General features: G+C 36.3%; 1 protein-coding gene across 1 annotated transcript; it reads left to right on the top strand.

Moving 5' to 3' along the window:
* The first annotated feature begins 5,684 nt into the window (after nt 1–5,684).
* On the top strand, nt 5,685–50,156 carry LOC132130073 (ankycorbin-like). The gene is made up of 19 exons (XM_059541696.1): nt 5,685–5,964; nt 6,605–6,676; nt 30,273–30,403; nt 33,752–33,840; nt 33,958–34,022; nt 35,424–35,481; nt 36,385–36,455; nt 40,200–40,306; nt 40,908–41,095; nt 41,848–41,873; nt 42,246–42,326; nt 42,496–42,585; nt 44,155–44,288; nt 44,683–44,695; nt 44,743–44,844; nt 45,139–46,680; nt 46,773–46,925; nt 48,161–48,226; nt 48,422–50,156. Exons 2-19 carry the CDS (start codon nt 6,641–6,643, stop codon nt 48,497–48,499), a joined length of 3,030 nt encoding a protein of 1,009 aa, XP_059397679.1. The 5' UTR covers nt 5,685–5,964; nt 6,605–6,640; the 3' UTR covers nt 48,500–50,156.
* Nucleotides 50,157–59,473: the final 9,317 nt, after the last annotated feature.

The raw sequence follows: 59,473 nt of genomic DNA on the forward strand, positions 1-59,473 counted from the left end.
CATATTTTTAATAATATTAGTATTAGTACAATGTATAAATAGTATAAGGTATCAGATGTTTTGTGTTTCTGCTTAAATAATTGTCCCAATTAAAGATACAGTTATTTGTTTAATACATTTTTATTTATATTTATTTTATATTATTAATATTTATATATTTTCTTGTAAAAAATCTAAGTGTAGCATAATATAATCTTTCAATAGAAAATATTAAAGTATAAATAAGAGCATATAATGTCAGTCACCTATATGTCCCTGTTTTTTCCTCTTAAAAGATCTGTGATTTTTTTTTTTTTTTTTTTTTTTATTTTACTGTAGATTACATTTATTATTTAATTAAATATTTATTTTTTTGTTTCCAAATTCTCTTGGCTGGTACTTTACATACCCCATTTATTATGTATTATTATTATTATTTTGAATGCTAAACCCTCAGTTTCTTATCTTAAGGTGCTCACTATAAAGTATCTACACCTATGAGCACACTTAATTCAGTTTGCTATTTCAGTTAACCCATTACATCTGTGAAAGTTCTCATATGATCGCAATCTCAGAGTAAAGGTGTTGGCATCCTCAAATATGATTTCCCTGACATATGCAAGGACTAAAGAAGATGACATTGTGCTCATTAAGGTAAGGACAAATATCTTTTGCAGTCTAAATTTGGTTGTTTAATGTTGTTTAAACATGGTGAGCTTATGATTTTTTCGTTCGCAGTATTCTTTTGTGTGTTGCATTTTCTTCTGCATCTAAAGAACAAAGTAAAAGCAAAACCCCCAAAAATCCCTAAAAAGGAAAAAAGATGTTCCACCTGTGTACACTTTTTTTTTTTATCTCTGAAAGAAATGTACTGATATATACTGAAAAAGCAATTCAACAGCACAACTGTTTAAGAAGCTAAACATTTTCAGCATATAGACCTTTGTTTGTATCCAGTATTGCATTAATACAAATTCAGTGAAGAACAGTTTTCCACTGTGCTTTATTATTGATGGACATACTCTTGTTATGGTTAAACAAAGACCGGAAGTTGACCTACATCGGCTGGTGAAACTTATGAAATGGAATCATATTCCTTTTTATGGTTTATTTGCCAATCAATACTGAATGTTTTTCTCAATTTGAGAGATTACATTTTCGAAACTTCACTAGCTAATGACTGTAAACTGATTAATTAGTCATGTTTTCTGTTTGACATTAGACACATTTTACATTAACACCAAAGCACATCAAGTAAACTCCCACTGGCTTTTATAATATTCTTTGTATGAAAACAAAATCAGACACTTCCTTGAAATAATTCAGTGTCAAAACAAGCAAAGACCTCGTGGTGAAGACATTAAACAGAGTCAAGGACAGAATGGCACACTGGGATTGAAAGTGCATCCGAAAATATATATTAACAGATATTAAAGATTTTTCTTCTAAAAACAAAATTTACATCTAAAGTCTACATTTAGCTTCAGAGTGTAGTTAATGCAGAACAAACAGTGTTGTTTTTGGTGGTTAACATGATGAAAATGGAATTCAGTGAATGATATATATTTCTTGCAAATTATAACATAAATCTATGATCATTGTTCATCATTGTTATATATAATAATGAGATATTTCATGTAATATAAAATATGTTTTTGGAGATGAGAAAACAAACGTTAATTGACATTCAGCTTTTTATATTTAAATTACTTAGTTTCTTATCAGTTAGGTACATTAGAGTTTAATGTTACATCATATGTTAAATGAATGTTTATTGCATTATTTTACCAGCGTGTGTTGCCATGGTGGTGTTGTGTACTTCAGCTTGTGGAATGTCATCATGGCTGCGTTTATGGTGGTTGTAAGATTATTAAACGTTCAAAACAGATAGGTTGGTATTTAGCTAATATGATACAGTACATGATTTTACTGTAAATGTAAGTTAAATCCATAAAACCTATAGAGTCCTTACTATATTTTTACTGTAAAATTCTGGCAAACAGTGTATGCCATACCATTAAAAAATCATGTAAAATACCACCAGGTCATTATGCATTAAAATTCTTGAATCTTGGGAGTAGCTCAAATCTTTTTGGTGTGGATGCAGTGTTGTAGGGACTTTAATCAGTGTATGTGGAGACACAATTTACTGGTCAATATAATCGGAATATTTTTCTGTGCTTATGCTGAATACGCTCTCTGCCAGCTCAAAGTGGATAACATTCAAAGATCTTCCGTTGAAAGCATATGATGCAAGACCCTCTCCAAATCTGCTTTTCCCAGAAGGACTAGAGAGAGAATGCTAAAGACTTGAATGAAATTGCTAGTTATAACAGAACAGTACTACCCCCTCCTGGACAGAAAACGTCAATTATCCAGTGTGTACTTTGCCTCATTTTAGAGGTTTCCTCTGAGCGATTAGGTGTTTATTTATTTTAGGTGATCCTTGCCTGACACCTTTCACCACATTTCTTTACTTTTTTTATTTTTAATTTAAGCCCTTATTTGCCCTTCTGTGTTGTTCTTAAATCTTCACATCTTTCATCACATTTAATTATTATTATTATTTATGTATTTATTTATTTTATTTTTTTTACTTCTAAACTGTTATCATGTAGGAGTGATGCATGTCCAGTGCTTGCATATTTTGACATGCTTATTAAAATTCTAGTTTGCGTTTATGTGTGCAGTATATTATTCATGATGGGGGGAAAGCTGTTTTCCGAAGATGAATATGCATAATTACTGAAATATAATTTATATATTGTCTACACAGATGGAAATCAAGAACTCATTGAAATCTTGTTGGGACTTTTCATATTTCAAGCCTGGGAAATTTTGATTATGAAAAGCTGAACTTTATCGTACTTGGTTTGTGACATATAGCTGTTCTGGTACATTGGCAGCTCAATGGAATCTTCCTGCACTTTCAGTTATTGAAGTGAGGTCAGGGGCCATGTCAACTCTAAGCCTCTCTCCATTCCAAACCTTTATTTAGCCACTTTCTGAGGGGATAGACCAGTATATTGGCCATGAGAATGAGTGTGGGGCAAGAATAAACAGCCCTCTGCAGATTCTTGTTTCAAAGAAATATGCAGAAACACATGGCTTTGGTAGAGGTTCTAATTATTCTGTACTGTGTAGGCCATTAACTATCTGAGATTGTAGAAATGTTGTCATTTTGGTTTTAGGTTACAATGGAGCAAAATAATCAAGAAATGCTGCACCCTATGGTTGTTATAATATTTATGTACTTAAAACCTGCTATATTTGTGGGGTTGAGTTGTCATGTTTTAAATCATGTTATAAAATTATAAAATGCATTAATTTGTTTGTTTGCCCAAAACAGTGGTTTGACCTCATATTATTTTTGTGTGTGTGTGTTTCAGTGTGTTTTGTGTTCAAAAATTTTAAAGTCTCTTTTGCTTACCAATGCTGCATTTATTTGGTCAACAATACAGTAAAAGCAGCAATATTGTGAAATATTATTACAATTAAAAATATGTATATATATATATATATATATATAGCATCCATTACTTCAGTGTTACAAGATCTTTAAGAAACCATTGTAATATATTATAATACTATTATACCATTATAATAGTATTATATATAATAGTAATATACTTGTGATATTTCTTATTATCAATGTTGAACGGTTATATAATTTATTTATTATAATTTTTTTTTATACATCAATGATACACACACACACACACACACACACACACACACACACACACACACACACACGTGTGTATATATATATATATATATATATATATATATATATATATATATATATATATATATATATATATATATATATATATATGTGTGTGTGTGTGTGTGTGTATGTATATGTATATAGTTTAATGCATCCTAAAAATCTCACTGACCTTACTGTTGTCAGCATACAGAAGAGAATAACAGGCACAGTAACTTCCACACACACGTCTTTACTGAAGGAACAGAGCAGAGACAGGTAAGGATATGTGGTGAGTATAAGAGAGATGATTAATCAAGTCACGTCTGTCGCTGAAAGAGTAACAGTCTATATCTTTGCAGGCAGAGAAAGAATGACATGCTGGGGATTGGGGACAAAGCAGTAGAAGTAGAAGGATTGTCTACAGGTAGGTCGTCAGTTTGCACATGTGGTAACACCAAGACCAGACAATGATGGAGTGAAGAGTGGCTGCTTATACAGGGTGCTGAGCTGTTGCAGGTGGCTCAAGTTAGAATTACAGTAATTGTGAGTGGTGGAGCTGAGGGATCTATCTTTGGGTGCCTGGATGATTCTGTGACTAGGCTAAATATATATATATATATTTTCTTCTAAAAAGAACAGGAATCTGCACTTCTGTTGCAAGTTTTTATGTAGCCTGAGGCTGTTGCTTTTTGTGGACTCTTTTCATATTATCCTCATGACAATGTTTATGATAGTAAACCTAAATAACTTTTGGTTTGAACTTGTTGTGTTGATTACTCTGTTGCTTGTGGCAATGGACTACCAAGGCACAGACCAACCCACCTACCAGCAGCAGCAGTTTTAACCTAAGAGGCAATTGTGGTATTGGTGTTAGTCTTTGTTTTGGTGCTGCATGACCACATGTGTATTGCAGCTCTGCGCAAATCACAAGGGCGGACTGCTATTAGTCCTACTGTCATCGCATTTTATTGTACAGTGAAAGCCAAAATTACATAATGAAGCATGAATGTGCTTGATATTACAGCAGTGATTCTAATACAAGCTTTGTCCCTAGTGGTTTATTTGGAAGAAACAGCAAAAACCCATTCTATCAGCATCTTTCTTTCCCAATGTGAGTCGGTGGGCCACACAGTTCTATTTGATGCCATATGTGCTGTACTATATTATCAAGCCACGAGATTGTATAAACGTGTTCTGATTTAGTATATGGTACATTTGCAGCCAACACGGGTTTAAAATCGTTGGCCTTGTCCACCTCGCGGCGCCCTTCCCCAGCACTGCTGAACCGGATTCTAGGTCAACATTAATCCGCACGTTTGGCTTCAGACCCCGAGGGCACTTTTATGGTCCCAGCATAGCCTATCGCTGACAACTTCTATTTATTGCCTATATGCATAATCATAAAGATATCAGCTCTCGAGCGATTACTGAAACCAGTAAATGCTTTCTTCAGACAGAATATTGGTAACAGTTTGTTACAGCGATAAAATAGTAGCATAGCCTAAAATAAATGTGTGATCGTATTTTATACAGTAGCAATATAATTAACAATACGAGTGCTTTAAATTTTAATTCACTGTTAAATCAAATCCCGCGTTTGGCGTGTGATGACGTTTTTCAGTATTTCATTGAAGCTTTTTCTTAACACAACAAAAGTAGCAGCCAATTTATAAAAATACAAATCAATTGGTTATGAATTTAAAAAAAAAAAAATATATATATACAAACGTTTACAAATTGTACACAAATACTACATTAACAGAAAATATTTATTATTTCCTAGGTTCTTAGGGGAAAATGCTTCGTATAATTTGATGTTAAATGTTTTTTTATTTTATTTAAAGTTAAAAAAAAACTCGATTTTTAAGTTTAAAAACTTTCAAAATCATCGTTTAATTAAAGACTCACGCAGATATTTGGTGAACATTACATTATTGCTTACCATAGTAACATTTTGTAAGGGGAATAACGTGGCTCGTGTGAGTGTATGTTCAAGCTAGGTCACGAGGACACATGGATGGTGACGTCACTCGCTCTTCCCGGGGAACAATCAGAGGCAGCGCGAGCTCCACTTGAATGGATTGTTGTCGGTGAATAACTTTGCTTCTGGTTTCTAACCATTAGCCCACCGCTCACATTTTCTGCCGTTTTTCTTCTAATATTCGCGACTCCAAATTGCACTAAATGGTTAATGAAGCACTTAACACCACTCGGAAAAGTGTTGGCAACAAACCCCTGAGGTCTGTGTGTGCGGCTTAACTTTTGCAAAGTGGGTAAGTGCAGAAATCTCAACACTCTTTTCCCGTGTATTTTTCCTTTCAATTTCAGGATATTTCCATTTAATTCTGCTGAACTTTGGAAGTTTCAGACTTCACGCTACTGAAAAAATAGCTGTAATTTCGCTTCAGTGTTACATCTACATGCCAATGTTGTTTACAATCATCATTCCTGTCAGTTATAGTTGGACACAGTATGTTGCCATTGTTCCTCAGTGAAGCGCGGGGTCAGTCCTGTTTGCTTTTCTTATCTTTTTGAAGTCTCTCTGAACACTCCGTCCAAACTTTTCACTTTCCCTTGGAGACTCAGTAAGATCCAAGAATATCAGTGACCCCGGTTTATGTGTATTTATGGAGCTCTCAGTGTCTGGACTCTTGACACAATTGACACAGTTAACTCTGCAAGTTTAGGAAACACAAAATGCTCTGACAATGTAAACTTCGCATAGTGACCACACTTTAGATTCAGTACTTGGGGCCACTGTAACTTGATCCACCTCTGTGTATTGCCTCCAAGAGCTTGGTCCTAGTTTTGCTGTTAATAACAGTGCTGACCTCATCCTTAGTTTCCACCATATTAAGCGAAAGTTTGCTTTGGAGTGTATGTACGGACTAACTAAAGTTTGATTTTATTCAGGTGTCCTGGGATCTGTTGGAATCTGAATGGACTAATATGAAGAGCCTGAAGGCAAAGTTTAGGAAGAGTGATGTAAGTATGACTTAGTGTATTTTTCAGGTGGTTTGGGAATATTGCGTTGGTCATGTACACTAGTCCAAAAAGTCCTAGATGAAATAAGATGATAATTTAACAACTTATCATATGATGTTTATAATTCATATATTTTCATTCATTTGGAATCTGAGGTCTAGTTTCATAGTTGACTTGTGTGAATGTTCTAGACTGAGGTGAATGACTCAGAATCAGACATGTCTGCAGCTTTATTATGAGGACTGAGTCATAACTGGGAGTATAATTTTATGGCTGAGAATTTCTGCACTCCCAAAGAAAGAATGAAAGAAAAAAACAAGCCTCAGAGGAGCTTCCTGCCACCAAATGTGATTCAGCAATCATTCCTAAGCTTGTAACAGATCTTCATCGGTCTCAGGGAGAAGTATTGGAATGTACTTGAACAAAACATTATTGCTTATAATTGCATGATTTGGCTTGCCAAATCATTGCCACTCGGGCTGAATCAGCAGAGAGAGATTACTGTGAAGCTGAGTTTTAATATACTTTCTGCCAGCACATGGTCTCAGTGGCTTTTTGAACATTTGCACGGAATGTTGCTAAGAGCAAGCCTGCCATAGCCACATTCACAGCTCATAATATTGATTTTTCTCCTTGTATGGTGGCAGAGATGTGTTTTACTGTTTTTCTTTACTAAATGGTGGGTGTTTGCTTGAACAACAATGTGATTGCCTAGGAACAAAACGTTGCATTTTCTTTTTTTTTCTTTTTTTTTTTACAAAAATCCATAGGTAGGTTCATAGAAAGAGTTGACAAAGAGAACCCATTCAAACAAATGAGATGCACATATCGTCACCTTGGAATTATAATTTTATTTCTGCATTCTGAATAGTTTCGAGTAGGGATGCAATGATACCATTTTTTTCAGAACCGATCCGATCCTTGTCTGCCGATACCAATCCAATCCGATACCAGCACAGTTATTTTTTCAATCAATGTAGAATTTCTATACTTCTCTGTGTTGACCTGATCATCACTCTTTTTTGTGTTAAATACAACCTACTACATATAGACAACTTCATTTTAATGAAAAATAATGAATGAAAAAAAAATCATAATCTATAAAAAAAAACCCTATTATAAACTAGGTTAGTGAATAATTCAGCAGCAAAAGATACTCTAGATTCTAGAAAAATCACAGTGCACAATAATTTTATAAAATCTAGTGCAATATTTTATTTTCAAATAAAAGTGAAAAAGGATAAATCTGGTAAAATGTTACACATTGCTCTTTGTATTGTTGTAAAATACATTCATGAAAAAACAAGTGTATATATATTTATATAGAAATATAAAAGACGTTTCTTTTAAATGTATAGCACAGTAATAAAGGCAGCAACATATCATATCATAGATAGGACAGAACAAGAAAGATTATGTGATGTGACATTCAGCCAAGTATGGTGACCCATACTCAGAATTTGTGCTCTGCATTTATCCCATCCAAAGTGCACACACACAGCAGTGAACACACACCCGGAGCAGTGGGCAGCCATTTATGCTGCGGCGCTGAGTTGGGGGTTCAGTGCCTTGCTCAAGGGTGTAACGGTAGCAGGCCCAAAACTTAAATAAAACGTCTAACTTAACTATGCACAGTTCGGGCGCCAGACAAGCTTAATCTTGTCAAAATACAAATGCTATTTGTTGCTTTTTACCACGGAATGTCTCTATTAGCCACCGATTACAAACATAAATCAGAGTCTCACACAAAGAAAGTTAACCTTCACAGTTATATATTTTCACCAAACTAAAAAGGAAAAAAAAATAATAATTCACAAGTTCATTGTCATGTTATATAGTATATTTTCTTAAACAATGAAGGTAAGAAAATCACAAAACACCAACAAAGGAGATCAAAAATAAATAAATAGAAAAAAAATGTTATGCACCCTTAGTTCCACGCAATATTTCCTCAACAGGAGGTACTGGAAACAGAAAGGATGAAAAAGTATATAAAATGTATAAAGAGATCACCTTGGTTTGAATTCAAAATAAAAACATACGTTCTTCAACACAAAAAAAAACAATACATAAAAAATATATAAACACTTCTACACGCTAAATCAAATCAAACACCATGAAATGGAAAAGTCTTTGCCTTGGTGCGCTGTGATGAATGGGCGTGCTTGAATGTTCAGGTAGGTTTGCGTGTTAGTGTAGTGTGTGTGTTTGTGTGTGTTTGCGAGGAGCGCTGAGCTCGGCCGATAATGGCAGGGAGGAAACAGTTTTTCTTTTTTTGTCGGTTGGAGTCTTTTAAACTAAGGAAGTTTAAACAGGAGTTCGTTCACCTGAGTAGCTCACTCGCTCTCGTCAGCACCAAAGACTACGTCGCCCTGCAACCAGCAGCCGAGAGTGCATGCCGCACTCAGTGATCGCCCCGGAAACTCGCGTCCGCTTCAGCAACCCAGACTGGCCCAAACAGCAGCGATGCGTTCAGTCTCACCAACTAGGCGGTTGTCTCAGGTAATCGGTTTTCTCTCTCGTTCCTTCTCTCACTTGTCTCTCCTCTTTTTTTTTTCCTCCTATAACTCCTCCTTATATACACGTTTCCAATTTCCGGTTAATTTACTTCCCTCCTCCATCCAGCCACACAGCAAAAAAAAAAAACTCCTCTTTTTTCCTCGCACTTCCACAAGGGCACCTAAGTCGTGATATTGCCAGCCCGGGACTCAAACCCACAATCCTAGGGATAGGAGTCATGCTCTCTAACCACTAGGCCACGACTCCCCCCATTATTAATAATCTTTGATTGCACAGAAAAGTATTATAATGCAGGCTGCGCAGCCCTCCGAGTCCACATAGAAATGTTAGCACAACAAACAAGCTGCTCGGCTTGTGTTCATCTTCAGTTCTTTCTTCACAGCAGTTCAGTCAGTGTACTGTCTGAATAAATGAATTACTCAGGGATATTTGATTAATGTTTACTGGAGACGAGAACCATTTAAAATGATTCAGTCCGATTTGGTGAACTGGTTCAACCAATTCACTAAGAAGAACCGGTAAAATCAAACAATTCGTTCGTGAACCGGACATCACTAGTACAAAGGGAAGAGATACCAGGGAACTACACTGCGACCAAAATGGTCGCATATGCGACCTTTTGAAATGACATTGCGACCCTAATTTTTATGAGGTCGCAAATGTATTACTGATTATTTTTGTACCAACCTTATGTTTTGGGCAATATGATTTACTATGAGCATTTATTAAAACAGAAATGTGTATTTTAAAAATACATTTTATAACATGCTCTGAGCATTCAACACATCAAGTTTGCTTCAGCCCCCGCGATACGGGAACGCTGAACTGAGCAGCTGGTTATTCGCGCGCTGTGTGCGGTGCGCACGAGAGAGCCGCATCTCACGGACAGCAACACCGAACCGAGCTCTCCTTCAGGACGTTCACGTCCTCCTGCACCTGAACGAACAAATACAAATTGCAGTTTAAACAAACAGAAAAGTTTGCAAAAGAGCTTAATTCAGCACTGCGGTGTTCTGGTGTTCAGGGAGCAAGCAGAGACGCGTCTCAAAGTCTTCTTGCTTTTGTACCGACAAATACATACTTAATATGTCAAAATACCTGTCTTGGAAAGTGTGTTCGAAAAGTCTGTGGTTATGTCTTAAGTGAAAGTAAAGAGTTGGAAAGAAATCGGATGTGTATCATTATAATGGATGCACTGTCTCTTAAAGTGACCGCGCCTAATTTACCAGCTCTGCTGTCGGTGTCTTTAATGTATGAAAATGAAAGTAAATCACTCAATGCTCTTGATTGAATTACTTTGTATTTTTAACAAGAATCTATCCACAGTCAAACTAAAAATCAGATATAATTGATTATATTGTTTTACTGGTGGGTGCAGGACACTAGTTCATTTATGTAAGTGAGTATAGCAAAATACAGCGAACTGTGAAATATTATACCCAAAAATTCTTCATACTGTAGACTAACAGTGAAATTGATATATATATATATATATATATATCTATATATATATATATATATATATATATATATATATATATATACAACCCGAATTCCGGAAAAGTTGGGACGTTTTTTTAATTTTAATAAAATGAAAACTAAAGGAATTTCAAATCACATGAGCCAATATTTTATTCACAATAGAACATAGATAACGTAGCAAATGTTTAAACTGAGAAATGTTACACTTTTATCCACTTAATTAGCTCATTTAAAATTTAATGCCTGCTACAAAAAAGTTAACACGGGGGCAACAAATGGCTAAAAAAGCAAGCAGTTTTGAAAAGATTCAGCTGGGAGAACATCTAGTGATTAATTAAGTTAATTGATATCAGGTCTGTAACATGATTAGCTATAAAAGCTTTGTCTTAGAGAAGCAGAGTCTCTCAGAAGTAAAGATGGGCAGAGGCTCTCCAATCTGTGAAAGACTGCGTAAAAAAATTGTGGAAAACTTTAAAAACAATGTTCCTCAACGTCAAATTGCAAAGGCTTTGCAAATCTCATCATCTACAGTGCATAACATCATCAAAAGATTCGGAGAAACTGGAGAAATCTCTGTGCGTAAGGGACAAGGCCGGAGACCTTTATTGGATGCCCGTGGTCTTCGGGCTCTCAGACGACACTGCATCACTCATCGGCATGATTGTGTCAATGACATTACTAAATGGGCCCAGGAATACTTTCAGAAACCACTGTCGGTAAACACAATCCGCCGTGCCATCAGCAGGTGCCAACTAAAGCTCTATCATGCAAAAAGGAAGCCATATGTGAACATGGTCCAGAAGCGCCGTCGTGTCCTGTGGGCCAAGGCTCATTTAAAATGGACTATTTCAAAGTGGAATAGTGTTTTATGGTCAGACGAGTCCAAATTTGACATTCTTGTTGGAAATCACGGACGCCGTGTCCTCCGGGCTAAAGAGGAGGGAGACCTTCCAGCATGTAATCAGCGTTCAGTTCAAAAGCCAGCATCTCTGATGGTATGGGGGTGCATAAGTGCATACGGTATGGGCAGCTTGCATGTTTTGGAAGGCTCTGTGAATGCTGAAAGGTATATAAAGGTTTTAGAGCAAAATATGCTTCCCTCCAAACAACGTCTATTTCAGGGAAGGCCTTGTTTATTTCAGCAGGACAATGCAAAACCACATACTGCAGCTATAACAACAGCATGGCTTCGTCGTAGAAGAGTCCGGGTGCTAACCTGGCCTGCCTGCAGTCCAGATCTTTCACCTATAGAGAACATTTGGCGCATCATTAAACGAAAAATACGTCAAAGACGACCACGAACTCTTCAGCAGCTGGAAATCTATATAAGGCAAGAATGGGACCAAATTCCAACAGCAAAACTCCAGCAACTCATAGCCTCAATGCCCAGACGTCTTCAAACTGTTTTGAAAAGAAAAGGAGATGCTACACCATGGTAAACATGCCCCGTCCCAACTATTTTGAGACCTGTAGCAGAAATCAAAATTGAAATGAGCTCATTTTGTGCATAAAATAGTAAACTTTCTTAGTTTAAACATTTGCAATGTTATCTATGTTCTATTGTGAATAAAATATTGGCTCATGTGATATGAAAGTCTTTTAGTTTTCATTTTATTAAAATTTAAAAAACGTCCCAACTTTTCCGGAATTCGGGTTGAAAATATATATATATTAAATTAGGGACCTGACCATGTTTTGCTTAAGTTTTTCTTTCTTTAATCGCTAATGCAACCTTTTCACACCACAGTCTGAACAAAATTAAGCATTGCTTGGTAATTGTTCAACAAAGTATTGATAGTTATGTAAATATTGTCATACTATAGTTGTCTGAAGTTTTGGTTGATTCCATTACATATCTTTGTATCAAAGTTATCTGACATTATCAAGAGGAATTTGTTCTGACACAGTTTAAATATGAGTTCTTGTCATATTTTATTACCAATTTCTTAACTACAACAAATAAACTGTGATAATGTGATAAATGTTGAAGGTGTCTAAATACATTTTGGTTTGACTGTGTATTTTTTGGTAGTCAAACCCCATCCCCACCAGAGTTTAACTTTATTTGCTTGGTCGTAGCAGACTGTCCAGAAGCTAATTCCTTTCTGTCCTCTATCGTATAATGTCACATTTCACAGTCGGTCACAGCTTAAAGGGGTCATATGATGCGATTTCAAGTTTTCATTTATCTTTGGAGTGTTACAAGCTGTTAGTGAATAGATTTGATCCCTAAAGTTTCAAAGACTAAAGTCTTAAACCCAAAGAGATATTCTTAACCTGTTAGTCAGCACCCCCAAATTATGGGACTCACAGCTGAAGTGCTCTACCCAACTTATAATTGTAACAGTTTCCTACTTCAGTGTGTTACAAACATAATTTTTTTATTTGATTATATAATAAGTGTTAACAAGGATTAAAAAACCAAAATAACTGACATGGGAAAATTACGTCGGTTAGAGGTTATGAATTTCGGTTTTGATTATTTTTCGATTAATCGTCCAGCCCTATATTCAAATATATTTGAATATCTACGTGCCTACCCCCCAAAATGCATAAAAAATAAAATAAAATACACCGTAGCCTAATGGAGATTCAATCACAAATGTATTAACATTGAGTCATAAACAGAACTATCTGGATTATTTTTTTTACTTAATGTTTGAAACAGCAGGTTATCAACTTAGAATATCAACTTATATGAAGTGCCACTATGCATATCCCACAACATTAGGATAAATGAAAATAAAACAAAAAAAACGATTCAGAACAGGCACAAACAATAACGCGACAACTTAAACAGCAGCAGGAGTAAGGCATATAGCCTAGCCTAATTCATTTCTTAATATTGTTTGCAAGAAACACCAGCCTATCAACTTGATCTGTATTAAGTGCGTCTCCCTTTTTATTTACAAAGTTCCCCGCGGTGGAGAACACACGTTCAGAGCACACAGACGTGCCTGGCTAATAGCTCTTATTTGCTTGATTTGGTCATAGGCCTACGCTTAGGGCTGGGCGATATATTGAATATTAGCGATACTATCGGAATAATTTTGACGACGATGTACAATTTGAATATATCGGGAATATCGAATATTTCAAATTCAAGCATACTTTCCCAAAAGAACGCGCCGAATGTCCAAAAAAGGAACCTGTAACTGCTGACTGCTCTACGCCCCTCTACTACGAGAGCTGTAATGATAGCGGTTGCCAGATAACAAGAGTTTAAATCCCCCAATCAGAGCTCCACTGTTACAAGGATACATTTTCTGCCCGGTGTTTTCTTATTTTAAGCAATCTGGCAACCATGCGCACGTGCTCACTCCTCATTGCGGAAGAGCCGCTGACGATAATCTGAAAACACTAACAAGCTGGAATTGAGCGATCTAATGAAAGCGTCGTTCAGCCGGTCTGTGTTCTGTCGTGAGATCTCAACTGTATTGTTTGCATTTGTGATCGCAAAATAAATGCACTTACTCGACCGCCGATGTTTGAATAGAGAAACATAGGCTATGGCCATTTGGAATTACTATTGGGGAATTTCACTGATATGTTTACCAGTTTCCATAATATAGACAGAGAGAATGCAAAAGTATTTGGTATTCATTTATATATATTTATATATAAGAAATAGCTATGTGCTTCAGCAACTAGCTCCCCATCTAAGAGGGTTTTTAGTGTCAGTAGGAACATAGTTTCATGCCACAGAGCTTCTCTTAAAACCACAGACAGTTGACAGACTTGTGTTCTTAGCTTAAAAACTTGTTAAAAAATTAAAATAAAATACTTATCCCAGTTGCATAGTTTAAATTGTGAATTGCATGTACTAAAAAGTTGACACAATGCACTTTCTGTAACTGTTACTTAATTTGCACTGCTTCAGTTACATATAGGCCTACATGTATTCATTAATAAAAAGCAGTAAGTGATCTCTTGGTCTAGATTTTTTAACTGCTTAAATTAGCTGTTTAATCTAAATGTTTTTTTTTTTTTTTAATGGGCAAAAGAAAATCATGTTTTATTTTTTATTATTTAAATGCAAACATATCGAGATATATATCGAATATCATAAAAAAATTTGACAATATCGAGATATCATTTTTTTTTGTATATCGCCCAGCCCTACCTACGCTACAATACGTCTAGAGTGCCCTCTACTGGATAAGATGGCAAAGAATAAAATAAAAAAATAAAAAAAACAAACGATCTAATCATAGACTGTAAAAAATGCGCATGGCATTTTAAAAACCGGATATTTTATTTATAGTTTGATTATGGATATTTCACGTCATGTTCGAATGCATATTCGAATATCGAATAAAAAGTGACAGCCCTATAACACGCTTAAGGCATTCGGCCAATCACAACACACTGGATAGCTGGCCAATCAGGGCACACCTTGCTTTTCAGACCGATGAGCTTTGTAAAAGAAACTGCACGTTTCAGAAAAGCAGGGCATAGAGAAACAATAATGTATTTTTTTTTTTTTTTACCTTAAACTGCATAAACACATTTCATTACACCAAATACCGTATTTTCCGCACTATAAGTCGCACCAGATTATAAGGCGCACCTTCAATGAATGGCCTATTTTAGAACTGTTTTCACATATAAGGCGCACCGGGTTATAGGGCGCATAGAATAGAAGATACTGCAGTCAAACGTTTGACTGGGTTTGCGTTATGCATCCACTAGATGGAGCTGTGCTAAAGGGAATGTCAACATTTTGACAAAGCGCCTTGATCCATATATAAGGCGTTTCGTCTTTTTTTGAGAAAATTAAAGGTTTTTAAGTGCGCCTTATAGTGCGGAAAATACGGTACACAAAATAATATTCTTTTTTTCGCAACATCACATGACCCCTTTAATTCAAACCTTTAAGGGAGTGGATGATGGTCTACTCTAGGCTGCCCATGTAACAGTTCCGAAGCCTTTCCAAGAGTAGGTTGCTTTATAAATAGCATCTTCTATTGACAGTGCCAGGTGTGTATTAATTTCATATCTTTGATTGTGCTACTGCTGGGCAGTAAACCGGTTCATACCGAAAACCGGTGAATATTTTCGTTACGATGTTAATTTAGAATATACCGCCATACTGGTGTATTTAATTACTCAGCGTTCGGAACGAACATTATGCTGCGCCGCGGCCGCGAGACACTGTTTCAGACGGACCCTTTACAATGTTGCACTTCTAAGCAGCGACTGCGAGGCATGGTGAGGGTACACACAGCAGTGCTCTGGTGTTACGTTATAATGCCTATTTCACACAGTCCATCTGCTGTGCGTATTAACGGATTCCAGCTGCACGAGGTTGCGGTCCGTCGTGCGTTCAAGGAGCGGTGCCTCGTCTGCAGCAGTGAAGCGATTGTTAACGTACCGAGTCTATTTTTGCTGTGCTGCAGGCGCTGAATTAAAGTGAAAGCGAATTGTTCGCGAGAAAAATGAACATGGATTGACATGGAAACGCAGTCACATGGGTTTTTGGCTGGGTTTAAAACAAGAAAAAGAGCACTTTTAGATAAACAAGGAAAACAATATATATGTTCACTTTTATGGAAGCAGAAAAACAGTTCATTAAGACCCGTGGGATTGCTTGTGATAAAGAAGAGACTGTTTTTGTCTGTGGTGTTTTAATTTTAAATATTTTAACAAGAAAAGTAGGCTAATTATTGTGTTTAAATGTTTTGCCTCTTGCTTGAGCAGCTTATTATACAAACCTAGAAGTAAAATGCATGAATAATGCGTTGTTTATATTTATTGAGTTTAAACTAATGTCTATAACTATGAAAGATTGTTACTGTTCTGTGATAAAAGACTTACGATGCTGGAAAAAAAAAAATATATATGACGTTTTTTTTTTTTTTAATGCATAATCAGGTGTACAATGCATTTTCTGCTGGTTGATATTCCAAGACGTGCTTGCGGCTAAGGTGCTGGAGCAAATTGCTGGTGTTGCCGCCTTTGTATATATAAAATATATATATATATTTTTTTTTTTACATGATATGAAATCAAAACAATGAACAAATATTGTGTTTGTGGACTAAACCGACATAGGATCAGAAGCGGACTGCAAACACGTCCTGTGTGAAAGCACAATGAGTCCGTGCTGCGGACTGCATATGCACTGCAGGCAGATTATGCATATATAATATCCATTTTATGCAAGTGCTTTATGCACGAGCAATTTGCTCCACCACCTTAGCCGCAAGCACGTCTTGGAATATCAACCAGCAGAAAATGCATTGTACACCTGATTATGCATAAAAAAAAAACCCGTCATAAACCGGAAAACCGGCATAATTTAAAAAAAAAAAAAACGGTATATACATTTTTGGTCAAACCGCCCAGCACTAGGTCGTGCCATCCAATCATTGAAATGATTGCTAAAATAACATTGGTAAAAGCGAGCTTATTTTGACATTTCTGGTCATTTTCTAGTAAAACAACAGGACCCCCATACCATTTCTGTTTTCAGTTCAGCTTTCAATTGACTAATCAGATGTTTACAGCTCTCATCCATTTGGCCCAGGACCAATCAGATGAAGCCCCAGATGACCACTCAGAGTAGAGAATGCCAAGTATCTAAGAAGATGGTTTCTAAGAAGGTGGTTTCTGTTTTAGCCCAGACCCAGCTGCCTGGCTCTTAAAGATTTGCAAACCTAGCCCGAGCAATCCCCTTCTCCCTTTAACCTCAGCCCAGACCTTCTGGTCTACATATTACATACTCTGGCCTAATACAGCTATCCCAGATTCCAGTTGTCATTTGCCTTGTTTTCCCTGCGTGTAGCTAGTTGTGGATTGATAATGTTGCAGCCCTGATAGTACAAGATGGCCCATCTGTATCTCCCCAGTGACTTAAGACATTCTGTGAGCTTTAGTTCTGTGAGCCTAGTTAGTTAGGTTTAGTCATGAGTCATCTCAGTAACAGTTGTTGGTGTTGAAGTAATGACAAGCTTTCCAGGTTGAGAAATTAGCCGTCAGGATGGCTCTCTAAATTGGCTTCAGACTACTAACTGTTAGTATTATTGTTAGTATCCCAGATAAGTCTTTGTGTGTTAGGGCTGGACCATAATATTCGATTATTAGAATATTCTTTCAGTGAGTTGGCATTCGATTTTCAATTTTGAGGTTTTAATATTATTTTTTTTTTTTCTTGAATACCTGGCATCCCCAACGAATATTTCATATTTCAGTTCATATTTCAGTTCATCTGGAAGAGAAGACAAAAATGTCAAGACCTCAGCTGTGTGGAAGCACTTTAAATTGAGTGAGGACAAGACAAAGGCAGTGTGCTAAATATGCGATTTGAAACTGGCCTACCACAACAGTACATCAAGTTAGAAAAATCACCTATTTTCTATAAGTAGTACACCTAATATATTGTTGGTGTAAAAAAAAAAAAAAAAAGAACTGCTTTTATCCGGCATGTTAATCAGTAATTTTACTCATGATAAAAATGTGCACTTAATTTGCTCTGAAAATACTTTGAATAAAAAAAACCCAGCCCTAATAATAATTTGTCTATATTAAAAGTATTACTATTAACAGAAGTGTGTTTTGTATCTCGAAGCATATAAGCCCTGCCTGTGTGAGATATGCCGCTTCTGCCTCGCACTGTTCTGTAGTTTATTAAAAGTTTATTCATTCTGAAGGTGTTGCATGTCCATATTGCACCAAAATGTGACTGCACTCCCTTGGGTCTGCAGCAACACGCCCGCCATGCACAAAGTCTATTGGATGAACGGTTCTCGACATAATAAAAATGCAAACAGACAGACAGGCACACATAGATTCTTGCCTTTATTACATCGTGTCTACACCAGACGTGACCGTTGTCGTGTCACCCAGCACTGCAACAGCTAAAGTCTGTTTGCACTGGACACGACAAAGCGACCATTGAAAATCATTAGAAATTTGTGTCAGTACATCATAAATAGAACACAACAGCAGTTTACTGTCGGGAATTTGTCAGCCGCGTACGCCGCATCCAGTGTAGAAAGCTTAATAGGTTCTATTGTATATTGTCATGCCATGCTGCTCGTGTCCAGTGTAGACATGGTGTTAAGAAGAAGATGTTGGCCCCCTCCCTCCAAAGCTTTGAATATGTTGATTTGTTGATATGTTGATTACTACAGAAGCTTTAAAACTCAAAAAATTTATATTCAGACCAGCCCTATTGTGTGCGTGTTGATTTCTTATAACAGTGCAATATTTCAACTGTGTTCTTTTTTTTTTCTTTTTTTTGTACGTCATCTTAAGACAGAAGTAGACTGTGGGTGTCAACTGGTGAAAATAGTAGGGCTGTTAAATTAATGAAATAAAAGGACATAACATTCTAATAAAAGTATGGTAGAAAAAATGTCACCACTTTAAATAAACAACTGCTACCTTCACCATAGAAAATAATTCACTCAGATACATGGCATAATGTGAAACTTTTCTATATGATACAAAAACTGCATCTGCATGTCAGTGGATTATTTGTATGCATTTTATTTTAGGGTATTACTGCAATGGTGAGTGAGCTGTTGATGAGAGCTGTACATGAGAGAGCACTGTTGTTCTATAATCGAATCAGCGACTGTTGACAACCACAGCAAACATGCAGTTAAGCTATAATGAGTAGCAGTGTAACCTCCAGAATTATGTCGCTCACAATAAAGTAATATTATGTAATTCATTTCATTTGGGGCTAATTTATTAATAAAAGGAATTGGAAAGTTTCATACTTTTGCAGACAATCCTCACTGATCTCTAATCACTACCAATCCAGATTTCCGGACTTGCAGTCATCATGCCCTCTAAACTCTACTTTCTACAACTTCTTCCAACTCTTTGTTTCATCTCTTTTCAGAGGCAAATTATCTGTAGAGTTCCTCCAAGAATTTTGGCATGGGACGGAATTCAAGTTCAAGGGATTAAAAAGCACATTCTTTCTGAGCGGATGAGTTTGGTGGAATCTGATAATGGATGCGCAAAGTTAGGTACAGAAGGTCTATTTTAAGTCTTGTTCTCAGAACCTCAAACAGGTCACGTGGTTTTTGACTTTTTAATCCTCATATCTATTCAGACCAATGTAAACTACCCCACACTGTTCAAAAGTTTAAGCAGTTGCAGATGTAGTTTAATAGAACAGATTCATTGTTTTTCGCAATGGGTTCATGTGGTTGGCATTAAAATGTACTGGAATTCATAACACAATTATTTCCCAGAGCTACAGATACTTGCCCCTTATATGACTTCGGTCTGCTTCAGATTGGACTTCATCTTTGGGATATGTTTAGAGGTTAATCCACAGATGAACCACTTCTATAATAGTTAATGGCAAAACAGATACGGTTACTAAAATCTATGAACTTCCACAGTATTGGATAAACAAAGGGAGGCATTTGTACACCATGTAATAAAGGTTTCCCACAAAAAGACTCTTTAGTTTTTATTGAAGAGGCGGTTGGTTATACGAGTCGAGTATGCTTTAAGTGAGATGGGGGATGGTTCAAAAAACCAGGTTTTTAGAACATCTCAATATATGTGAAAACAAGCTTTAGGGAATAACAGTGTGGCTTTCACAGCTGTTTTTTATCTGGACATGCCATTTGCGTGAATCTGTACCAAGGATTTTCTCTCAGACGTCTCAGTAGGTCTATCTGGATGTCTTTTGTACAGTGAAGCACAAAAAAGATTTGCATTCAGACCATGCTAATGGTAAAGCCCTGAACGAATATCCAGAGCCTTTCAGTTTCAACCCCTCAAGCTCTTCCTTATTCACTGGGGTTTTATCAATATGCCACATGGCAGAAAATCTAATAATGAGATTAAGAGGGAGATTATGTCTTTAGTGTACGTTCACCCTCCTGAACTGGCATCGCTGGCTGGCTGGACAAATATTAAAGTTTTATATTTCACTCACATCATCTTTCAGATTTCAGAGAAAGCAGGTTTAATGTTCTTTTGAACTAATGGGTTTTGAGAATTATATTTCTTTTCAATGTGTTTTTTTTTTTTAATGGTTAAAGTTACATCTTTGATAAATATCATAATACAGGGCTCAAATGATTTTTTTTCCTTTGTAGCACTGGTGCTCCCAGCTTTAAAAAGTTGGGAGCACCCACCAAAAATTAATGAGCACCAAAACTCCAAATTATAAATTAACAGATATCATCTTTACATTCTTAACTTTAATGCAGATTTTAGATTAGGGGTTAGGATTAGGGTTAGGGTTAGGCTGTCAATCACTCAGTCACTGCTTTCTGCTCTCAGTTGACAGGGAGCTAACTACTGCGAGAAATACGAGGTTTAAATACAAAAAAAGGGGTGAAGAAGAGAGAAAAGGAAAAGAACGCTGACTATGTTTTCATATTATACAGTAATTATTTTTTAGACTAGATGCTGCATTAGTGGAGAAAGAACAGCAGTATGTCTGCAATCGAGGCTGAGAGGATGCGAGCATTAGCAGGACCTCAAATTGTTAAATCAATGAGACCGGAACACTTGCAAGTCTGACCCAAATGTTTAATTTCACGATTGTTACCATCAGTTGGGCTCGGTTTATATCCAGCTGGTCACATTAATGTATTTGTTAGTCAGCAAATTTGCAGATTTAATGCTGTGATGTGAGAAAGCAAATATGTAGGGTTGGACCAGAATATAGGGCTGCAACTAACGATTATTTTGATAATCGATTAGTTGGACGATTTTTTTATATTTCTTTCGATCTCTTCTTTCAATTAATCGGATTAAAACCCCTATTTTAATTGTACAAAATTTGACAAAAACACACTATTCCACATTCTGCCCAATGTCCTTAAAACAAATGTGCCAACTGAATGCTATGAAAACATACAAGTGCTTAATAATTTATTATCATATCGTATCGCAACCCCTGTATCGTGATACGTATCGTATCGCCAGATTCTTGGCAATAAAAAGACCTAAATTAATGGCTGCTGAAAATTCAGCTTTGTCATCATAGGGATAAATACAATTTTAAAACATGTTTAAAGGGTCATGAAACCCCCAATTTCAGCACAGGTTAGTTCTCACCACGGTTTTAAAAAAATGCTAAAAAAGTGGGCGTGGTGTGCAGCGGACCGGGGGAGGGGGAAGAAAGAGGGGAGACACAGCACACAAAGCTTTGCATTCAGAAAGTTTCATTTCGCTCCCATCGAGCTAAAAGCACAAATAAATGCACAGCCATTTGCACTCTGCATCGAAAACATATTACACTTACATTTAGTCATTTAGCAGACGCTTTTATTCAAAGCGACTCACAAATGAGACATATATATTATTCTGTGGTGTTTATATAAGCCTTCTGACAGGTTGTGTCACAGAGCTATAAAAATGGTTACACTCACCAAGTGAATGAATCGTGTTTGTGCCGAACTCTTATTACAAAGAAAAAACAAATACTCTTCTGCAATCCATGAATGTTTCTCTGTTAATGTATGCGATGTCATTTCACAGTCTGATGAGTCTTTTCATAGCACATGAACACATGCTGTTGTGAATAATTAAGCGAAGCGTCTTCTCATAAGAACACGCAATCTCATGAATAATTGAATTGACACCGACGCGTCATCAATGTACTATAGTCCATTGCCACGTCAAAAATCGTGACGTCAACACAATGTAGATTCTAAATCCTGAAGATGAAAATAGAGCAAAAAAGCCTAAAATTAACCAATTTTCTCCAACAGTTAAAATTTGCGGATGCTAACATTGTCTTCTATGATGTGCAACACAAACACCTCTGCTAAAATCTTAGAATAAGTAGTCTGGGGTTTCATGACCCTTTAAATAGAAAATGTTTGTTAAATTCTTATATTTCATAATATTAAATCTTTACTGCATTTTTGATCAAATAAAGCCAACATTGCTGAGCATAAGAGACTTTCTTTAATAACTTTGAATGCTAGTAAGTAGGGCTGCAACTAACGATTATTTTGATAATCGATTAATCTGTCGATTATTTTTACGATTAATCGGTTTATGTACTTATATTTTAGTTTTTCCCATTTTTTCCCCCAAGTAAATTATTAATAAATGGTCTTTATCATTCAGCATAGATTTTTAAGAGATTTTAACCATTTTGCACTGTCATATCCTCATCAAAAATATACCTGGAGTTGTTTTATTGTGTTAGTAATTCTTTTGTTGAACTCTTCTGCAATCAGAAAACTGACCCATACTCTAGCAAATTTCACAAGGAGATTTCAAATAATGTTTTCACCATGGCAGTCCTTAGAGCTCCTAAAGTAGTTTAACATCCTGAACAAAGCTTATTAAGGAATCTTTCAGAACATATTTTCACGAAGAATAAGGATAAAACAGAATAAAATTGCAGTGCATTGTATTTTATTATTTACTGGGAAACAGCTTTATAGCTTTTGCTGTGAAATTGTAAACAATCCTTCAAAAAAAGTGCCAATGGCATGAAACCTGAATGGAACTCACAATTTAAAGTAAAATCCATCAGAAGGTTGTCCAGAAAAAAAATAGGACACACACAAAAAACCTGCTTTGTGAAAAAGAGCAGTGAATACTTAGAAAAAAAAGTGCATTTCAAATATCTACATTTACCTCTCTCATTCAGTCATAATTAGGCTGCACGACTGGATTTTGAACTGGTAAACGACAAACTGATCACAGAACATGTTTGTAAAGCTTTAAATGTTAACTGTTAAAAAGCAATGTTATCAGCTTTTACGACTAAACATTTGCAAACAACATTGTACTGGAGAATCTGCACAAATGAAAGTCTTAGGGGCCGTTCACATATCGCGCCTAAAGCGCGTGGAAAACGGTAGGCGCACCGCTTTGTCCTTCTTTCCAAAGCGCTCGCGCAGAAGCGCCCCTGAGGCGTCTGCCTTTGCTAAGCAACCTCCTTGCTCTCTCCTTGAAGACGCGGAAATTTCAGCAAAGGATAAATGGATTTGTAGCTCAAAAAAATCGCTTGCAGTAGCTCTGCTACTAAATTTATTTCAAAATGGAAATCCATATACAACTATGATCAGCTGTTCCTTTCATCTTGACTGAGCTTTTAACGTTTTTACGGGAAAGGATGAAGCTGATTGGTTAGTTCTTGTCACATGACCCGCGGTGCGGTTGCGGCATTCTGAAAAGTTTAAATGTTTTTAACTCGATGCGGTGCGGTGTTGGAAATAACGAACTTGATCGCGCAAAAGACGCGATATGTGAACGTCCCCTTAAACAGTGCAGTAGTGCAGAGTTTACAGGTTACTCTTCTTTTTTAAAGGCTCAATGTAAAGTACTCCCACATCACGCTGAATGCTGCAGACATAGTCTATGGCTGCAGAGACGCTGCTCGGGAAGCACGTGACATAAAACAAGGCCAGCTATTGGCTATTCGCTACTTCTCCTGTTGTACTGGCTGAGTAAAACCTCCGGTGGCTCATTACTGCCACACTTTGGTCACTGCAGATTTGAAATATGCACGAAATGAGCCGCTTACGGCAAATAAAAGTTATTTAGCAACGAATCGATGACTAAATTAGTTGACAACTATTTTAATAATCGATTTTAATCGATTAAATCGATTCGTTGTTTCAGCTCTACTAGTAAGTGCAACCATAGAGCTTTTTGGTATCTGGGTGTAGGCCTAAGTGTGAAAGCCTAGGATAAGTGCAAAAGTTCAACAAAGTGCAATAAACCGCGTGAAAGAGGAGAGAGTGTTGGAAAATTGCCATTTTCCTGCGTGCACTTTCAACTTTTTATCTTACTTCAAGCATATGTGGACATTGAAGCTTTTTTTGTTTGTTTCATGTGATTATCTATCATGTAATAATAATATGAGAGTGATTCTGAGGCTTAAACATTCTCGCACAGGAATGTGCTTTTTTGAGCATTCACCATGCTGCTTAGAGCTTACCATCTTGTGAATCCAAGAAAGAGAAACGGTCCAAATGTTAGCAGTGTAAGTGTAATCGTTCAAATGGAGAACACAGCTAGTGCAAGGCTTGATCAGAGACGCGTGTGATAAGAGGTCATAGTAGAGTCTGTTCTCAAGGTGATCGGCTGCTGATTTCATATTTGAGAAGCCATTAGTTTAAAAGCCAATGGCTGGTTCACATGGCCTGATGTGATAAATGACAATTTGATCCAGTTGGCTTATGTACAGGTACAGGCAGTATGAATACATTGTTACACTTCTTTTGCATGAAAAGGCTCATGTTTGATTTAGCATTAGGGCCTAGCGAACTGAAAATACTTAGCATGACATGTCAAGTACAATTTGTCACAAGTTTGCAAAACGCATACATTGTTTTGCCGGTGGGCTAGGAAGTAAAATTATCTACCATATATTTTACTGAAGGGAGGTATATCAGTGTATGAGCACTCAAAGACAGAGATGGTAAATTGTGCTAGTAGAGACATATGCCTAATGTTTTTTGATTCTTAACTTCTAAATGAAATTGCTATGTTCTTTCCTACTTAGTTAATTGCATATATTTGTGAGCAGATAACACAAATTCAACTTGAAAACCGTTTGATCTAAACAACTTGTCTTCCCTCTGGCTCTAAAAATTGCTTGGCTGAAGAGGACCTTTATCAGATAAAAGTTAAATGCTTCTGAGCAATGGGTGGAGGTTAAGTTTGTGCCATACGTCCCTGTTCTCCAGTGGTTATTTAGTCCCGACAGGCCCTTCTGAGATAATATTAAGTGTTTCCTGTTTTTGCAAAGGCCCCCCATGACAAAAAAAGAGATCTCCAGGCTGTTGCTAGTTGTTTAAAGTTTCTTTTGGAAGTTTATGTAGATTTTCACATCTTTTTATTGCTAAAGTCTGTTATTTCATTACCACTTTTACAAAATTTAAAAATCTCTAGTATCCCTTCAGATTGGCATTCTTCAGGTTTTGGTAGTTCGGCGTCCGGTGTTAACCAGGCCTTACACTGCATTAGGGATGGGACGATAACCGGTTTTATTGATAACCGTGATAAAATGTGCTGAAGGTTAGTAATATCGTTTAAAAATGAATTATCATTAAAACCGTGTTTGATTATCGCGGTTTTAATAACTCACTATTAAATCATGTCCAGCCAGCAACAGTCTGACGCAAGCGCAGCGCACAATGTTTTTTTTTTGTTTTTTCGAGAAGGAATGGCGAAAGTCAGTGACTTTTCTATGCTTTTCTATGCTTCTACACTTTTCATTGTAAGGAAGTAAATGCCACAGAATTTAATCTTTCTTTAAATTAAGTGCATAGAGTTGCTTGTTTTATTAGTTGTTTGTTGATTATTAAATATAAAACTTGCTGAAATGTTTTCAGTGTGAGCATCAACTATTTTTGAACACTTTCATCTCATTTCAACAAAACCGTGATAATATTGATAATCGTGATAATTTTAGTCACTATAATCGTGATATTAAATTTTCATACCGTCCCATCCCTACACTGCATTTTAAAAATAGTGACAGATTTAAGCAGTGGCCTCTGTGTTTCGCTGGCTGACCTCTGCGGTCTGATTTTAGCTTACTGCCTTGACTACATTTAGAGTAATTGCATTCCAGTTCATTCAGAACTCAAGTTTTTAGTATCTGTGGACTTCTCCAAATGATTTCATGCATTGATAACTTCAGAGGGGGTATTCAAACAGTTGATCTGATTTACTGTTCAACATTAGGCATTGTTTCACTGTTATGCACAGCTACAAAGTCTAGATCTGTCTGCATTTGAATCTTAGCTTTGAATAAGCCCTTGTTAGGAAACAGTTTTGTCTGTTCCTGTGGTGAGGTTTCAGAAGAACTGGAAGGAAATAATGTGATTCATGCTACAGGCATTTCATTCCTTTTGAGATGCTTGTAAATTATAAGTGAGTTTCAGGTGACTTTATCCATTGTTTCATATGATTGCTTTTCTTTTGACCTCACTGATTTTGATGGAAATTGTTTGTTCGTATGGATCTACAAGTGTCTATACCAGTCAGTCAGTCTTCACATTTAATGTGGAGGTCGTAGCCTTATGGTTCGAAATTTTGACTTGTACTCCAAAGGTTGCAAGTTCGAGTCTCGGGCAGACAGGAATTGTAGGTGGGGGGAGTGAATGTACAGCACTCTCGCCCATCTTCAATACCACGACTGAGGTGCCCTTGAGCAAGGCATTGAACCCCCAACTGCTTCCCAGGTGCAGCAGCATAAATGGCTGCTCACTGCTTCAGTGTGTGTTCACTGCTGTGTGTGTGCACTTTGGATGGGTTAAATGCAGAGCACGAATTCTGAGTATGGGTCACCATACTTGGCTGTGTCATGTCACTTTCACTTTCAAAGGGCTGTTAAGCAATACCACAATGCAATGATACAGTATATGAGTAATTGCAGTGCTTCCCACATTTTTGTGACAAATTCAAATAATGTGATTTTTAACAATATTTTTATTTATTGAAATAGGATACTCTTACTTTTAAATGCATACTCATATTATGCGTTGTTATATATTGCAAATTATGCAAAATTACAGCATACTCCATGCTTGGTCATATAGTGTCTCTCTCAGTGAATGGGTGAATGCGTTTTAAAATTATCATCAAGACATTTGTTTTACCATTTTATGCATTGCAGACTTTTTATGACATTAAATTTAAGAAAACTTACCAGGAGGGATTTTGCTTTATTCGCACATATGCTCCTAAATACATTTTACAGTTCGCACAATTCTATTTTTAGTCGCAATTGAGCTTGAACCGCCTGCACTGTCGAGCGCTGTCTTAGTCTCTGCAGCGCACGTGCAATGTCAGTGGGAGGAAACAGTTCTCAAGAACACAGAATGATCAGATACACAACATGTAGTTAATCGATCGTGGATGGTTTTATTTTGGACAGATAAATAAATAAAAAAATAAGATAAAAATTATTATAAGAGTTTAATGGCCGACCGTTAATATGGGCGACCCACCCAAGTGAAGTCTATGTGTAGAAGACACTGAATTGTGGTTGTTAACTTACAGCTCAAGCAGGAGGCAAAATGTACAGACTTTAATGCCCCGTAAATAATTTCCAGTGTATCTATCTTGTTAGATTTAATGCATTGACAACCCTTATTTGAATAAGATTGCTTGAGATGCAAAGGCTGATCCAGTGGCTTTTGGTGTCATTGCATCATTCTTTCTTGCTGGAAGTTTGGAGGAGGCGTATCTTTTTATTCCCCTTTAAGTCATACTAAGAGCAGCTTCTCTGATTGATCTGAACTCTTCTGTCTTTCTCTTCTCAACCTCTCTTTGAGTGTGTAAAAGATCTTTCAACATGCTCTCTCATTTGTCCAAAGGCTAGTAATTCATGTTCTTTCAGTTTGATTCATAAGTGTACATTTTTCAAAGGTCATGGGTAAAGACAAATGAGAAAAGTTGTCTGATTTCCATTAGGGTCTGCTAAAGAGAGGAAAAACTGTTGTTTGCCAATAATCATGAACTTAAACTGTTTACTCTTTTAAAACAATGACAAAGTTTATTTCCAGTTCATAGACATTTTTTAACTAAGACCAGATTTGCTCCATCTATTAAAGAGGAAAATTAAATGATGAACAGCTCCCATAACCCTTGTTTCTGGGCTGAGGAAATCACTTCATGGGAACTCTTACTAAACAACACATTTTTGTTTGCTACCATAAGTCCCTTGTTACTGCAATTGTTCAAGTCTTTATCATATAAGCTAGACCCAGTGTGGCACAAAAATCTGAGGCCACCAGTGAAAATCTTTCATTTTTGCTAGTTTTTGCATTGAATTATTATTTTTTTCATTACAAATTATTAGAACTGGGTTTACTATAGGGCTGTGAAAAAAATCGAATGTGATTTACATGCACATCTCGTCAGTAAAGCCGCTTTCAGATTGAGCGGCATTAACTATACAGAGCCGTAGATCACTGACCGTATATGCTAAATCACGTTCAAAGTTGCAGGTGATTCATTGGCAATTATGAACGCGATTTTGTGTAGCTTGTCAGCGAACTATGGCTCTGTGTAGGAAATGCTGCTCCATCTGATAGCACCTGCTGGAGATTAACTTCTAATCACAGAAGTGGTTTTACTGAGGATTTTTTGCACAGCCCTAGTTTACAATCTACCTTTTTGATGAAAAAAAAGAATCTTTTAATCTTTGTTTTCTGAACTAAACTTCACTAAACATTAGGGATGGGCGTTTTCCGCAAATATCACATTCGAATATTTGAGCTCACAAAAAACGAATATTCAAATATTCGTTTATTTAAATTTAGTTTGAGACAGACGTTATTTTTCAGCAACATTTGTTGTTTCCGTCATTTTTAACAAGCTTACACACAATAAGCTTGAACATTACACATCGTGTTTTGTAGCTGAAAACCTTTAACAATTCATGCAAACAAACAAAAGTACAGATTAAAAACAAACAAAAAAAAAGTGAACAAAGAAAAAACGTAAAGCAGCCAATTTAGTCTATTGTAGAACGTAGCCTACACTTAACTTTTAAACTTTTAAACTGTCAGTAAATCTTTTTTGCTTTATTTTTTCTATTGTTTTACATGTTTTTGTTGAGAAACACGGGCATGTAAACATGATCGGGGGAAAGTCGGCTCCTTAGTCTGTTAACAATAAGGCCGGCTGCGGAGAAAACGCTCTCTGACGGCACAGACGTTGGCGGGACTCACAAATAACGGTGTGCTAAGCGATTAAGTTTTGTGAAGCGCCTCGTGTTTTCGTTTCACCACTGAATGGGATCCTCATCTGGTGGAATACATGGCTACAGCAAGAACTGTTCCCACTCGTCTCGGCTGGACTCTCTGTAATCATCGCTGAAGAACTGGCTCAGCCTTTTCCGACGAGTGGGCATTGCATCCTCTTCATCGTTGGTGACGGCGGCTGCATCCGCACCACTCGCATCAAGGAAAATTTTTTCCAGGCGCGTCCGCACCGCATCGAGTTAAAAACATCTCAACTTTTCAGAATGCCGCAAGCGCACCGCAGGTAATGTGACAAGAACTAAACATTCAGCTTCATCCTTTCCTGTAACAACGTTGAAAGCTCAGCAAAGATGAAGGAACAGCTGATCATAGCTGTATATGGATTGCCATTTTGAAATAACTTTAGTAGCAGGGCTACTGAAAGCGATTTTTTGTGCTGCAAGTCCATTTATCCTTTGCTGAAATTTCTGCGTCTTCATGGAGAGAGCGCGTCATTGTTGCTTAGCAACGGCAGACGCCTCAAGAGCGCTTCTGCCCGAGCGCTTTGGAAAGAGCGCCATATGTGAATGGCCCCTTATTCATTCATTAATTATTTTTTGCTTGCATACATCTTCAAATATGCCATGGAGGATCACAGAAAGTGACCGAATTAGGTTTTGTGAACTTTTATTTTTTTGCGAAATTCGAATATCATTTTTATTTATCGAATAATTAGAGCAGAACGAATGTTCGACTATCCGTGCACACCCCTACTAAACATTATTTGTAATATGCCTCTCTCATCCAATAATTACAGTGAGCTTTGTGCTTTGTTACTTGTGGAAATATAAATCATATATTGTCAAAAGCTGATTTTGCAGTACTTCCATCTATAAACTGTGTGCATGTTTTCAAATGTTTTATCCATTTTTATTTTCTAGGCCCATGAATGGAACAAGAATGATGAGCGTCTCCTCAGTGCAGTAGAGCATGGAGAAGCAGATAAAGTCACCTCCCTCCTGTCGAAGAAAGGAACCTGTCCCACCAAGCTTGACAGTGAGGGCAAGTCTGCGTGAGTACTGAACTGATATTGCTCTCATTCCCATTTGATTTAGACATTGACTGCTCTAATTGTAGCTTCACCAGTGTTTTGAGAGTATTTCTGGACTATATCTTCTTAACTTGTAGAAATGAATTTGTATGAGTGTTTACACCAACTAAAGGAGAGATATGTGCTTTTTTTGCATCCATTCATCAGAGTGTTTATTTGGCTGTAGAAATGATAATTTAAACCCCAGTCAAACAAAGTTAGTCCTTCATTCACCCCATCAGCATCTTCTTTCATTGCATTTACATCAGCCTTCATTTTCCCTTATACCGTAACAGGCACACAGATGTTCAGAAGTGAATGCTCAGTTTGTTTATGCAACTCATCCAGTTTTAAAATCTTGCATGACACACATTTGAACCAACAATGACTTAAACACTTAAAATCCTGTAAAAATTAAATCAGAGTTTAGCTTTTCTGATTTTTTTATTAAGCGACTTTGTGTCGTGTTGCTTAGAAGTGATTGGAAGGACACTTAAATATATGCTAGACTAGTTAAAGAAGTTTGAATGATTTGTTTCTTTGTTTTGGCAGAGATGAATAGTAATTACATGCTTGTGTCTACATTTTAGTGAAGAATATGCATGTTTTGTGATGATGTGGATGGATTTATTGTGTGAAATTAAAATCCATCACAAAGCAATTTGTTCAACATGTTTAGTTTTCTTATGCAGAGCTCAGTACTGTCCGTTACTATCTGGTTGCTTGGGCATTGATAGTGTTCTGAATGACTTCATAAATATAGAGAATAGAGGCTTAAATATAAATTCACAACAAAAACACTCGGATGTATAGAATCATATTGTGATGAAAATGTGCACAGTGATTTTGACCACAATATTAGCATGAGTTAGTCTGTAAGACTGTATTATGTAATGCATGAGAATAAAACTCTCATTATTAATTATTAACATACCTTGAAAGCATCAGTTACAAAGAAAGCATTAGCAACATTCCTACGAACAGTACAACAGAGGTGAATGAGTTACAGTGAATACAGAGAGAAGAGCTTGCTCTCTTCACTCTGTATAATGAACTCCGACACTGCTGACCTGAATGAGTCTCTAGTGTCCTGTGTTACGATGGCTCGAGCTGAAGCTCGCTCATAGGCTCACAATAAATCCTTATCTGCCCATTTGAGGAGTTCATTGTGTTTGAGTGCTTGCGCTCCAGAGGGTTCACGAATCACAAGCCAAAGAGAGACACTTGTAGAATTTCCAAACTGTCACAGTGGTCATGGAGAGATAATTTCCTGATAATGAAGAGTCGATCACAATACCCTATGCGATTTGGTAATCAGAGCTATTGTCTTGATCATATTTATTACAAAAACACAAGACAAATGCTGTGTTACCACTACTTTTCAGGGTTAAAAGAAACAGAATCTCCTCTATACCTTGTGGAGAATGCAGAGTGGCTGAACATTCAATTGACTTAAACATTTAATCAAATTTAAGAATGCCAGTGATTTAGCAATGTTCCCTCTAATTGTTTTTCTTGCTGAGCAGAACTTTTCTCTTTTGTGTGGACATTTCGGCCACCTGAGCAAAAACATTATTTATACCAGACCTGTACAGCGCAAACACTTAGGACTCATAATTTAAAAACTTTACCAAAAAGGTTTTTATGTTTGAAAAGTTCACTCAAAACTCAATTTTTCACACACATTTTTTCCAATCTGTTTGACCTTCATTGGAACATAAAAGAAAAGATTTTGAGAAATATATTTTCCCCATACAATACAAAACAAAACAAACAAAAAAAGATTTTGGTTGCCAACTTTCTTCAAAATATTTTTTTGTGTGTTCCACAGAAGAAAAGTCATACAGTTGATGGCTTTCTTCTGCATAAAAAAAATAAATTAGCATTATAATTTTTGTGTGAACTATCCTTTTATAGATTGTGTTTCAGACCAATTTAAAAGCACCAATGATTTAAGTTTTTTTAATTCTTCCAAAAACAGTGTAGTTTTTCCTGGACTGACCTTTAATAACATAAGAGTGATGTGTATTATTCTTAAATGGCCATATTTGAATATTTCTTGGTTTGTTCATTTAAAGGTCAGACCCATGACGTAGCTGTCGTGCGTGACATAATTATCAAGGTCATTTTCAGGACATCTTGTGTAGCTTTAGTTATATTCCTGCCCAAGAGAGAGATCCCAGTGCATCTTCCAGATAGGTTGTAATCAATTTCGTGTAGATTAATTTATTTTCTCAAGTTTGTCCTCCAAAGAGCCAATTAATGAAGAGATGGTAGATATCAAACCAATATGATTCAGTGGGAGCTATTTATTACATGATAGAGAACACTAAACTTTTTAATCACAAGGAAAGTTTCCCCTTTTCCCGTTTTCTGTGCCCTCAGGTCAGAGATTTCATGACTAATGAAGGATTTAAAAAAATTCCTCATTAGCTAGGTTTCCAACCATGTATTTTAATGTGAATTTTGGGATGTTATTACTATTACTATACTTATTATTATTATGTTATTACTTTTAATTTTATATTAAATTTCGGTTAAAATTGGATGGAAACACCAAGATGCAAATAACGCCTCCAAAATGTTAAAAACATTACTGTTCAAAATTTTAGTCCCTGTTTTCTGAAAGAAATGTGTTCTTTCCTTGAGCAAGGATGCATAAAATTTAACATTGAGAGTAAAGACATTCATTATGTTACAAAGGTTTTCCTGTTCAAATAAATGCTGTTTTTTTTTTTACTTTTTATTCATCTAAGCATCCTGAAAAAAAAATAAAATCATGGTTTTCACAAAAATATTAGGCAGCACAAGTGTTTGTACATGACACTGAATACTTGAGTAATGGCAGCTAAAAATTCAGCTTTGTCATCACAGGAATACATTACATTTTTTAAATATATATATATATATATATATATATATATATATATATATATATATATATATATATATATATATATATTTAAAATTGTGCTATTTTTAGATGTCACATCTCAAATAAATGCAGCCTCCTTTTAAAGTTTTAAAAGCTCTTACTATATGTTGACAACATTGTTAATTGCTGCTTTGTGCTTGATTTACTACTACACAGAATGAAAAGGATTGATCTAATGTCACTCATTCACTCTAGAATGCTTTACAATTGCCCTAGGACAAGCATATATGTAGAGCATGTCTTTGACCTACCTCTGAAATCAAAGAGCCCTCTATTTACTGCATGTAGGTTATAGAGAAGTTGTACATGGTGTAAAAACTGACCAAATGTGAGAGACATGGCTAATGTGCAACTAAAATTAAGTGTTCAAACCCCCCTCCCCCCTCTTTTTTCAGTCTGCATGTGGCAGCCACACGAGGTCAAGCTGAGTGCCTTGGTGTCATCCTGGCTCACGGGGCTGATGTTTCTCTGCAAGACGCTTCAGGTTGGTTACAACTAGATTAACATGTTTTTTTTTTATTGCATTACTTTTATATTACATCAGTAACACATCATGAATAAAATGTAAATAACAAGCGTTGTTTTCTCCTCTTCATATCAGGGTTTACTGCTTTGCACCTTGCTGCCAAAAACAACCATCCAGAGTGTGCCAAAAAGTTGCTTCAGGTAAAGTTTTTGATTGATTGTGAATCATAGACTGAGAGTTCAATGTTCGCACACAGATGGAGCGAATGATAATGGGAACAACAGCCATGTCTGTTGCCATGCAGTGTGTGCCAGCTAAACAAAGGAAGCACATTTTTTTCAGTTTCATTAACTAGCAAATCCCAGGGCCTCCCTCTGTGAGCTTGGAGAGTGTTGCATGTTTGGATGTGTGTGGGCAGCATGGCATGTTCGAAGACTCTGCTCGGTCTGGCGAAGCGCCAGTTACATTATGTAGCATCTCTTTTATCATCATGGACAACTCATTCCCTGTTCCATGTGATTATAAAAGAGCTGCACAGATCTGAAATATCCACAGCCGGTCAGCTCTGTGCACTAATGGGTACCAGTATTGGTTTTGCCAGTATAGATTAAAAGAGGCATCGATATTAGCAGTTTAACACTGCAGTAGAAGCTGTATTCACACAGTAGTACTTAAGTCTCCCTCCAAAAGTATTTGGACATGGTGAAACACACTTTAACACGTTTGAATATCATTTCACAAAATCCAGAAAATATCCAAATACTTTCTCAATTTTGAAATAATTTGAAAATAATTAAAAAAAAAATATTTTGTGTGAACAGTGATTGTGCAGGTGAACATCAATGATTTCTTTCAAAAACAATTAGAACAGAACCCATGGTAGTGTAGATTATTCTTTTTGCCAGTGTTAACCATCAAACATTAAGTGAAAAATTTTAGGTTTTCGACACTGCTGTCAAAAAGAACTCCAGTTTTTCCCCTGGAGATCCTGTGAAACAAGACTTACTACTGCACTAATGAAAGGGCCTGACAGTAGTAATTCGGTAATTCTCGAATGCTTTCTTTAATATTTTTTCCATAGAGTAGATAAATAATTTCTAATGGCAAAAAAATAAAATAAATAAATAAATAAATCATTGGGCTCCATACTAGTTAAATTAAGCTTTGGCAGTTTATCTGGGCATACTAGACAAGTCATTGAGGGCATATGGAATCTTGTTTATGCAGTAGTAGCAGTATGGACTAGAGGCTTAATTACTTTGTCTTTAATCTCATTTAATAAGACGTTCCCCTTAGCTACAATTTTAGGTCTGAATGGCTGCCGCATTTAGATTAAATATATTACACTTCTACTTTGATAATGCCTGTCAAATAAATGCCTCGTGCCTGTTCATCCATGAACACTCGCCTGACATGCTGTTAATGGTTTAATAGGAGTGCACATCATTAAATCACACCAATCAAAAACTGCAGTGAAAAGTGTAGCTGTTTTGATTGAAAGGTGTAATTGGTGTCCAACAGTTCCTCTTGGGAAAAAAACATGTCATGGTTGTTTTAGAGGATGTGTTTGATGCAGTAATTTAATGTGCTTCCTTCTACAGGCCAAGTGTGTGGTGGATGCGGCGGACAGCTCCGGGAGGACAGCTCTCCATCACGCAGGTGAGGTGCAACCTTTCGTGTTTTATCGAATGGTTTAATTTTATCGAATAGTAATAATTGCTTAAACACTTTTCAACTTAAAATAAAAACAAACATAAAGGAGCCGTTCAAAAACAAGCAGCAGGCTTCATCTTCAGTATGTCTCGTTTTATTTCATTATTTTGGTTTAATGAACCCCTTTGAGGATTGATTGCTCAGTTTCATCTTGGCGTAAATGTGCATTTCCAAACGTTAACCCCACGACTTCACCGCTGCCACTTTCGAGCACACAATTTTATTGTAGGTGGTTTGCACCAAATTGCCAGACAAAGAGAGCCTCCCCCACCCCCCCAAAAAAATCATGTTTTTATTTGTGGAGAGTCTATTCGTTCAGAAAATTGCTCCCTAGCAAACCCATTTCACTCTTTAAAAAATGTGGTGTGGGAGGTGGGAACCTGACAGCTTGTTTGCTGATAATTGAGCCTTTTGCCAGCTGTTAGGGATTGAACTAGGGTGGGATAGGCCATGAAGAGCGTGAAGATTTCAGCCACCCTGAGGTCAAAAATCTGCTGGTAGGATCTCATTATCCTGCAGAGGAAAAACAAGAAGCAAAACATGGTTTCATACAGACTACAAAGCAGATAAATCCTTCTGCTGATGGGAGGATGCATTTATGCCCATCCGCCACATGATAATAATGATTGTGTTTGGTTGAGAAATGGGACATGGCATAATTTTTAGAGGGGTGTTAATAATTGGAATAAGTGCTGTCACACACTATGAGCCTGGTTTCAGTCTCTGTGGGAAAGTTTGAAGTGTAATTACTCTTACAGAAGTTTGTTGGCAAGCTGTTAAACACTTGTTTGTGTCTCTGTGGGGATAAAGAACTGCTTCTGATTATCTTTTTTTCTTTTTTTCCTGTAGCTGCCAGCGGAGACACTGTGATAGTTCAGCTTCTGTGCGAGCACAAGTGTCATGTCAATCTTAAGGACTCGGTATGTGTCTTATGCTATCTGAACTGCTGAGAAAATGTCTTTCCTGTCTTTCTCTGCATGCGTTTTGCTGCATCTCAGAACTGCCTGTGGTCTACCTCAGATATGTGCATTGTGAAACACAACTCCTCAAAGACCCTGTTCTCTGTGGGTTTGAATCAGTGTTCAGCTGCATTGATTAAAATCCCCATGGCACACTTAAGGTCCCTGTTCCTGGGAAATTGCTTTGGCTCTCCTCTTGTCTTTTACTTTTACTTTTTCTTCTACAATGTGTTTTCTTTTATTCCTCTGAGAGACTCACAGTACTGCTTTTAAATGGCTTCTGTTTGGGTAATGACAAGAGCACTGATTAGTACTACAAAGAATTTGTATACCATATTTTTTTTTTAAGTAATTGAAAGACTTTGGAACTTTAGACAACAGAAGTAAAATATTGGCAGTCTGGTACATCCAAGCTTTTTATATCATTGATTTGTTAAAAAGTTTCTTGTAAAGTGAAACGACCACAGTACTAAAGCTCAAATCTGTTGCCCATCAGTGCGACCTTATTTACTTCTCTGTGTCAGGAATTCATTAATATGCACCTGCTTTATCTGGGCATCTATAAGAAGTATACAAATTATTCAGCATTCATCATTGGTTGGTCGGAGCTTTCCCTGCAGTGTCTTTTAATTGAGAAATAAATCCACAATTATTCACAGTTATCCTTTATTAGTAGTGTTTACTGTTAAGACTCAAAGCGCTTTTATCCTAGAGATTAGACTGACTGCAGGGAAGGATGAATGACCCTGATGCAACTCCAGAGAAATATTTCATGCTAATAATGCTTCAGGTATCTATATTCTTTCAGGGAAGAAAGAGGCAACAGCTAAACAACCTTTATGATGTCATCCTCACTAAAATGTATGGTAATGAAAGATGGCTTGTGATGTGAATGGTTTATAATGAGCCACTTTGTTATCTAGAAAACAGAAGCATAACTTCCTATAAAGTCAAGGGTTTTTTAATCCGTTTTTGCATGTAGCAGAACATAATGCACGATATATTCATGCATTTTGCATAAAAAAAGTCCCAAGCCTCTTACGTGCATCAAAATCATAACTTTTTCATAAACTAAACTTTAAAGGAATAGTTCGCTAAAAATTTTAATTTACACACCATCAGGCCATCCAAGATGTAGATTAGTGTGTTTCTTCATCAGACCAAATTGGGAGAAATTTGGCATTATATGCATTTATTTTATAATTGCATTTAGCATTATACTTGCTCATTAATGGATCCCCTGCAGTGAATGGGTGCCATTAGAATGAAAGTCCGAACAGCTGATAAAAACATCACAATAATGCACAAGTAATCCACACGACTGGTATAATAATAGATTTCTCCAAATCTGTTCAAATGAAGGAACAAACTCATTTACCTTTTAGATGGCCTCTGGGTGAGCAAATGTTAAGCAAAATTTTAAGTTATTGATATTTGGCTGAACTATGACTTTAACCACAGTGCTTGTCTGCTAGATTAACAGCATTTGTGTTCTATTAGACATTATCAACTATTCTCTAATCTCATTTGTCATAATGTCATCAACTCCAGTGAAATGAACCATTTTTCTCTTCTCAAACTGTAAAATACTCAGAAATGGAATGTCGATGTGGGAGGCAACGAACCCTCAAGCTGTGGCTCTCTCATTTAGACAACAGTGTCTGAAGGGCTTCAGTTGACAGAAATGAGAATGAGAGAGAGAGAGAGTTTCAGAGTAGATGTGCATCAGAAGCTGCTTCTGCTTTCGATCACTGATTATCAACTGTCGTCATCCTTTTAGGCAAGCTTGGCACATTACTGATGATTCTCGCCCACTCAGCCCATTGCTTTGAACACACGGAAATACCTACTTTCACTGCTAAATTAATAAATGTAGCTCAACTAATGTTGCAACAGCATTCTGGGCTCAAGCTCAATAATGGTCCTGTGATGCCTGCTCAGAAGAGACTGGGCCTTATTTTCAAAGACTAGGCTGTTAGCAATGGACAAGTCCACTGAAATGTTCCTTTTACAATTAAAACTCATCTAGGAATTTGCCTTCCAGATGGAAATTGGATTGAAAACATTGACTCACATATAATTTTGCAAAAGCCAAAAGCCACTACTTTCTCTTATTTTCCCTTCCGGCAAATAGGATGCTTACACCCTCTACCCTATAGTATGCTTAGATATCTAATTTACACTGAAAAAAAATGCTGTATTTTAGTGGGATGATTCACCCAAAAATTATAATTCTTTCATCATTTTCTGTTACTCATGTCACTGCGAACTCGCATTGTGACATTATTTCTTCCATAGAACACAAAATGTAAAAATGTTAAAATGCAAGTAAATGACTCACAGATATAACCACTTTGTTACGTCAAAATAAGACTTAAAAAGGCCTGAAAACATGATCTGTGGGAGTTTTCAGTGAATAATCAGCTTGTTGAAATTTACAGTAAATCTCTTGTCTGTAACCAATGTTTACTGATTAACTCGAATGACTGATGATCCGAAAAATTAAAAAATAGTTGATATATATATACTTTTTTTAAGAGTTTAAGTTAATATGATTGCAACAGTTTAAGATATCATGCCTCAATTTTTATACTTCGCGCATTTGCACATTTTCTTTTAGCACAATAACATGGCAACACCTTATAAAATGTTTTTATGGGATTGATTCCTCATTATGTAAACAAACCAATCATTTCTGATACAATTATTCTAATTGCTGCATTCAGTACTGATGCAGTTATAAACTAAATGGGATTGATGTGGTTTGCTGTGTGGATAGAAATGCTTGTTCTCAACTTGAAGGCCTTGTGAAAAAAAGTTGAACAGTTATGTTTTCACAAACATAACTATGTGACTTAAAGGTCTCTCCTAGAATGAAAAAAAAAAAAAAAAAAAAAAATTGACTTAAAAAACACCTTGATGTGTAGTAGATGCAAAATGGGTAATTATTTTGTGTTTTATCACCCAATAATTGGGTGCCCAAATGTTCCTGTTAGTTTAAATTGTAATTATATCATTCCCTGACCTGTTGGGCTGAGTGCTGACCTTCCAGATGTCTTAAATGTTAGCTTGTTAAATGTAATCTTGTTTTGACTCTTCAATACATGCCAGTATACAAACCAGCCAGCGCATAGGATTGTACCAAATCATTACATTTCTCTGCTTAACGTCATACGAGCTTAAACCATCCCCTGGACTGCAGTGACTATGCATTTGCCAGTTAAGACACTGAATGAATAGCATCTAAAGAGGACTTTAAATCGTTTTGGTTCACCTCAAACACGCACAAGCTTAAAGGGCTTATGAAGAAATGGTTGTGTGTGTTTCCTCACACGTCTTGGGGAAAAACTGCACCATGTTGTGAGCTTAAATAGAAAGTCTAGATATGAACCTCTTGCTTTCTGAAGAAAAAAATAATTATACTCGTTTTTCTTTATAAATTATTCAAATATAGCTTAATGTCAGCAGAATTTTAAAACATGACCTTATAGCTCACAATGTTTTGAATGCACAACCTCTTTTTTGTTGTTGTTTTATCTGAGAATACTTCTGTTGATACTAGCTGTCCAAAGCTATTTGATGATAAATGTCTCGCTGTTTAATGGCAGTTCTGTCTAATGTACTGTCTATTACGATAATGTAGCCTCTTAACATGCAAAACATGAAAAATAATGTTGACTCAAAGCTCTTTTTTTTTCCATTTAGGATGGCTTCACACCCTTGCTTTTGTCAGCTAGGCATGCACACGCAGAGGTCTGCCAGAGTTTATTGGACTGGGGTGCTAATATCAATGCTAGAGACAAAGATGGCAGGTATGGTTCTGGTGATCAGTCATAATCTTAAGACTGCGGATAACAAAAGTTTTTCAGTTCAAACATTATATCCTTCTATCATAAAGTGTCAATTGAGCTGAATAAACTAAATTGGGATGCGAACCGTGTGACAAAACTGCAGCACAGTAGCGTAATCCATTTTATGGCAGAAGATACGGTACACTAACATTCAAACCTTTGCTGTCAGATTTTTTAAAGGGTTTTTTTTTTAACAAGTCTTTTGTGCTCACCATATTGTGGAATATTATTACAATGTGTATATATATATATATATATATATATATATATATATGTATTTTATTTTTTTTATTATTTTTTTTTTTTACAGTGAATTAGTAATGCCTAAGCTGGATTTTAAGCAGCCATTTCACCAGTCTTTGATCCTTCAGAAATTATTCCAATGATTTGGTGGTTTTTTTTTTTATGAATTTATTTTTGTAAAGACCATGGTGTGTTTCTTTCAGAAAGTTTGACAAAATAGTTGCATAACAGTAACACATCCTTGCTGAACAAAAGTTGTAATTTCTGACAGCAAAATTTTAAACACATTAGTGTAAGTGACGTGCTGTTATCCGTGCAGAACCGCGGTGATGTTGGCCAGTGAGAGCAGCTGTCCGGCCGCTGTCGAGCTGCTAGTGCAAAGGGGAGCTGACCTGCAAATGGTGGACTCATTGGGCCACGATGTGCTCTATTACGCCAAGCTGTCAGATAGCAGCGATGTCCAAACCGTTCTCAACATGACCCTTCACAGACACCAGTCTGAGTCAGGTAAACTCATGTGAATGCCAAAGTAATGCCAATTAACACAGCTTTGTTGTAAAGCTCACATTCCAAATTATGATTATAATACCATTGGTCATTGTTTTGAAGAGCTGCTTGTAATTTGACATGGTGTTATTGCTGTTGATATTACTATTACTAGCATGTTGTTTTGTGTAGCATGGACACTATGTATAATGTGTCGCTCTTCTTTAAAAACCACTCTAAACTGACCAACAATATCGGTAACATTTCATCACAAACTATGGTGAAATCTATGGTTTAACCAATTTTGCACAAGCTGGTGCTATTGTGCTGAATATCACATCAGAACAACTGCGATTCTCCAAAGCCTGTTGTAGTTCAATGTAAAATATTCACTGGGTTACACTGAGAAAAGCCTGCATTCTGAAACATAATTTTTTTTCTTCTCCCAGTGGTATTAAATAAAAGAAACAAGTTGATATTATTTGTTTGTGGATTGTCATCCTGAATGTTTTCCTTTCTGTGGCCTCATGTTGCACAGAGCTTTTTGGCTTAACATTGCCATCTAGTGGCATTTTTAAAAATGCCTCTTGCTTCACACATATACAGGGAGTGAGAGTTAATCTTTTTTTTTGCACAATTTCTTATGTGTTTGTGAAATAATGAAAAAAGGAAAGATTATGACAGCATGAATAATGTAAGCACCAGGGCATTTTCGTTTTCCCCATCATAACCTCCATTCCATGTTTTCCCCTCCTGTATCTTTGTTTGAACAGATACGATTTCAGCGAGAACCCCTCAGGTAAGCAAGCTAATTTTGATTTCATAAATTTTCTTCTTCTCAGACTTGGTTTTCCTAATTTTCTGATTGACAGAACCTACAAAGGTTCTCCGTAGGTGCTTAAAATTCACATTTTCACTGAATGCTTAGTTCAATAGTGACAGTAGTGTCAACCTGAGGCCAGGATTTTTGATTGAATATTCCTTTCTCACATTTGCCAAACATTCCGGCAATGCATTGTTAGAAATATGCACTGGTGCACTCACGCAGTAGTGATAATAGTTATCTTTTTCCAAACTAAGTATATAGTGTTTATTTCACTAACCACTTAAACACTTTAAATCGTCTTCCTCCCTCTTTTTACCAATCTCCCTATCACGCACACAATCTCAGCAGGGTCAAAAGTTAAACGAGGACAGAAGCTCAACCCCCAAAAAGAGAAAAGCACCTCCTCCTCCTATTAGCCCAATCCAGGTAAAGGCCCATAGTGCTGAATCTGTGATCTCTGCACTTTCTAAAAGACCTAGATGCAGTTATTTATTCTTCTGAATGTACAGCTGAAAATTAAAAATGTTTTTTTCTGTGTCCATACTGTCTTTAAGCTTAGCCTCACTTCAAAGCTTTCCTTTGTCTTATTTTTCAGTCGGCTGGTATCATCTCACCACCATATTCTACTCCAACTGAATCTCCTTTATCCAGCAAAAGTCATTCATCCAAAAGATTTGATTACAAGGTAAAATAGTGAAGAAGTGTTGAGGATTATTAGTAAAATGTGCTTAAGTATAAATTGACTGTAATAAGTATATTATTGAGTAAAAATAACTACAAAAAAGCAATTTTTTAGGGATGCACTGATACTGGTATCGGTATCGGGCCCGATACTGAGCTCCTGTACTCGTACTCGTTAAAATGCCCTGATACCAAATGCCGATACCACATGGCATTTGATAAGTGCCATATTTAGACAAAGAAACACAGACAACAGAACAACAAACAGCAGAATGGAGTTATTAGAGATTAAGGTTGTCTACGTAGGATATCTATGCAATGAATATAATGTTAAACATTCAGTATTAACGCCTGTATAGTTGACGTACTGAGCTGATAAAGCACACTGAGTGGATTGAGTGTGCGGCGTTGGAGATGCGCAAGCTTGTCGAGTGAATAAACATTTCATCACTGGAAAGTTTGTAGTTCGGTTGGATTTGTCAAAAACAAGTAAAATAATGTACAAGTTACTTAATGGTAGGGAGGGAGGGAAAGAGCGAGAGAGAGAGAGAGCACACTCTTCTGTTGTGTGAACTTTGATGTTCACTCCCTTAGCACATGCATTTGGATTAAAACTAAATTGTAAAAAAAGATTTTATATCAATTTATAGGGGCATTCACTATAAACATCATTTATTTTCAACCTTAGGCATACCTTTCTGGCGAAAGTGAATCTAGCAGCCTGTGTGTAATGCACTAGGCAGTATGTTACTACTGTCGCTCTCGTTCTGCATCAGTACAAATACATGAATTGCAGCACGTTTCAGATAAAAATAAAAAAATGACTAAGTATTGATAGTTGTGTAAATACTGTCATACTAATAGCTGTCTGAATAATCTTTGGCTGATTGTAATCAATTACATAACTTTCTATCAAAGTTATCTAACATTGATGAATTTTTTCTGACAGTTTAAATATGAGTTCTTGTCATATTTTATTACCATATTCTAAACTATAGAGAATAAATTGTGATAATGTGAAATGTTGAAGGTGTCTGAATAAATTTTGGTTTGACTGTATCTATTTAATAAATTAAGTCAACCAGCTAACATTATACATACTTTTTGGTTTCTGCACCCAATATTTAAAAAAATTACAAATGCAATAAAAATATCAGTATCGGTACTCTGTATCGGCAAGTACCAAAAATAAAAGTATCGATATAGGGCGAGTACTGGAAAAAAGTGGTATCGGTGCATCCCTACAATAAAAAAAAATTACAATTAAAAAAAACTGTATATTTAAAAAAAAAAGCATTTTAAATAGCTAAAATTATTATTACAATCATTGTTATATGTGATGTAAATATAAGTGAAAAAAGAAACGATTTGTTTCTGTCTACCAAACATTGAAACTTACTATTTGAATATGCCTCTGAGGCCTACAAATGCAGTCTAGGTTGGCATCATAGGTTTAGAAACACAGTTAGTGGTGAAAAATGTTTTAGCTAATCCATAGCCATGTTGTTGTTATGATTTGTTCATTATTTAATGACATGACTAACTGGGTGTTCTTCACTTCCTGTTTGTTGAGGAGGAGGAGCTGAAAAGTGCTGTACTGAAAGAAGAGATCGAAAAATTGCATGAGGAAAAGATCATGCTGCTTGAGACCATTGACGATCTGAAGCAGATTGTGGAGCAGACTGAGCTCAAGGCGAGTACTGCACAGTTCTTTAATATTCAACTCAGTGGCAGCTGCTTTGATCATCAGCCACTTTTGCTCTCTGGAACCGATTTTAACAGCTGCATTTTTACTGGCCCTGGCCAGGTGAAGGACCTTGCTTAAGGGGACACGAAAACAGACCTTTCTTCCACACCATCGGTCTTGGCCTCAAACTTGTGGAGGAGTTTTGTTTAAGATTGCGCATCGTGTTTGAATTTTAAATAGTGACGCAAACCTTTGAATCTTTTTTATGTGACCTTGCAGAGTCTTGAGTAAGCATTAAAGCCCAGAGACACTGTTTTTTTTTCAGTAATGATGTTCTTCAAAACAGCTGCTTATGTCAGAGAAATTTTGTGGTGGCCTGCTGGTATTCAGTTTGCAGAATTTTTGGTGTCTAAGGCCCGATAAAAAGGTTGTGTTGTAAAATAATCTCTTGTTGTCCTCCTGTTTTTGAAACAGACGGATCACTCTGGGAATGCAGATTTGACGTTGATTGAAACCCTGCAAGCAAAGATAGCTTCTCTCTCCCTGGAAAACCAACAGCTTGCCCAAATAATAAAGGTAACTCACCTTAAAATTGTGATTTTCAAAATTACCTTATAGATGACGTTTAATTTTTTCAGTTAAAATAAAATTTTTGTAGGATGACTTCTTTTGGAGAAAATATCGCCATGTTAGGCCTTTCAAACAGTTAGTGTTAGGACTGTCTGTGTAAACAGCGCTAGACTGGGAAACCTATTTGGAAATTTGTACAAATTTGTTTGGTTGGTGGAAATTACACACAGCACTTCTAAGTAAATAGCATTTGGAAATAAGAAAGTGCAATGCAAGTCATTATCTTTTCTCACTGAGCAGAAACGTCCTGCTCCTCAAGGAGAGGAAGGCCAGGGAGGTTCCCGTCCGAACAGCATTGAATCTAACGCCTCGTACCACTCCACCCGTGCTGATTTCGAGCTGTCCAGCGACGTGCAAATCCATACTGGTGACGAAGAGGATCTTTCAGAGTTGTCTGTTCTGGACATCAGCGATTCATCATTCAAACCTGAGATGGAGGAGGACACCAGGCTGAGTGCAGATAAAGAAATAAGACTGCTACAGGACGCGCTGGAGAATCAGCAGGCGAAATTTCTAGAGTCCAGAATGGAGAACCGCCAACTTCAAAACAGACTCAAAACTGACTTTGAAAAAACTGAAGTTGCGTCTAAAAGCATGGGTGAAGATATCCAAATATATCAAGAAACTTTGCAAGAGATAAAGATGAGGGGTGGTTCTGTGAGTACACAAGACGACAATGTGGTGCAGAAGTTTCAGTATTTGAAAAGCTGCTTGGAGCAGGAGGTCAAAGAACTGAAGGGAAAGTTGGCCATATCGCAGGAGGAGCAAAAGCGAGATGCTTGTTTGATCAGGGATCTTCAGGCTCAGCTCAAAAGTGACCGTCTATCTGACGAAGATCATCAAGAACTGAAGAACACCTACAACACTTTGGTGGAGAACATCAGTCAGGAGAAGGCGCTGTTGATCGAGAAGTACAAGGAGTCTCAAGAAGAGATCATGGTGCTCCAGGAGGCTCTTCGTGGGACTGTACCGGTGGAGGCTGCTGCCAAAGACTTTGAGGAGATGAAGGCAGAGCTCGGCGAGATTATCGATGGGCTGCAGCGCCGGCTTTTGGAGCTCTCAAAGTCATACAGTGATGCCAAAAGCGAGCTTTGCACTGCCCGCAACCAGCTGCAGGCCAAAGCTTCAGTGCCTAAGGACAAGGCAGACGAGGTCTGTGTCACCAAGGAGGAACATGATCAGAAAATTCAAGAGCTGGAATTCAAGATGAAGGACATGCAGAAAGTATTAAAGGACACTGAGGCAAAGCATCAAGCAGCACTTAAAGAAATAGCCCAGGTTAAACAAGACGCCGAAAACCAGGCTCAGTCGTCTATAGCCATTGAAGACCACACTCAGGTCGTGGCATCCTTGGGGAACGCCATCAATAAACTGGAGATGGAAGTTGAGGCTATTCAAGAGCAGCTCGTCCAGAAGACTTTGCAGGTGGATGCTTTGCAGAACAGACTAACAGTTGAGAAGGATGTAACTCCAGATGATTCAATATCCCGAATGGAATATGAACAGATGGGGGAGAGGCTGGAGGGTGAGATAAGTCACCTGAACCACCTACTGAAGGATGCGCTTAGGAAACAGGATGAGATGGCCCTGGATGTTACCGCCGCTTGGCAGGAGGTGAAGGATGCCAGGAATGAGAGAGAAGTAGTGCAGGAGCTGGCAGTGTTCAGGGAGCAGGAGTGCAGTGCGTTGAATACCAAGTACAGGGAGGCTCAGGATGTTGTTATCCAGCTGAAGAAGCAGGTGGAAAACCATGTGATATCTGAGCGAAAGAAAAATAAAAAGGTGATTTTGATTCTCCCACTCATATTCCTGTCTAAATTATGCTGGTGTGTCATGTTAGCAACTTATGTGTCATGTTGGTTTATTATGTACAGATTGATGAGCTTTCAAAGGAAGTTATGAAGTTAAAGGATGCTCTGAACAGCCTTTCACAGCTGTCGTACACCACTAGCACCCCTAAGAGACAGCAAAGCCAGCAGGTGGACTCGCTCCAACAGCAGATCAAACAACTGCAATATCAACTTGCTGTATGTTACAAACCATGTTCTGTCATAAATTAGAAACTTTCTGTTCCTTTTTTAGCCAAAAAGGCTCATTACATTTAGTGCTCAGAGGTCACAAAAATATGTGCAAAAAAGTGCAAAGGTGCAGAACGTTTTCGGGTATTAACCCTTCCTCAGTGCCATGTGCTACCAAGCAACCCCATTCAAACATGTCTTACCGTAATCCACCTAATGTCACCGAGATACAAAAAACATATCTCAAAACATAACCAAATATATTTGTAAATCATCTGAAATAATCCATATATAACTAAACAAATGAAATATACATACAAATATATACCAATAATCTCATAACTCCAACAAAAGTTTTAAACAAAAGTTTTTATATACAATAAATAGACATCATACTAAAGTACTCATTTGGGTTCCCCAAATATATCCTTAAATTATTATAAAAACAATTGAAAGATAAATTTTCATTCAAATGGTATGAATAAAGATTTATCTTTCAATTGGTGTGTGTGTGTGTGTGTGTGTGTTTTGTATCTTCATGACATTAGGTGGATTACGGTAATACATGTATCAATAAGCGCAGGTGTCGCTTGATAGGACAGGACACTGAAGAAGTGTTGAAACCCGGAAACGTTCTGCACATTTGCACTTTTTTGCACATATTTTTGTGACCTCTGAGCAATAAATGTTATAAGCCTTTTTGGCTGAATCTGGGCGAGTGCGGATCTCTTTCATCTTTATATTATTGTATGTTTTGGATCTACGCACCTTATGTTAGTTGCCTACTGGATTTTTGGACGAGGGTTTGCCACTAAAAGTTTGGGGATGGTACAGTTTTGTAATGATTTTTCTGCTCACCAAGGCCTCATTTATTTAAAAATACAGTAAAAACACTAATATTCTAAAATTATAACAATATTTAATGTCAATTGTTATTATCCACGTTGAAAACATGTTCCTTAATATTTTTCTTTGAAAACCATGATACAATTTTTTCAGGATTATTTTAAGGTTTAATAAACATACGTCTTCTGTTACTTTTGATCATTTTAATATTTGCTTGCTGAATAAATGTATGAATTTCTTTCAAAAGAATGTTACAGTCCCCAAACATTTCAACGGTATTGTGTAATCAACAGAGAAAATGAAATAAGTTTATTGGCTGTGCATGACAGATGCCCCATACATACTTTCAAAATAGCTTTCCAAACATATTTAAAGTAGCTGCTTTCTTTTCACAATAGGAATCAAAGAAACGTCACCATGAAATTGTCTCAGTTTACCGGATGCACCTTCTTTATGCTGTCCAGGTCTGTATTTATTTTCAGTCAGTTCATATTATTGTGTGCACATATCAACATTTAAAAAATCTCCCTCTTTATTTTATTTTTTGTTAAAGTTATTAATTTGCATTTTCCCCTATCCATATACTGTTAACTTAAATTATTTGTGTTTTTCTCTTAGTTCTGAATAGCACTTTTAAACTCTCAAACCTTTCTTTTTAGGGCCAGATGGATGAAGATGTGCAAAAGGCTTTGAAGCAGATACTTGTAATGTGCAAAATGCCAACCGAGGCCAAGTGAAGGAGCCAGTATTACAGTTGTTCATGAACTGCCAAAAAACTTGATCAAAGGATTTTATCTGAGAACTAAAGTCCAGAATCCATCAATCAAAATGACACATGTAGTGAAGAACTGCAGTTGAAGTCACCATTGGCTTTCCCCTGATATTTTGGAAAAGTATAGTTAAGTTGAGTAATTTACGAAAACAATTGATCTGTTCACAATCTCCAGTTCACACAGTGCCAGATAAATAAACACAATCTACAGTCAACGATTTTCTGTAATCTCTTTTGAAAATTTTTGTACATTGTCAAAATATATAATCAGTATTTGAACCTGTTGTGAGGTAATCAGTTTGCATTGACATGGTGTACGTTTGTCTCCATAGAAGTCCATTACAATGCACCTTTTACTGAGTTTTCTTTTTCAGTTGTGGACTTTCCAAAATTGCAGCCACCTGTAGTATCTGCATGCTGTAAAAAGTGAAGTGTTTCAGTGTTTGTTCTAGGACATTGTGACCTTTTTCTGAAGCGTTGAATTCTCCATTTTTTCAGGGTAGGTGCTTTGACAAAATGCCCATGTGCCTAATACACTTTTTTTAGTCACTTGTCGGTCTTTGATGCAGCATTTACCTGCCATTTCTAGGACACCTGACGGGTTGTGTCCATGTGCCTCTGCTCATTTTAAACGCCATAACATTTCAAACTGCACTATATTTCTTTTGCATTATGCTTGGTCCAACCAGGTTTCTGCACTAAATCATTTTTGTGAGGAGTGAGTTAGCCCTAGCACTTCAGTGTAGTTGTGGTTTTTACAAATAAGGTTTGGAAAGGATGAGATGGTAGTTTTTTGAAACATTCAGTGTACATGTACTACATCAGGGTTAGCATAAACACACTACCCCACCTTAGGCTTTGCAAGTGTTAAAAAATATAGTAGCACTTGAAAACATGCTATTCACTTGTAGAGGATGGTGTAGATGTTATTTTATCCATGAACTAAGGTCTAGCTCGGTACCTGGTTTAGGACAGTTTTGTAGCTTTTGAATGAATTCAAGGGAAACATAAGATATAAACTTGTTTGTATGGAGCAAAATATAGCAGATTTTTGTATGAAGTATTGCGTGGCCATTACATAGAAATAACATTATTGTGTGCCGTATTTGCTTTTTCTGATCGGTTCCATTGCATTATTAAAAAAGTTCATTTGTCATACATCATATAGCCCCAATTGCATCAGAAAAGATTCAACAAATATCTGATACCAATTTAAGTCTCTGAAGTAAAGATTTTTAATGCAAAAATATCATACTACCCTATTGAATTTTCAGATATTGTTATTGTGTTCTTATAAATGTCATATGTCATGATCAGTTCATAGTCAACTGAGGTTTCAAATGTATTTGTTAAGTTAGACAACATGTTGTTTGCCAAGTATTTTTTGCCTGGTTATTATACTTATGAATTGGTTCTTATTTGTCTTCAATAAAATTAAAAATAAAAATCGAAATAAAATGGGGATTAGGAGTGAGTTCAGTTGAGGTACTTCACTGTAGCGAAGTTCAAATAATGTAGAAATATTACAAATTGTTTAAGGCTTAAGTAAGAACATTTTGTGCACTAAAATGCTTTCCTGGTAATGAATCTTAATTTGTATTCTAAAAATGTGAATACAGCTTCCCAGAGGCGAAAGAGCTCAGCCCTGGCTTCAGTTTTATGGCTAATGGTGATTCTGCATTGATTTTTTTTTATTGTTATTATATTTAATTTTATAATCTGCTGGATAGCTGTACCTTGATGCTCAAGGTGAATCATCAACAAACTCGCTATGAATGCAAACAAGCCCTTAGACCTCATGACTAACAGTTCTGTGGTAACACTTTAAAATAGGATTTCATGTTCTAACATTAGTTTACTAAATTAGTTACATGAACTGTAATGCATTGTAACTGTATTTTTAACAACTACTGTTAACAAACATTAGTAAATGCTGTAAAAAGATATTGCTCGTTGGGTAATGTTAGCTAATGCATTAACTAATGTTACCAAATGAGGCGTTAGTGTAAGGTGTTACCAATTTGAGAGTTAATGTAATGGCATTGTTTTTAATAGTGCTGTAGGATTCTTACCAGTGTTGATCATTTGTAGTTGTACCTCATTTTTAAAGAGTTCTAAAACTATTTAAAATAATTTCCTGGTGCTGTGAAAGTAATGCTGTACAAATGGAAGATTTTCCCTCTTATTCCATTTTACAGTTCTCTCAGAATGTTCTTAGATGTCATGCCAGCTGAATTCACCAATTGTACCCTGTGGGATGACCCCTTTAAAAGATCCCTTTCTCACTGTCCTAAGAGAATACCATCTAATTTAACCAAACAGACAACACATTAGAGTACTAAATACTGAAGTGTCTGACACGGCAGAAATACCAGTAGCAGTTTTATAGGTTTAGAACCTATGTGGTGAAAATCTGTGTACTTTGCCACGCATTAATTTTAATACTTTTAGCTGTTATTCGTTTTCTGTCCCAAGAAATGAGCTCAAATAATCACTTCACATCCCACCTCTGCTCTACACCACAGTGTTGTCTCAGCTAGATGGAGCTGTTGAACAATATTCCTCAGAAAGTGCGCAAGGATTTGCAAGTCAATAGTAGGCTATACAAATTATATTCAGTTAAAAGAATATTATTCTGAAAGAAAGAAGTACAATTATATCTAGATACATGGTTCCATTTTAACCTTAGTTTTTTATGTTGCATTACGTGATGAGAAATGAAAAGTCTAATATGAAAAAAGCATAAATAACAGAAAAGACCATGCAATATATAATAAAGCAATGCAATGAGTGGGTGGGGTATAAATTGAGGTCCCCATGGGTACAGAAGTTTATAAATTATACAAAATGTTGTTGTTGTTTTTTTGGAGAGTCCCCACAATGATAGTAAACTAGACTGCATTTTTGTGACATATCAGTATATTAGTATTGAGACATTGAGTAAAATGAGAACATCCGCTCTCCTCTCTGTTCAGAGTTCATGCTTTTCATATAATGACAAGGGTGTAACATAGGTATTACAAGGAGAAGGTGACTTTTCAGGATATTACCCCATGTCCCCACTTTTCAAAACTCTTATGAATCACACAGAATGGACTGTATTGAAAATCTGAAATCGCACAAAGTTTCCTGTGAGGGCTAAGGTTGGTGTAGGGTGATAGAATATACAGTTTGTGAAGTATAAAAACCATTACGCCTATGGGATGTCCCCACTTTTCACAAAAACAAATCTGTGTGTGTGTGTATTTTCAGGTACATGTGGACAGTTTGCAATTTGTGAACTATATGATGATGATGAATATGGCATGTCATAACTTGAATTACATTTCTCTGTATTTATAGTTGCATTTTCCCTTCAGAACAACCTCATGCTTTCTCAAAACCTCCTCTAGGCCTACAGCATCGCCATCGCCATCACCATCCGATACGCCTAAATGGAACCAGATGTAATTGCATATCAAAACAGGCAGTATAATAGTATTAATGACATCATTCCCAGATCCGCTGTCATTCTCTTTTAATAGAAGAACTAAATAGAAGAACACGATGTACTGGTTAGTTCACTAGTTAACTTTCTTAATGCAGCCTTGGGAAGTCTCGATCCCTCTAATGACTTCTTTTATATTCAGTCACACCTGACTCATTGAAAATCAAAGTGTGGAGGCCCCTTCACAGTGACTCAAAATAGCAGGAGAATCAACCTGGTGAGGGGGGCGACCGTGTGCAGCCAAGTGACAGGGAATTTATGGGAGCACTTAAGGCTTCTAGGGAAATAAGAAAGAGAGAGCGAGTAAAAGAGGCAAACACTTGTCTATGAGTGGCTTATTAAAAAGGTGAGAAGTGAGTGTACTGTCTGGAAGGGGGAATAATTGTGCTCTTAAAAGGGACTTCAAAAGGCCAGTCGTGTCGGTGGAAAACCGTTAGCATCATGTGAAGGAAATGGCTCATGAGGGTCCCCCGCGCTATCGGCATGTGGTGGATCAAACCGTCTGGGGCGGAGGCATGGCAGACACCATGTCCAGCTGTCCTCGTGTCCATCTTTTTGTTGAACCACATTTGTCTCTCTTCTGTTATGTTCCATGAATCGTGCTAATAGGGTTGTTATGATCTGCACTGCTGATATATTGGAAATATGTTTGTTTGTCAGGATTATGCAGCTTACACAACAAATACAACTAGGCCTACCCTGTAAAACTTATTTCAATTTGTAAAATCCGACGTATTTAATGCGACATGTTTTTTGTTTTTCGTGTTAAATGATTTTTCCACAACATTGTAGATGTGTGAAATTCGAAATGTCAAGTTAGCTGAAAGTGCAAAGAATGGATAGACCTACATAGATTATTTGTTATGAATATTTTCAAATATCAGGAGCAGATAATACGCAGGAATTTACATATTGCTGACTGTGTTACTGATATTTTGACTATTTTGTTTTATACAAACATAACGTGTAGGCTTAGTCTCCCAAAAGTTGCAGTTTGATCTAGTTTTGTTTTCGTAGTCAATGCAATTTTTGACTGCTTAAGGAAAACATGGTTGATATGCTATTTTCGCAATGTTTACAATAAATAAATAAATAAATATATATATAGAGAAAGAGAGAGTTGTTTTTGTAACTTTTTTTTAATCTGCACTCAACTAAAACGGTTTATGTATATATATATATATATATATATATATATATACATATATATATATATATATATATATATACATATATATATATATATATATATATATACATATATATATACATATATATATACATATACATATATATACATACGCAGGGGCGCTGGACTGGGGGTAAAACCAGTACTGATTACCAGGGCCCCAAAGGAAGAGAGGGCCCTTGAAAAGTCTGGAATATATATTTTCAAGGGGAGGGGGGCCCATTAGGACTGCCTATGAATAGGGCCTGGGATCTTGTGCAGCGCCCCTGTACATACATATACACAGTTTTAGTTATCAGGACCTAGTGGTGATTAATGTGTATACTGTGTATATATATATATATATATATATATATATATAGTAATTTTAATAGATTGATGCCCCAAAATAAAATATTAAGTGACAAAAGAGTGCGATGCAAATGGCTTTGTGGAACTGCATTTCAAAGTTTTTTAAAACTCATTTTTACCATTTGCAACCAAGATATCACATTGTAAACAGGTGTAAAAATGTTTTGTGTTTTCTGTGTAACCACTACTGTAGCATGGATAATAACTACAGTCTGCACAAGTTGTGGGCTAATAAAGAGAACTATAATGTTTTGGGCCATTACCAGCAGTTTGTTCTTGATTTCAGGGTAATATACAGTTTTGGTTATTACAGCAGAAAGTGCTGCAAGGTCTGTTCTGCAGAGTTGTGGGCTAATAAAAAGAATTGTACTGTTTTGGACTATTCCCCGCAGTTTGTTCTTGATTTCAGGGTAATATTACAGTTTCGGTTATTACAGCAGAAAATGCTGCAAGGTCTGTTCTGCTGAGGATGTCAAACCACCAAGCTTTCTTCCCTTGTATTGCAGTAGGGATCAGACGTTCTCTGCAAGTTTATTCTTGCTATTATAAAATGGTGATGTAGATTCAGTGGCTTACAAAAGGTCCCTTGGAGGATAATGAAAGTAAAGAGACAAGCATTGGGGGTTTTATTGAAAAAGAAAAAAAAAAAAACATTGATATCAAAATCATGGTCTCCACTGATTTAATTCCAACTACTCCAGATGTGGTTTATCATGGAACAAGGAATGCACTCTTTAAAGGAAAGTTCTCCCAAACATAATTCTGAGATCAATTCTGAGACCCTTATGATTCTCAAACCCCACTGACTTTCACTGTGCAGACAAAAACTTTTTTTCTTTAAATATTTGTGTTTCGTGGAAAAGAAAGTCATTTTCATATATATATATATGAAAATGACTTTCTTGTGTGTATATATATATATATATTTGGATTAAGTACTCCTTTAATTTTCAAAATAAACAATGATTCAGAATAGTTTCTACTATTTAATTGGTTGTGTCCACATTGACTAGCACATTGATCTCCCATAAAAACAGCACAACAAGGACATAAAGTGTTTGTTTAGTTATAAAATCTCTTGGAGCATTAGAAACTCCCTAAAACTGCTTGAATTCCTCAGTTAGATCTTCAGATATTCATTACAAATAGTCACTTAGCACCTCATCATAGCCATGTCTCTGGCTGTTTTCAGCCTTGCTACTTCTCATCTGAAGGCCTTTTATTTATTTTTTTATTAATTGAGGTATTTGAGCTTTTGACTCTTTGACAGGGATCTGACAATGATTATAGAAAAAAAAAATGATGGTGCTTTTTTTAGCATGCAAGTATTTCATCCTTCTCTGCAGGCTAGAGCTCTGTCACTTAATATTACAGTAGACCAAAATAAACACATTATATAAACATTTGTATAATAAATGTTACAAATTTTTCCGCATCATATCAAATATCTCACCTTAAGTTATTTTTATGGCTAAAATAATTTACTGCTTAACTTAAATTTCAGCAGCAATGTCACGAAACCGATACATCTTTACTGTCTTGCCAAATGTCAAGGCGTATTTTTTCAACTAGCAACTTCTGTCTTATTTTAGGGTATTTATTTATTTTGTGAAGTCAAGGTAAGTAATAAGGCTGGATCCATCACATTACACCAGGCCCATGTGTTTCTCATGAGTGTGAATGAGTTGTTCTGAATCTGGAATCTCAGTCCATTCTGCTTCAGTTTGCTTTTTCTTGCCGTCATTTTATCTCTCACTGAAGTGTTCCTGACACATCTGTACAAATGATCAGTGACACAAATCTGCTTTTTAAAAGGTAGTTTTTTTTGTTGGTCAAATTTATATTTCCATTTCACCAATAATTGTTTACCACAAAATTACATTTACCTCTTCTGCACAGGTGCTGCTGATGTTTATGATCAGCACCCACTGATTTTTTTGTAGGAAATCCAGCATCCTGCTTCTCATGAGACAAAGGTAAGAACCCCTGATGTGTTCACAGGAGCTCACAACAGATAATAGATGCTTTGTAATCCAGAACCATTTATTCATGTACTTTAGAGGAACCACTGCCAAGTTATTAAAGGTAATCGTATTTGCTGTAATCTATTTCAAAATAAATATTCCTAAATATATATTCTACCAGTACACACACACACACACACACACAGAGAGACACATACATATGTATCTACTGGAAATTAGTTTAAAAATATATTTTGGTATATGAAGGTTGAGACTAAATATTACTGTTCACTTCACTGTTTTCCCACATATATTTAGCATTTCTTTTAAATGTTTTGAAAAATGCTTTCTTTTATTTTTTTCTTCTTTTTTTTGAGAAATGGGGAATGGAATCAGGACTTATTGCATGCTTCTGAAAAGTTATATTTCCCATTCCCATTTGGCCTGTTATTATTAGTAATTTCATTTGCAGTCTCTTGCGAGTTTCACCATTGATTTATGAGTCCCTCTTTCACATATAAACTTTTTACGGTATGCAAATGATTCCAGAAAGTCCTGTTTATTACCTGCTAGATAAGCCTCACAGTTACAGTTGCAAGCTTTAAATGAATGCATTTAGGGTCAAACACAAAAAAAAAGAGAGAGAGAGAAGTCTTAAATGTCCAGTGCAATTAAAATTGAGCAGATGATACCACACTGGAGATATAAACAGAGGGAATTATCAGGTCTGTTGGACTGTGCTCATAATTGAACATGTGAGACACCGCAAAAAACACTAACAGCCCAGAACGGCTGAGATCTTGTGCAGCTGAGACCACAAGCAGAAATGGAGCTTGGATGTGATGTCTGTTGCAAAAACTCAAAAAGAAGAGAAGTCAAAGCAAGATGAATAATCTGTGGGCCCTGGATGTTTTTGTGCAAAGATAAATCAAGTGAAGCAACGTCAAGTCTCGTTAGTAAATGATGAATCAGGTCGAATATATTACAAATACGACCCGGAGCGGTTTCCTGGAAAATCTTGACATCATTTACACAGCTGCTCATGTAAACGGATCATCCTGAGCCTTTATTACACTTGAGAGCTCTGTGGTGGAGTTTCCTACAAGTGGTCAGGCTTTAGCTTAGGATCCATCAGGGAGGTGAAGACCTCCCACTGGTGTCTGGGTAGAAATGGACCAAAGATAGACAGGACAAAATGTAATATGATGTTTTAATGACATTTCTTAATGCTTTTAACTGTTACATGTGTTTTTCTCATTAGAAATTAAACAAAGTATGTTTTAGTTCAGTATTAGACGTCTTGAATTCCACTGTGGGGTTTGTCCATTGGATCGTTCTCATTTGCAAAGTCTATTTGCTTAAGTCTAGAGGTGTCTAGCATGTTGACAATTGACAAAGTGAACTTTGATTAAAACAAGAATGTGTTTGAGCTTTCCCAGAGCTCATCCGTGACTTATACCTTAACCTGACAACAAATCTCTCTTAGGAAACCGATACCGATGACTCTTCTAACCCTTCCTGCATATTTCACACCATCCTGCTCCACAGCATTAGAGTCTCATGATCATGACTGACTCGTACTATAGCCACAGTAAGTTTCAAACATTGAGATGCAGGCTTGAGGAAGTTTCTGGCAGTGAACTGATCTGGATGACAGTGGGTGCTTCTGACGCTTCATTGGAGGTTATGGGAGGTGAGATAAGCAGAAGGAAAGAATACGGACTGAACACTTCAAAGCAGAACGTGTCCACTATGTCATTGTAAATGGGTATATGGCCAAACTACTGGGGAGGAAGATGATAATGCTTCAAAAGTATTTGAAAGTAGGAGACAAAGATCTCATCAGTGGCCAATAAATAGTCTTCTGTGGTGTCTGTTCACAGTAAGATGTCATGGGTGCAGCTTTTAAGCATTAAAACAAGACAAGGGTATCGGTTTACTTGGTTCAGATATTGAATAGCAGTAATGACACTTCGTTATTTCTTTTCATAATTTTTTTATTTTATTTATTGAGCAGATTTCATTCATGTAGATGTGTAGCTGTGCAAAAGATGGAAAAGTTGTTAATTAGAATGCAACATTAAAACCCTTACCAAACGTGGTGAAAAAAAACACATTTCACATTTCATTTCATTTCACAGGACTGTGCATTTTTTGAAATAATATTAATTTTTTTTTGATAAGTAATAGATATATTTTTACAAGGCTATACATGTACAGTACATAGAATGTGTGTGTGTGTGTGTGTGTGTGTGTGTTTGTGTGTGTGTGTGTGTTTGTGTGTGTTTGTGTGTGTGTGTTTCTATCCATTATGCACATTATGGTGATTTATGTTACATTTAATGCTGTTTGCTTCATGTTTATTAAATCATTTTCATGTCATTTTTTAATGGTGACTTCAAGTCACCATGTTTCATCTTTTATTTATTTAACGCTCCTAGGTTAGTGACATATCAGTTAATTAACTGTCGAATACATCCTGTAATGCTTGAAATTACCATTCTAGTGTTTTATTATTTTATTTTATTTTTTTACTTACTTTCCAGCAACAATAGCTGCCATTTTTTTCTGAAAAACTAAATATTATTTTAAAGTACTGAGCATTAGACAAAGCTGACTGGCAGTGAAGCTGATGGATCATACAGTAATGTAAATGTCATTTGTTGTAGTGTTGTGTCTTACAGGCTGTGCTCAGTTAATGTTTTCTGACAGCACATCCAGACTGATGAAATCCAACCTTTACGGCTCTGAAATATTCATGCCTATGCTCAGTGTCTTTCCACTCTGCAAGTATACCATGCTTTGTTCATCTTGTTCCAATTTCCTTTAGTGAACAGCCTTAAGATAATGAGGCACTTCATCACTCTTTTGGACTTTTGGGTATTTTTGTGCTTTCAGCTCTCTTCAAGGATGTGTAAATCATATTAGCCTACTATAATCATATTAGGCTATTTTATCCGCTGGTCAGTAAGTCCACAATCAAGGGTCCAACCAAATACTCATTTCAAAATGACTGTAATCTTGGTTTGTTCTTCACTGAGGGTTTTTGAGGTTTGCTGGATTCTTGTTTGTGTTTCTCGCAGCAGGCAAAAGTCTAACCTCACTTTTATAGGGACAATTTGTTGCATGCTTGTTTCGTGAGAAATCGACAACAAATGAAATATAGTTTAATTGAAAGCAACTGGCTGGATTCAACATATCCAACTTTTGCATATTAAGAATAGTTCACCCAAAAAATAGGACTCGGTCATTATTTATTCACCATAATCTTATGAGAGAGGAACAGTTTGAAAATCTTGATGGAAGGAAGTAAGGGAGTCATTTTTGGAACAGCATGATGGTGTTGACATATCTTTGGCTGAAATATCCCTCTAATGTTTGCCTCTGAGTTTATTTGAACAGTTTTAACAATATTGATGTGGAAGCAAATGGAGCAAATGAAGAAGCCTACCAAAATATGATATTTTATGTCCTTAAAAACATACAAATTCATTTTTTTTGTGATAGTGCTAAACATTTGTGGTTTTAGCACTATTTATATATTATAATATTTATTCATATTTTGAATTAGCTTTTATTTGTTTATTTTATTTATTTCAAGTTTTCATTTTTGTTTTTAAGTATTTTATTCTATCTACCTTTATTTTTATTTCAGCTTATTTTATTTCAGTTCATTGCCAAGTCAACATCTCCTTTTATTCGACATTTACTTAATCTTTTTTCAGCTTAATTTAAATGATCAAAAATGATTTTTAATAGTTTTAGAGTTAATTAATGATAAGACTTATAAAGTTTCATTAGTTAACAATAACAAACAATGGAAAAATACTAGAATTAAGTCATATTAGTTCATTTAAAAAAAGTTGTATCTGTTAACCTTAATGACCTGTGAACAATGAACAGTTTTTTTTTTATTAACAAAGATTAATAAATGGTGTAAAAATATAT

Source organism: Carassius carassius, chromosome 47, assembly GCF_963082965.1.
Source record: "Carassius carassius chromosome 47, fCarCar2.1, whole genome shotgun sequence".
NCBI classification, from domain to species: domain Eukaryota; kingdom Metazoa; phylum Chordata; class Actinopteri; order Cypriniformes; family Cyprinidae; genus Carassius; species Carassius carassius.

Bases quoted from the DNA above. Each gene is read 5' to 3' on its own strand.
- LOC132130073 (XM_059541696.1), top strand. From the start codon at position 6,641: ATGAAGAGCCTGAAGGCAAAGTTTAGGAAGAGTGAT. The intron at 33,841-33,957 runs GTTGGTTACAAC...TCTTCATATCAG, and splicing joins TTCTCTGCAAGACGCTTCAG to GGTTTACTGCTTTGCACCTT. The intron at 46,681-46,772 runs GTGATTTTGATT...TATTATGTACAG, and splicing joins AGCGAAAGAAAAATAAAAAG to ATTGATGAGCTTTCAAAGGA.